The 72,089-nt window shown below is 45.3% G+C and overlaps 3 gene segments (V, D, J or C); 2 read left to right on the plus strand and 1 right to left on the minus strand.

Moving 5' to 3' along the window:
* The first annotated feature begins 7,080 nt into the window (after window positions 1-7,080).
* Window positions 7,081-12,613, plus strand: LOC137348569 (Ig heavy chain C region-like). The segment is given in 3 exon segments: window positions 7,081-7,151; window positions 8,184-8,299; window positions 12,147-12,613. Coding segments are annotated over 3 exon segments (654 nt in total).
* Window positions 12,614-28,451: 15,838 nt separating this feature from the next.
* Window positions 28,452-29,842, minus strand: LOC137348481 (T cell receptor alpha variable 4-like). The segment is given in 3 exon segments: window positions 28,452-28,834; window positions 29,340-29,625; window positions 29,712-29,842. Coding segments are annotated over 3 exon segments (447 nt in total).
* A 31,010-nt stretch (window positions 29,843-60,852) lies between these two features.
* LOC137348482 (T cell receptor alpha variable 36/delta variable 7-like) lies at window positions 60,853-61,547 on the plus strand. The segment is given in 2 exon segments: window positions 60,853-60,996; window positions 61,149-61,547. Coding segments are annotated over 2 exon segments (420 nt in total).
* Window positions 61,548-72,089: the final 10,542 nt, after the last annotated feature.

Genomic DNA, 72,089 nt, shown 5'->3' on the forward strand with positions numbered 1-72,089 from the left:
CTATTACACCAGGTCTTATCTCTGTTATTACTGAAGTGATCCACATCTCTGATTCTATTACACCAGGTCCTGTCTCTGTTATTACTGAAGTGATCCACATCTCTGATTCTATTACACCAGGTCCCGTCTCTGTTATTACTGAAGTAGTCCACATCTCTGATTCTATTACACCAGGTCCTGTCTCTGTTATTACTGAAGTAGTCCACATCTCTGATTCTATTACACCAGGTCCTGTCTCTGTTATTACTGAAGTGATCCACATCTCTGATTCTATTACACCAGGTCTTATCTCTGTTATTACTGAAGTGATCCACATCTCTGATTCTATTACACCAGGTCCTGTCTCTGTTATTACTGAAGTGATCCACATCTCTGATTCTATTACACCAGGTCCTGTCTCTGTTATTACTGAAGTAGTCCACATCTCTGATTCTATTACACCAGATCCTATCTCTGTTATTACTGAAGTAGTCCACATCTCTGATTCTATTACACCAGGTCCTGTCTCTGTTATTACTGAAGTAGTCCAAATCTCTGATTCTATTACACCAGGTCCTATCTCTGTTATTACTGAAGTGATCCACATCTCTGATTCTATTACACCAGGTCCTGTCTCTGTTATTACTGAAGTAGTCCACATCTCTGATTCTATTACACCAGGTCCTGTCTCTGTTATTCCTGAAGTAGTCCACATATCTGATTCTATTACACCAGATCCTATCTCTGTTATTACTGAAGTAGTCCACATATCGGATTCTATTACACCAGATCCTGTCTCTGTTATTACTGAAGTAGTCCACATCTCTGATTCTATTACACCAGATCCTGTCTCTGTTATTACTGAAGTGATCCACATCTCTGATTCTATTACACCAGGTCCTGTCTCTGTTATTACTGAAGTAGTCCACATCTCGGATTCTATTACACCAGGTCCTGTCTCTGTTATTACTGAAGTGATCCACATCTCTGATTCTATTACACCAGGTCCTGTCTCTGTTATTACTGAAGTAGTCCACATCTCTGATTCTATTACACCAGGTCCTGTCTCTGTTATTCCTGAAGTAGTCCACATCTCTGATTCTATTACACCAGATCCTATCTCTGTTATTACTGAAGTAGTCCACATCTCTGATTCTATTACACCAGATCCTATCTCTGTTATTCCTGAAGTAGTCCAAATCTCTGATTCTATTACACCAGATCCTATCTCTCTTATTCCTGAAGTAGTCCAAATCTCTGATTCTATTACACCAGATCCTATCTCTGTTATTCCTGAAGTAGTCCAAATCTCTGATTCTATTACACCAGATCCTATCTCTGTTATTCCTGAAGTAGTCCACATCTCTGATTCTATTACACCAGATCCTGTCTCTGTTATTACTGAAGTGATCCAAATCTCTGATTCTATTACACCAGATCCTATCTCTCTTATTCCTGAAGTAGTCCAAATCTCTGATTCTATTACACCAGATCCTATCTCTGTTATTCCTGAAGTAGTCCAAATCTCTGATTCTATTACACCAGATCCTATCTCTGTTATTCCTGAAGTAGTCCAAATCTCTGATTCTATTACACCAGATCCTATCTCTGTTATTCCTGAAGTAGTCCACATCTCTGATTCTATTACACCAGATCCTGTCCCTGTTATTACTGAAGTAGTCCACATCTCTGATTCTATTACACCAGATCCTATCTCTCTTATTCCTGAAGTAGTCCAAATCTCTGATTCTATTACACCAGATCCTATCTCTGTTATTCCTGAAGTAGTCCACATCTCTGATTCTATTACACCAGATCCTGTCTCTGTTATTACTGAAGTGATCCAAATCTCTGATTCTATTACACCAGATCCTATCTCTCTTATTCCTGAAGTAGTCCAAATCTCTGATTCTATTACACCAGATCCTATCTCTGTTATTCCTGAAGTAGTCCAAATCTCTGATTCTATTACACCAGATCCTATCTCTGTTATTCCTGAAGTAGTCCAAATCTCTGATTCTATTACACCAGATCCTATCTCTGTTATTCCTGAAGTAGTCCACATCTCTGATTCTATTACACCAGATCCTATCTCTGTTATTCCTGAAGTAGTCCACATCTCTGATTCTATTACACCAGATCCTGTCTCTGTTATTACTGAAGTGATCCAAATCTCTGATTCTATTACACCAGATCCTATCTCTCTTATTCCTGAAGTAGTCCAAATCTCTGATTCTATTACACCAGATCCTATCTCTGTTATTCCTGAAGTAGTCCAAATCTCTGATTCTATTACACCAGATCCTATCTCTGTTATTCCTGAAGTAGTCCACATCTCTGATTCTATTACACCAGATCCTATCTCTGTTATTCCTGAAGTAGTCCAAATCTCTGATTCTATTACACCAGGTCCTGTCTCTATTATTACTGAAGTAGTCCACATCTCTGATTCTATTACACCAGGTCCTGTCTCTCTTATTACTGAAGTAGTCCACATCTCTGATTCTATTACACCAGGTCCTATCTCTGTTATTACTGAAGTAGTCCACATCTCTGATTCTATTACACCAGGTCCTGTCTCTCTTATTACTGAAGTAGTCCACATCTCTGATTCTATTACACCACGTCCTGTCTCTGTTATTACTGAAGTAGTCCACATCTCTGATTCTATTACACCAGGTGCTGTCTCTCTTATTACTGAAGTAGTCCACATCTCTGATTCTATTGCACCAGGTCCTGTCTCTGTTATTACTGAAGTAGTCCGCATCTCTGATTCTATTACACCAGGTCCCGTCTCTGTTATTACTGAAGTAGTCCACATCTCTGATTCTATTACACCAGGTCCCGTCTCTGTTATTACTGAAGTAGTCCACATCTCTGATTCTATTACACCAGGTCCTGTCTCTCTTATTACTGAAGTAGTCCACATCTCTGATTCTATTACACCAGGTCCTGTCTCTCTTATTACTGAAGTAGTCCACATCTCTGATTCTATTACACCAGGTCCTGTCTCTCTTATTACTGAAGTAGTCCACATCTCTGATTCTATTACACCAGGTCCTGTCTCTCTTATTACTGAAGTAGTCCACATCTCTGATTCTATTACACCAGGTCCTGTCTCTCTTATTACTGAAGTAGTCCACATCTCTGATTCTATTACACCAGGTCCCGTCTCTGTTATTACTGAAGTAGTCCACATCTCTGATTCTATTACACCAGGTCCTGTCTCTCTTATTACTGAAGTAGTCCACATCTCTGATTCTATTACACCAGGTCCTGTCTCTCTTATTACTGAAGTAGTCCACATCTCTGATTCTATTGCACCAGGTCCTGTCTCTGTTATTACTATCAGTTGAGATCCTGTCTCTGCTTATTACTGTACCTGCCCATTTATCTGTTCCTATAACACCAGGTCCTGTCGCTGCATTAGTCCCTAACTTTGTATTACAACAGGTCCTTTTTCTGTAATCACTACACTTGACCATATCTCTCTCCACAGCAGTTTCCAAGCCCCCAGCCTCTACCAGCTAGAAGGACAAGAGCAGCAGCTGTATGGGAAACCACAACCTGCAAGTTCTGGTCCAAGACAGACTCCATCCTGACTTGGAACTATATCGCCATTCCTTTACTGTCGCTGGGTCAAAATCCTGGAACTCCCTTCCTAACAGCACAGTGGGAGTACCTACCCCACATACACTGCAGCGGTTCAAGAAGGCTGCTCACCACCACCGCCTCCTCAATGTCAGTCAGGGATGTATTAGAAATGCTGTCTTAGCCAGAGATGCTCACATTCCCATGCATGAATAAAAGAAGGTGGACATTAGGACTCGGTGGCTGCCCATTTTCTGCTGATGTGAGGTTATTGTTCCAGGCTCTAACTCAGTTCCTAGGTCAGGTGAAAGCTAAATTGGAAAATCCTGCAGGGAAATAAATCCTTAACATTAAAAACTGAGCAATTGTCACAGTCCAACAAAAGTGTGAATTAGTACACTTTACACAACACAGTTTGTCACTAAGTAATGTAAAGTGCAGTGCACTACTGCTCGACTTTAGTCCTGTTCCTCAATCCCAGTTTATCGCTGGGAGATTGTTACAAGATTCACACCATCCATGCAACACAAATATTACCCACATAATCTTAGAGCAATTAGAAATTGGACACATCTGCAGATAGGTATTAACAAGACTAAACATATTCTTCCATACAGGAAATGATTATACCTTCCCCCACACATGAATATATGAGTTGGAAATTGGTCTCAGGCAGTGGTACAGGATGGTACAGTATTGGACTGATCGCCTGGTATAGGCAGCACCTGATGATTAATTCCGTTGACTGAAATGAAACTGAATATCAGGGGTTGGGTCGAACGGGCGGCCGATCAGCCTGTTTTGAGCCGATGCCCGAGACCAATTTCCAGCCTAACATTTATTTATGATAATATCTCATCATCTCATAGGGACATGGCCTAATTCAGTGATAACCCGACAGATTCTAGGCAATAGGTCTAATAGGATGTGGAGACTGGGTCTCGGGTAATATAAATAGAGGCAGGGTCTAGTGCAATATAAACAGACATAGTCTAGTTTAATATGAATAGAAACAGGGTCTAGTTTAATAGGTCTAATTGGGTCTAGAGACTGGACCTAGAGTAATATAAACAGAGACAGGATCTAGCATATTATAAATAGAGGCATGGTCTCGTTTAATAACAGAAATAGGGTCTCATGTATTAGAAACAGACACAGGGTCTAGTGTAAGATAAACAGAGACAGGGTCCAGTGTAATATAAACAGACACAGGGTCTAGTGTAATATAAACAGAGACAGGGTCCAGTGTAATATAAACAGAGACAGGGTCTAGTGTGATATAAACAGAGACAGGGTCTAGTGTAATATAAACAGAGACAGGGTCCAGTGTAATATAAACAGAGACAGGGTCCAGTGTGATATAAACAGAGACAGGGTCTAGCGTGATATAAACAGAGACAGGGTCTAGTGTGATATAAACAGAGACAGGGTCTAGTGTGATATAAACAGAGACAGTGTCTAGTGTAATATAAACAGAGACAGGGTCTAGTGTGATATAAACAGAGACAGGGTCTAGTGTAATATAAACAGAGACAGGGTCCAGTGTAATATAAACAGAGACAGGGTCTAGTGTAATATAAACAGAGACAGGGTCTAGTGTGATATAAACAGAGACAGGGTCTAGTGTAATATAAACAGAGACAGGGTCCAGTGTAATATAAACAGAGACAGGGTCCAGTGTAATATAAACAGAGACAGGGTCTAGTGTAATATAAACAGAGACAGGGTCTAGTGTGATATAAACAGAGACAGGGTCTAGTGTAATATAAACAGAGACAGGGTCCAGTGTAATATAAACAGAGACAGGGTCCAGTGTAATATAAACAGAGACTGGGTCTAGTGTAATATAAACAGAGACAGGGTCCAGTGTAATATAAACAGAGACAGGGCCTAGTGTAATATAAACAGAGACAGGGTCCAGTGTAATATAAACAGAGACAGGGTCCAGTGTGATATAAACAGAGACAGGGTCTAGTGTGATATAAACAGAGACAGGGTCTAGTGTAATATAAACAGAGACAGGGTCTAGTGTAATATAAACAGAGACAGGGTCCAGTGTAATATAAACAGAGACACAACGATGTACAGTGACAACTGAAACAAGGTCTAGTATAATATGAACAGAGGCAGTCTCTCGCGCAAAATAAACTGAGACATTATCTGGTGCAGTAATAGCAGAGGCAGGGCAGAGTCATAGACTAGTCCATCATTAATTGATACTGAGTTTATTGTAGTATAAACAGACACAGGGTGTGGTGCAGTAATAACTGAGACAGGGCATTGTGTGATACAAGCAGAAACATTGTCCAGTATATTAACACCTGAGTTTGGGCCAATGTGGAAATAAGTGAGGCATGGGCTGCTTTAATATGATCAGGGACAATGTTTGTTCCAATACAAATCAGAAAATTTCTTAGTGCAATATAAACAGACAGCATCTAATGCAATATAGACTAAAGTAGGTTCTAATGTAATATAAACAGAGACGGGGCCTAGTGCAGTAGTAACTGAGACAGAGCCTTGTGTAATATAAACAGAGACAGGGCCTAGTGCAGTAGTAACCAAGACAGGGCCTTGTGTAATATAAACAGAGACAGGGCCTAGTGCAGTAGTAACCAAAACAGGGCCTTGTGTAATATAAACAGAGACAGGGCCTAGTGCAGTAGTAACTGAGACAGGGCCTTGTGTAATATAAACAGAGACAGGGCCTAGTGCAGTAGTAACTGAGACAGAGCCTTGTGTAATATAAACAGAGACAGGGCCTAGTGCAGTAGTAACTGAGACAGAGCCTTGTGTAATATAAACAGAGACATGGCCTAGTGCAGTAGTAACCGAGACAGAGCCTAGTGTAATATAAACAGAGACACTTGAGATTAGACCATGTCGGAATAATTGAGGCATGGACTATTTTAATATGATCAGACACAACATTTGTTATAATACAAATAGGAAAATGACCTAGTGCAACATAAACAGAGTGAGCATCTAGTGTAATATAACCAGAGACATGGCCTAGAGCAGTAATCACTGAGACAAGGCCTAGTGTAATATAAACAGAGACAAGGTCTCTTCTTTGGCCTCCGTGTCTCGAGAGACAATGGGTAAGCGCCTGGAGGTGGTCAGTGGTTTGTGAAGCAGTGCCTGGAGTGGCAATAAAGGCCAATTCTAGAGTGACAGACTCTTCCACAGCCTCTCCCCTTGCACTTCTGTCTTTTTTCCTGCCAACAGCTAAGTCTCTTTGACTCGCAACTCTTTAGCCCCGCCTTTATGGCTGCCCGCCAGCTCTGGCGATCACTGGCAACTGACTCCCACGACTTGTGATCAATGTCACAGGACTTCATGTCGCGTTTGCAGACGTCTTTAAAGCGTAGACATGGACAGCCGGTGGGTCTGATACCAGTAACGAGCTCGCTGTACAATGTGACTTTGGGGATCCTGCCATCTTCCATGCAGCTCACATGGCCAAGCCATCTCAAGCGCCGCTGACTCAGTAGGGTGTATAGGCTGGGGATGTCAGCTGCCCCGAGGATTTCTGTGTTGGAGATACGGTCCTGCCACCTGATGCCAAGGATTCTCCGGAGGTAGCGAAGATGGAATGAATTGAGACGTCGCTCTTGGCTGACATACGTTGTCAAGGCCTCGCTGCTGTAGAGCAAGGTACTGAGGACACAGGCTTGAAACACTCGGACTTTTGTGTTCCGTGTCAGTGCGCCATTTTCCAACACCCTCTTGGCCAGTCTGGACATAGCAGTGGAAGCCTTTCCCATGCGCTTGTTGATTTCTGCATCGAGAGACAGGTTACTGGTGATAGTTGAGCCTAGGTAGGTGAACTCTCGAACCACTTCCAGAGCGTGGTCGCCAATATTGATGGACAAGAGCATTAATAATTCAGGCAGCGCCTGTTTCGTGCAATGTGAACAATCGGGCTTTTACTGACACCTGGTGGCTGTGTTTGACCATTACTCCTATTGTGAAAATGTCGATGTTAATTCCTGACATGAATACATCAAGAAACAGCTTGCATTGATGTAACACCTAATCACCTTCTCTGGGAGGTCCCAAAATTTGAGGTGCAACTAATTCCAGATGAACGTGGCCGATTTCTGTGCAGAAACATCAGTAATAGAGTAAAGTGTGTTTTTGTTGATCTTGGTTCAAGGAGGAATGTTGACCAGGACACGGTGTGGGGACCATGGGAGCTTTAATGTCTACATCAACAGACAAGGGGGAGAGGAGAGATTATTGGTTCATGATGTGATCTGAAAGACAGTGGGGACCGTTTCCCAGATACTTTAAGTGCCACTAAGCCTCCAATGGAGCCAAGGTGGGATATTAAGCTGAAGCATTGATTTCGCCTGCGTTTAACGGAAGATACCATCTTGGTAAAAGAGTTGACACTTGGGCTAGGATCATCTACCCGGAGGATCAGTCAGCAGCTGATTGTCACTGAAATCGTCTGCTAACACTCATTCAATAGGCTGCACACCATTTTGATAATTAGCTCTTGACCGACCCTCTCTCTGAACAGCTTCTTGGGAGTAAACAAGTTGCTGCAGAGGTTTTCTGCGATACTTAAAGGTACATCGCCTTTTCCTGTCCACTTTCTGCTGAAGGTTTGAAGAGGACTTTCGAAACCCATCGGGAGAATTTCTGGGACACATTTTCCACTTCGCCAACACCTTGTCGACATTTATTCCTGGAAATTCTCTGAGTGCCTCACTCAAAAAGGGTAAGAGCTGTGCGACTTAGCCTTATAGGAGTCAACAGGAGAAAGGGAGTGCTTGGTCATCAGCATCTTGCTGGTTGGCTGAATGGGGGGAGGACATGAGGCCAGGCAGAGCAGCACCCGCTGCTGTAGGATAGTGAGACAGGAGGGTGAGGTGGTGTCCTGCCCCAGTGCGGGTACAGGACATCCTTCCTCCTCTGGATCTCCTCCACCACCACCTATAATGCTGCATCTGAGAATCTGTGCACACACTCAGTTGGTTCCTGAGCCATCCTGAAAGATATCACTGTGTGTCAGCCAGGCCACCCCACACTTATAGTGGAAGTGGGTGCATGAAACCCACATATACTACTGCAAGAAAATTGTGGTTAATCAGCCACTTGAATTCAGAACCTGCAGGGTCTCTGGTTTAGCACCTCCAGGCAAGTTCAATTATGGTAATCAACAATTAGATCAAAATTGGGTGCTAAATCCAGGCATTCATAGAAACATAGAAAATAGGAGGAGGAGTAGGCCATTCGGCCTTTCGAGCCTGCTCCACCATTCATTATGATCATGGCTGATCATCCAACTCAGTCGCCTGTTCCCGCTTTTGCCCCATATCCTTTGATCCCTTTAGACCCAAGAGCTATATCTAACTCCTTCTTGAAAACATACAATGTTTTGGCCTCAACTGCTTTCTGTGGTGGCGAATTCCACAGGCTCACCACTCTCTGGGTGAAGAAATTTCTCATCATCTCAGTCCTGAAAGGTTTACCCCATATCCTTAGACTATGACCCCTGGTTCTGGACTCCCCCACCATCGGGAACATCCTTCCTGCATCTACCCTGTCAAGTCCTGTTAGAATTTTATAGGTTTCTATGAGATTCCCCCTCACTCTTCTGAATTCCAGTGAATATAATCCTAACCGACTCAATCTCTCCTCATACGTCAGTCCCACCATCCCAGGAATCAGTCTGGTGAACCTTTGCTGCACTCCCTCTATAGCAAGAACATCCTCCCTCAGATAAGGAGACCAAAACTGCACACAATATTCCAGGTGTGGCCTCACCAAGGCCCTGTATAATTGCAGCAAGATATCCCTGCTCCTGTACTCGAATCCTCTCGCTATGAAGGCCAACATACCATTTGCCTTTTTTTTAACCGCCTGTTGCACCTGCATGCTTACCTTCAGCGACTGATGTACGAGAACACCCAGGTCTCGTTGCATATTCCCCTCTCTCAGTTTATAGCCGTTCAGATAATAATCTGCCTTCCTGTTTTTGCTACCAAAGTGGGGTGTTTCATTAGAACAGTGGCCATTAGCCTCTGGTTTCACCCTTTAACCAAAATAACCCCCAAATTGTTCATTATATATGCGTTGTGTAAACACCATTTTGTTTGCCATTCCACAAATATAAATAATTATCTTCACCAATTTTTTTTTAGCATTTTTAAAAATTCAACATGTTCGAGGGTAATGAGCAGCTACCCGCCAGTCTCTGTGTTTTATTGTTAAGTAATCACCTCCCCTTAACATAGTAGCTGCTGGTATGTACCTCGCATGTGTGAAGCTTTGTGCAAGTGATGGTAAAACTGAAACTACCTGTACCTGATGTGAAGTTAATAAATCTGTAAATGACTGGTTTGTTATTTTACTTGTTTGCACAGGAATGAAACACTTGATGCTTTCCAGTGAATTTCGCACCATTTCTCTTTCGACACACTTTGTTTTTAGCCTGTTACCTTCACTATTTCCTCCCGACGTCTTCAAATATTTTTATGGTTTAGTTCATTAATAACTGAGACAGAAACTAACATATTATAAGTGACATTATTTAATGGTATGAATAGAGATATGGCCTAGTGCAGCAATAACTGAGACACGGCCTAGCATAATATAAAAAGCAACATGGTCTAGTGTAATATATATGGGACATGAGTTTGGGTAATATAAGTGGGACATGATCTAGTGCAGTAATAACTGAGCAAGGGCGAATGGATTATAAACAGAGAAATGGTCTCCTGCACTAATAACAGCACATGATCTAATTTAGTAGAGACAGAGCCTAGTGTAATAGAAACAAATATATCGTCCACAGCAATAATAAGTGAGACAGATCCTCGTGTAATCTGAGCAGAAACATGGTCTACTTCAGTAATAACCTAGAATGTGTTGTATAAAATATAAACAAAGCGATGGTCTAATGCAGTGTCAACTGAGACAATGTCTAGTGTAATATGAACAGAGACATGGTCTATTGAGTAATAAAGGAGGCAGGTCTAGTGTAACATAAACAGAGACAGGGTCTAGTGAAACTAATGAAATGTCAGCAAAGGCTTGATTTATTCGAGTAATAACTGGGGCAGGATCTAGTGCAATGGAAATAGAAACATGGTTTAGTAACTGAGGGAAGAGAAGGTGCAATATAAACAGAGAGAAAGAGAGAGAGATGGTCGAGTGCACTAATAACTGTGACAGAATCTTGTATAATATACAAAGAGGCACACTCCTCTGCATGTAAAACTGAGACATGACCATCGCAACATCAGCAGAAATAGGGTCGACTGTAATGTAAACAGGGTCGAGTGTATAATACAGGACCATTTATATGTTTATATTACATAAGAAATAAGAGCAGGAGTAGGCCATTCAGCTCTTGGAGTCCGCTCCGCAATTCAATGAGATTATGGCTGATCTTTTACTTCAGCACCAATTTCCCGCACTATCCCTGTATCCCTTGTCATTTTCAAACTGCAGAAATCTATTGATCTCCATCATGAACGTACTCAACAGCTGAGCCTCTTCAGCCCTCTGGGGCAGAGAATTCCTAAGATTTACCAAGTGAATTAATTCCTCCTCATCTCAGTTCTAAATGGCCTGCCCCTTATTCTGAGACTCTGCCCCCTGGTTCTAGACTCCCTCATCCAGGGGAAACATCCTTCCTGCATCTACCCTGTCAAGTCCTGTAAGAATTTTGTTCGTTTGATTGAGAGCACCTCTCATTCTTCTAAAGTCCAGAGAATAAAACCCAGTCTATTTCATGCAGCCTTGTCTGAGTTCTCATTGAACTAGGCCATAGACTACTCGAGTAGAAAAATAATGATTGTGTTAATCTTTTACAAAAAAACGGTAGGCCTCAGAGATGAACTGGGACTGAAGGACAGGAGTAAGTGTGAGCAACAGTGCATTTCATTTTTCACGACAAACTTCGTAACAATCTTGTGTTAAAGTTTACTGATTCACACATATCGTACTGTGATAATTGCTCATAGTTTCTTTTTATTGCTAAGTGATTCCCTTCAGTTCCTCCCTCTCATTAAGCTCTGTGTTCCCCAACAATTCTAGTATGATATTTGTGTCCTCAGAACCAAAATATGCATTTAGTTGGTCAGCCATTTCTTTGTTCCCCATAATAAATTCCCCAGTTTCTGACTGTAAGGGACCTACATTTGTCTTCACTAATCTTTTTCTCTTTAGAAACTTTTACAGTCAGTTTTTATGTTTCTCGCAAGCTTACTCTGGTACTCTTATTTTCCCCTTCTTAATCAATCCCTTGGTCCTCCTTTGCTGAATTCTAAACTGCTCCCAATCCTCAGGTCTGTTGTTTTTTCTGGCGAATTTATTCCTTCTATCTAATGCTATCTCTAATTTTCCTTGTAAGACATGGTTTGGCTACCTTTCCTGCTTTACTTTTGTGCCAGATTGCATCCGCCTCTGCTCCGGGCTGGAAAACAGGACAGGCCGCAGAGGGGAAAAGGAAAACCTTTAAAATTCAGCAAAAATTACATTCCTCTCACATCTAACCACCGGTTTCATTGTATCTGGAATTCTCCTTTTTATTGATATTTATTTTAATTTTTCTGCAGTTAAAGATTTGCGGGAACCGTTCGTGTCTGTCCTCCTGCCCCCGGCAGACGATGTCTCCGCTCAGAGGTTCCTCTCCCTCACCTGCTTAGTGAGCGGTTTCTCCCCCCGAGAGATCTTCGTCAAGTGGACCATCAATGACAAGTCGGTGAATCCCGGCAACTACAAGAACACCGAGGTGATGACGGAGAACGACAATAGGTCCTTCTTCATCTACAGCCTGTTATCCATTGCAGCGGAGGAGTGGGTCAGCGGCGCTTCTTACTCCTGTGTGGTGGGACATGAAGCGATCCCCTTGAAGATCATCAACAGAACAGTTAATAAATCCAGCGGTAACCCGAGTTTTGTGAACATTTCCCTTGCTCTGTTGGACACTCAATTCATGTCAATGAGAATCTCTCGATTGCATTTCAATCTTAAATACAAACGAATAAAGATCTGTTCTTCCAATCGCGATTTAAATACATAACCACTCAATTATTTTTGCTTGCCACATTTGCTAAGTGTAGGTCAATTCATCTAAAGTAGGATATTTGCAGGTCTCGGGTCAAGTCTTGTAGAATCAGTGCTCCCAGCTCAGATACAGCACAGGTTAGCGACAGAAGAAAGCTGATCCATTAGAGGATTCTGTAGAGTAACTGCAGCAACTTTCCTCCCGTTGGGGCGGTGGTGGGTGTGGGGAGCAGTGGGGGTGTGGGTGGGGGGTGGGTGGGCAGTGAGGGTGGGCAGTGGGGGAGGGGGGGTGGTGGGTGGGCAGTGGGGGGTGGGTGGGCGGGGGCGCAGAAGCTGAAATTTTCCAAGTGCATTTAGATCTCGGTGTTCCTGCTTCTCGTGTTGTCCATCCCTTCAGAATTAGGGTCAGTTTTAAATTGCAGCATAGGAGCCACTAGGAGCTGAAATGAGGTCCACACAGGAATACGAACTATACACAAAATCCCCCATCAGAAAGAGGGGAAAGGATAATTTATTAACCCACTGTACCGCCGCTTCCTAAGCAGAGGGAGGGAAAGGGCAATTGTTAACCCACTGTAACTCCACTTCTCCAATAGAGAGAGGGCAAAGGCAATTGTGAACCATCTGTAGCCCCTCCCCCCCAATTCCTCCAACAGATAAAGCAGCAAGGACATTTAATAACCCACTGTACTTCCACTACTCGGTCAGAGAGATTGGCAGGCAACTGCTCTCTATTGTAGTCTCAGCAGCCATCAGTACAAAGTCGGCTTCTAGCTCACTGTGCAAAGGATTTAAACTTTCTACATGGGAATCATATTGCAAAGTATGCAACATCATGTCTTTAAACCTTTTCCTGTTAATCTTATGCGACCAGATTGAATTCTAATAGTCCAAATCTAATTGGTGATAGAATATTTCTCTGTTTTTTTTTCCACTGATGTTTCTGAGGCCCAACATTTGTATTGCTGCGTGCATTCAGCTGATGTTATATTGTATCTCACACAGAACACGTTTATACATAGAACAGTGAAAAACATTCTCTACAATGCACACGGTCAAGGACAGACCCAGTTATTGGTTCTCTGTGGAACATTGAAAAATAACAAAAATGCACAGGCACACACATAAACACACTCACATGCAGAAACACACACATACACCGACACACACAAACATAATCATAAACACTCACCTTAGTACAGTCTCACGTACACAGAAATATAGACATAAAAGCACACACTAGGATACACATTAACACACATGCATGGACGCACATACTCACACATTAACAGAGTTACACACGTACACACAAACACATAAATAAATAGAGACATTAGCCCATTCACTCACGCACAAATAAACATCAACAGTAATATACTGGCACACATGGATACACAAACCCGCACATAAACACATATGTACACATAATCACACATTAACACACGTATTAATACATAAATGTAGAAATCAACATATCAACACACATTATCACATTTTTAGGGGCACAAGAAGACATAAAGAAGCAGATTAACACACCCCTTAAAAACATTGACACATGAACACACATAAACTTACAGGGAAACAAACACATCCACCAACACAGAAAGACAGATTAACAAACTCATGGGGAACACAAACACACATATAAATAAATGTGAAGGCGCTCACACACAGAGATGGATAGATAGACAGCACACACACACACACACACACACACACCTGGTCGGTCACTTGAATACATACTTCAATGCACATTGGCATATTAACTCATATTAACACACACACACACACACACACACACACCTGGTCGGTCACTTGAATACACACTTCAATGCACATTGGCATATTAACTCATATTAACACACACACACACACACACACACACACACACACACACCTGGTCGGTCACTTGAATACATACTTCAATGCACATTGGCATATTAACTCATATTAACACACACACACACACACGCACACACACCTGGTCGGTCACTTGAATACATACTTCAATGCACATTGGCATATTAACTCATATTAACACACACACACACACACACACACACACCTGGTCGGTCACTTGAATACACACTTCAATGCACATTGGCATATTAACTCATATTAACGCACACACACACACACACACAGCCATCAACGTATAAACAAGCACATTAATACACTCGCTTTTGGGTACACAAACAAACAAATAAACACACTCATTAACACTTGCATAATCGCACACATGGATACACAAACACAGAGTAATGCAAAACAAGAGATACTCATACACACATACACAAATACTGAAGGACACAAACAAAAAGGTCAGTCTATAGAGAAAAGCAGAATTCAAATGCACTATTTGAACAGACACCGTCTCCAACAATTTCCCGATTATATGTTGGACCTGCAATCATAATGAAACAATGTTCTCATTTAGAAACTGAGATCAGTTAATGATTTACCAACCACTTTCATCACAAATAAACAAACAAGATTGGAACTCGCATCCGATCCCTTACCCAGCACCACAGACAATCTCCAAATAAATAGCTATCTGAACCTATCTTCAAAATAATTGTTATCGATCAGTAAACCTCCCTCGATAGCTCGCCATAACAATCTCTAATGATAGAACGAAATTGATCTGAAACAAAATAGCGCCAGAGACGGAAAAAAACCTGACATATTTTCCCAAGGCCTGCACGAGGATCATAAAGGAAGAACAGCGGTGGAGTTTGCAAAAGAAATAGATTACTGAGAGTGATTAGCTTAAAAGACATACATTGAAAATTAAATTAGAGAAAAAAATAATAGTTTAAGGAAAAGAACTGCAAATGCAAAATAATTATTTTATATCCTGGATTAATAAACGATTTAAATATATTTTCTCCCCTACATCCGCGTAGATTCCTCAGATCACATCTGGATTGAAGACAATGAGGAAGAGAGCGGCAACATCTGGACAACCGCTTCCACATTCATCATCCTGTTCTTCCTGAGTATTTTCTACAGTGCTGCCGTCACTCTGGTGAAGGTGAGAAGATTCGATCCACTCACACTTCAATTTGACTGAAGCTGTTTAACAAATCTCGAAAAGTTTCATAGATTAAACAAAACCTCTGAGACAAATTTCCTGGACCACGAAACCTCTGCTTCACTCTTTTATCCCTCTTTTACAGGTCAAGTGATCGATTGAATTTCGGCCGCCCTGGATTTTCCTCAATTTTGAACATCTCTGTGTTACCAAAAAACTGTAAAAGTAAAATTCCTTCAGTTTATGGTTCCGAATCTGTCGTTGAGAAAACCATAAACATTATTTTCGTTTTTCTGTTTGAAATGTTTGAGATAATCGTGGTTATAATGTAAATGTATCTTCGAGTTTCACCGTTGTTTGAACTTCGTGTGTAAATAAGTAACTATTCCATATTCACAATTGTTTCTTCTCTTTATATTGAGCCCCTCTTTTCTCTCACTGGTCTGTTACATTTTTACAGACAGCTCAGACCACATGTGTTCTGTTCTCAATGTGATGTGCAGTTGTTGTATTCATTTTGGATCCATTTTTTAAAGTCTTCTATGTAAAATATTCCTTTTGCAATTGTTAATAAATCTTGACTAACAAATACACTAACATGGGCTTGGCTAAATTCCTTGCCCCAAGGCCCCTCCACACCGCTCCATTTTCCCTATTACACGTTTCCCCCCCTTTCCTGACAGCTATCTTTCACCAGTCCTGCATGGGTTGTGTTTGAACCCAAGGCCTTCCGGTGAAGGAGCCGCTGCGCCATCCAGAGTCCAATTAGAGTAAAGACACCTTTCCCTCTGCCTCTTGATGCCACTCCCCATAGGCAGAATGACCGCACAGCGACCTGGAGCATCTCGCTGACTTCTCTCATCCTACTGACTGTCGCAGTCACATGCCAGGTTACAGTAAAGAGCATCGCTCTGCTCCAACACAACCTGATACAGTACTGTGTATGCAAGAATACTGTTCCGTTACACTTTTGTAGGACAGGCACGACACAGGCTAGATAGAGTAAAGCTCCCTCTTCACCGTCCCATCAAACACTCCCAGGACAGGTACAGCACGGGATTGGCTGGGCAATTTGTGGCACTTCCTGCCTACAATCAGGGGGAGCAGCTGCACCTGTGCTGTTGCAACTGTAGAGTGGAGAGAGGAGACTGGAGTCATTGGAGAAACTGGAGAGAAGTGAATGCAGAGTGGAGAGACGAGACTGCAGAGTGGATTGAAACCATCAAGGAAGGCTGCAATTGTTTTGGAGAGGTGGGTGTCAGAGCACCTGAAGGACTCTAAGTTTGAACTGTTTGGGGGAGGGAGAACAGGCCGGAAGACTCGGGTAGGACTGCCAAATCCGGTAGCGGGCCCCTGTATTTGTATTGGTGCTTGCACACAGGGAGCTCCCTCCCCACCCCAAGTGCCTGCTCAGGACTGCTCAAGCTGCCCGGGTGAAGACTTTTTTTTTTGAAAATCAGAAGAGGAGAATACCAGGCGGCTCCAGCCGTCCCGGGCGAAGAAGTCTCCCCCAAGTGGAAGGCAACAAATAGTTTAAAACTAATTGTTATAAAGGTGCTCCAACTGGCAGTTGGAAGAAACATCCTTTTCAGCCTTTCTCTCCCTTCCTCCACTCAATCACCTATCCTTCCCTTTCCCTTTACCTTCCTCCTCAAATCCCACACCACTTTGTTTAAACTGTGTAAATTTGCTTTGTTTCTTGGGGGTGGACGTGGCTCTTAGACCCCATGGCGAGCCATCCTTCGCCGGTGGTGGGTCCCTCCCATACATATGCTGCTGCAGATGCTGCAGCTGCACCTGTTGCCCCGTCACCGTTTGCACTAATAACATCGAAGCAAGGGGTCAAGAGCTACATCCACCCAAACATGACGATAGAGGCGTGCGCGTAAGCAATGGCCGAGGTTGTCGGCCCTTCGGCCATTGTTGCAGCCTCTAAAATGCACGGGAAGACAGTGTTATTCCTGAAGACCGAACAGGAGGTGTCCCTGGCTCTGAACAAGGGGCTCACCATGGGCGGGACCTTTCTGCCAGTGGACCCCCTGGAGGCCACTGCGCAAAGGGTCATTTTATCTAATGTCCCACCCTTCATTCCTGGTGAGCTCCTCCTTCCCCACCTGCACCATCTGGGGTAAGTAAAGACAGGGCTCACTCCAGTCCTGCTTGGTCTTCGGGACAACAACCTCCGGCATGTGTACTCCTTTCGTCGCCAGCTATTCATGCGCATTTCAATGTAGAGTTCCAGAGGATGGCCTACCACATCTTCTGGACCTTGGACGGGGCATGGTGTCATGTCTGCAAGGGGGTGGGGCATGTTCGTAAGAACTGCCCCAACCTCCCGGCTGCCAACTCCATCTCAGCAGCCCAGGGTAGCGCCACTGCACCTCCTCCCACTCCCCCCCCCCCCCACCCCCACACCTCCACCAGATACCATTCAGTTGGTGCCAGAGGCTGTGGTTTTCATGGCCTCCAGCGGGGAGTGGGGTGCCCGTCCAAGTGGAAGGAAGGCGCAGAGGAAAAATAAACATGGAGAGGCTCGTCCCCTGGACACCATGACACAACCCGAGTCTGAGCTCAGCCCAAGGCCCGATCTCGGGGAGCCGACTTGCCCCAGGGCTGGGCTCAGGCCCAGGGTGAATGAAAAAAAAGACAGTGTGGAGGTGGAGACCTCTGATGGCATGGAGGTCTCTGAGCCTCTGCGCCCAACTGGTAAAAAGAGGAGAAGGCACCCCTCCACAGATGTAACACAGGGCCCTGAGGTGCAGGGTCCATCTATTGGAGGGGAGCTGTCTCCTGTTTCGGGTCCCGAGGTTTCCCCTACCACCACCATCATCAAGGCTACAAAGTCTGGGCAGGAGCTCCCTACCCCTCAGGATGGAGGGGAGGGGGATGCCCCTGTACATGAGGCCCCTCCTGAAGGAATAGGTGGGGCCCTGCTTGTGGTGGGGAGCCTGCAGACGCCACCCATTCTGCCACTGTCACTGGGTCGGGTGCCCTGAGTGGAGGGGAGGGCGAGGCCCAGAAGGGTCGGGCCTCCCAGCCAGAATCCACTCCCAACCAGGAGACACCCGACCAAGTTATAACTGAACATGCTGCCCCAGCTGCTGGACCTGTGGGCGTGGGTGGAGCGGAAGATGGCCTCCTCTCTCCACCTCCGGTCTCAGCTCCAGCTGGATTTCCAGAGTCGGGAGCTTCCATCTCCCCTGGACCGCTCATTGGCCTGGGGACAGAGGTGGAGGAGGTCCTGAACCACTGGCGCCCAAAGGCTCCAGTTTCACAGTAGAACCCAGAGAGGATACCTCCGCCATCGATCCTGGGGGTGGGATCATGATGGAGGCGGGACCAGCTGGAGCGGCTGGGACGTCTGCCCCACAGTGTGTGGTGGGTGTGTGGGCCGCTGGCGGTGATGACCCGGAGGAGGATGGGGATTTGGTGTGGGTCATGGAGGATGACCTTGATTCCATCGCCAGTGAGGTGCTGGAGTGCCTCGTGCCTCCCATCGAGTCTCCTCTCATCCCCATAGCAGAACTCCGGGATTTCCTCGTGGCTTGCAGGGGTTGCCACAATAAAGTTCAGCTGGCCCTCGACCGTTGGTCGAGTCTGGTGCTGATCATCTAGTCCGTCCGTGCTGCCCTCGGGAAAGCGGGCAAGGGTGCGGGCGTGAAACTGGTTGAGAGGTGCCGTTTTAATGCGTTCTTCAATGGGTTGTTGGGGAGTGTAAGGCCAAGTGCAGTTCTGCCCTCCTCACAGTGAGGTGTTGGTGTTGGCGTTGGTTGCCAGCCTCAACATCAACGGCAGCAGGGGGTCTCACCATAGATTTCACAATATCTCAGTCCTCAGGGAAGGGAGATATGTGGTGAGCTTTCTGCAGGAAACCCACACCGTTCCGGGAGACGAAGCCACCTGGCTCCTAGAGTGGCAGGGTGGGATCTACATGAGGTACCTCACCCCTATTTCTAGTGGGGTGGCTATCTTGTTAGCCCCGACTTCTCAGCCGGAGATCTTGGGGGTCAAGGAGCTAGTGCCGGGCCGCTCACTCCACCTCGCCGTTCGCCTGGGTAGTGTGCCGCTCCACTTTGTGAACGTGTATGCGCCCACCCCGGTATGTTGCAAGCGTGCTTCTTTAAAGAAGTGTCCGCTCTCTTGAGCTCCATTGATAGCGGTGAGTGCATCATCATCATCCTTGGGGGGGGGGGTGGGGGGAGCGGATTTTAACCGTACCCTCGAGGTGGGGGATCGCTGCAGTCCCCAGTGCGGCCAAGCATCGGTGGAGAGGTTGAGGTGACTGATCAGCTCTCTCAACTTGGTGGACGTCTGGCAGAATCTCCATCCCGACTCCAGCGTCTTCACGTGGAGGTCTGGAGGAGGAGGGTCCCGAATCAACCACCTCTACCTTTTGCAGGCGTAAGTCTCCCGCGTCTCGGCGGCCTCCATGCGGCTGGTGCCATGCTTGGACCAGTACCTGGTGTGGGCGGAGTAAACTCCGCTCCACTCCGTACTGGCACTTTAACAAATAGCTGCTGGAGGACGAGCGATTCCAGGACTCGTTCCATCGATTCTGGGCCAACTGAGAAGGAAGCGGGGGCTTCTCCTCCTTGAGGGTATATTGGGATGTTGGCAAGACTAACATCCGCGTCTTCTGTCAGGAGTACGCCAAGGGGTCGACCAAAAGGCGGGAAGCCGAGATCGGGTGCCTAGAGAGGGAGGTGCTCAACTTGGAGTCCCACTTCGGTCATGCTGTTGCAGACTCGGCCTTGTGGCAGGCGTACAAAGGGAAGAGGCGGGTGGGGTTAAGGGATCTGCAGCTCATAGAGTCCTGAGGCGCATACGTGAGGTTGTGGATCCAGATCCTGGAAGATTTGGACTGTGCCTCACCCTTCTTCTACTCGCTGGAAAAATGGCGGGGGGTCCATAAGCAGCTCGTTGAGCTGCTGGCCGACGATGGATCCTCTATCACGGATCTGGAGGGAATGGGCCTCCTGGTCTGTACTTATTACAGTGTGTTGTTCTTTCCGGATCCATCCAGTGCAGAGTTTTGTGGGAGGACCTGTTGCAGGTCAGCCCGGAGGGTGCTGAAGGATTAGAGGGTCCACTCACATTGGCGGATCTGACTAGCGCCCTCCACCAGCTCTTGAGGAGCAAATCCCCGGGGAAGGATGGGCTGACCGTGGAGTTCCTCAGGGCGTTCTAGGGTGCCCTGGGGGACGATTACGTGCGGGTCCTGGGGGAAAGCCTGGCAACAGGGGAGATGCCCCTCCATTGGTGGAGAGCAGTCATTGTCCTGCTGCCGAAGAGGGGCGATCTCCACCTGCTTAAAAACTGGCGACCGGTCTCCATCCTCAGCATGAATTATAAGATCTTTCCCTGGGCTATGTCTACCCGCCTGGGTTCCCTGCTGGTCCACATGACCCAGCCCGAACAGTCCTACACGGTCCCGGGCTGGTCCATTCAGGACAACATCCACCTGGTCCGGGACCTAATCCTTTCTCTCCCTCAATCAGGAGAAGGCGTTCGACAGGGTGGACTCTGTGCACTTTCGAACTCAGGCCACATTTTGTGACCTGGGTCCAACTTTTATATGCTGCTGCAAAGTGTCTGGTCAGAGTTAACGGTTCCTTGACGGCGCCCCTTCGCTTTGGGAGAGGAGTGCATCAGGGATGCCCCATGTCCAGCCAATTGTACACCATCTGCGTAGAGCCGTTCTTGTGCCTGCTTCGCAGAAGGTTGACGGGATTGGCTCTGCGCGAGCCGGCCATGTGGGTCATCCTCTCGGCTTACGCCAATGATGTGCTCATCGCGGTATCAGATCCTGTTGACTTGCAGAGGATGTGCGACTGCCAGCAGACCTTTTCTGCCACGTCTTCCGCAAAGATCAATTGGGAGAAATGTTTCGGGCTCCTGGTGGATCAGTGGCGGGTGGGCTCCCTGCCGAAGGAATTGACACCTTTTGCGTGGAGCACCATGCACCTGCTCTATCTGGGAGTCCACCTGAGCCCCACTGAGGAAGCCTGGCCGGCAAACTGGCAGCAGTTGGAGGCAGAAGTCACCACTCGGCTGGGGCGCTGCACAGGACTGCTCCGAGTGCTTTCCTACAGAGGCCGAGCGCTGGTCATAAACCAACTGATGTCCTCGATGCTGTAGTACTGTTTGGTCACTTTGGCCCCGCCCCCTGCATTCACCACCAAGATCCAGAAGAAACTCGTCGATTTCTTCTGGGGCAAAAGAAAACACTGGTTCTGTGCCACGGTCCTGCGTCTCCTGATCGAGGAGGGCGGCCAGTCACTGGTGTGCGTCCGCACACAGGCTGCGACTCTCCACCTTCGGAACCCTGCAGAGATACCTGTACGTCGAGCTGGCGACGTATTTTTTCGGCCAGTGTCACTGCCTTCAAGACGACATGCAGCTCCTGACGGAAACCATTAGCTGCGCTTCTCTGAGGGAGTTGCCTGTCTTTTACTCTGATCTATTCCGAGTCTGGAACATGGTCGCCTCCAGTCAGGGCACTCCACCGCAGGTGGAGGAGAGTGCCTCGGCTATTCGGGCAGCCGACTCCGGGGACGGACCGGTGGGTGGAGGGGTAGCCGAAGCCCCCGGGATGCCCCTCACTGCGGGTGGCAAGGGGGCTCGGGAGAGAGGAGCGCTCCCGGCCGAGCTGACACCTGCTCGGCCAGAACTGCTGATTGGACCCAGGCCCCGAAACCCTCCTCGGGAGCCAGTCCTGCACAACCCGAGCAGCCTCTTGGAAATGCCCTCTGTACCATTCCAATTGGCGCGGAGGGGTTTTCTGTACGGACTGCTCCTGCACACTCTCCACTTCCTCGCCCTTGTCAGCCGGCCGGACACACCCTGGTGGTCCACGTTGCCATCTGGCGGCGAGGGGAAGCCCCGATGGAGGTCTCTCTAGATGGGAGTCCTCCCCCTTTCCATCGGGGACCTGGGGTGGAGGGTGTTGCACAGGGCAGTCCCGTGCAATAGACTTTTAAGCAGGTTCATGGACTCCCAGGCTGCCTGTTCCTTCTGCGGCCTGGACGAGTCCGTGTTCCATGTATATATGGAGTGTGTGAGGTTGCAGCCCCTGTTTGAGTATTTGAAGGGGCTGCTCCTCAAGTTTTGGCTGCACTTCAGTCCCACGCACCTGATCTTTGGGCACCCGGTGAGAAGGGGCATGGGCTGGGAGGAGGATCTCCTCATCGGTCTGCCAATGGGGCAATTCACAGGTCCAGGTTGCGGGCCGTCGGGAAGTCCGTCCTCCCTGATTGCCTGCCCCTCTTCTGCGGTTACGTTCGCGCCTGGGTGTCCCTGGAGAAGGAGCATGCGGTCACCTCCGGTACGCTTGAGGCCTTCCGCGACCGGCGGGCACCGCAGGGACTGGAGTGCATGTCGACGTCAAGAATGGCATTTTAATTTGAGTTTTTGGTTTATTTATCTGTTTTTAATAAAGTCATTTTTAAAAAGTATATAAAGGGGGCCTGAGGAATAAAAAGAACGTGTCAGATATAGCGCAGACCCATGAGGGAGCCCAAGCCCTGGGGATGATTCCTATCGACTGGTGCAGACCTGACACAACGTACAAATGCTGGGAAATATTCCAAGAGCCTGGGATCCAACTGACACAACAGGGAGCACAAGCCCCAGGAATGATCCCCACAGCCTCAGGCCTATCCAATACACCAGACAGGACAACCGCTGGGAATGGTTTCCAAAACCTGAAGCCAATGTAACAAACACGGAGGCAAAATTCCCGGATTGATTCTCAGAGCCTGGGTCCTATCTGACACAAAAGAGAACAATAAATTGTGGGAATAATTCCCGGTCTCTGAGGACTATCTGATCCAGTGACTCTATTTTTGCATTTCCTGTTACACATACAACCCACACTCTCCACCTGTTCTGTTAGGCGCGCACAAGCACACACACACACACATTCTCCACTTTTCGGTTCGGTGCATGCCGACTCTCTGCTTCCACCTTTTCTACAATACCTGTTACCCCTGCTCCTCTGTCACATGTTCCCCTGATGACCTTTCCTTCTGCTTTGCTCTATTCCCTCTGATACCATCTCCCTGAACTCACTGATCATCACCCAGGAACCCTCTCTCCCTGCTCCATTCCCTCTGATACCATCTCCCTAAACTCACTGTTCATCACCCAGGAACCTTCTCTCCCTGCTCCATTCACTCTGATACCATCTCCCCGAACACACTGAACATCACTCCAGGGATTTGCCAGTGACATTCACACCTTCACTACTTTAAGTTGTTCTCCACCTCCTTCACGTTTCAGCAGATTCATTTGGCGCCTCCCGGCCACGGGAACATCTCGAGAGGTTTCTGATCAGAGCCGAGTGTCTTCCACAAATTTCCCTCTAATGCGGAGCCGCTTTTCCTCTAAACACCTGATGCTCAGGCGCGAGGTCTCCTCTGGTTGAATACCACATCAGGTTAAGAGAAGGAAGAATTAACGGCCGCTCTGAAAGGCTTGGAATGATATTTGGGAATGGTGTGTGTTGATGCTTGAACTCTTTCTCTGCCCCCATCTCTCTCGCCCCTGATCGCCCACCACAAACATTCGGGGCCGCCCTGTTCCCTAAGCTTCAATTATCTTTAATTGCCCTCGATGTGTCTCTCAGCCCCACTGTCCTTTCCCCAGACTCGGGCAATCTCACTGGTGCACGGCCCCTTTAAGATGCGAGGACAGACCTACAGGTCGCAGCCATGAGTCAGGGATCACAGGGGCTGGAGACGGCTCGTGGTCCACTGACCCTAAATCAATGGTGGAAAATAACCAATCACAGTGCGGTGATGTGGGGAAACCATTGTTCCGTCATCCACAGCTGGGCCTACTGGCGTCCGCCGTGTTGTGGTGACGTATGCTCCGCCATCTTTGCATGAGGTTCAATCGCACAGGGTTGTGTCACGTACGGTCCGACATGTTTGTGTGGCGAACGGTCGGCCATGTTTCAGTGAAGTCACACAGTGCTCATATTTGTAGTTTATTGAAAAGAACAACTCGATTGAAAGGGAACCCGACTTCAGTTTCCATCAAAATTGCTGTTCCATCTTCCTCTATGAAAGTGAAAGTTTCGTCGGCGACAGAATATAAAAGGCTGTGGTTAAAGCAGTTGTCGATGAGCGCATGTGCGCTCCGGTCTCCCAGAGTGCAGCGCGACCCTTGCCACAGATAGGGGACTTTCACAGCCACTGTGAATTGTGGAATCGGCTGCCCTCCATGGCCCAGTCATTAACTGAGTGAATCCAAACCCAACCACCTTCCAGCCGGGTACAACCCGGGTTGTTGTCCCGGACAGACTTAAAATGAGGTGCCAACCTGGTGAAGCTACAACAAAGGATTACATTCACGCTAAACAGTGAAAGCAGCATGCGAGAGACAGAGTTAAATGATCCCACAACCAATGGATCAGATCAAAGCTCTGCAGACCTGCCACATGCAGTCGCCAATGGTGGTGAACATTAAACAAGTAACCCGAGGAGGAGGCTTCAAAAACATCCTCATCCTCAATGATGGGGAAGGCCAGCACCTCATTGCAAAAGACAAGACTGAAATATTTATAGCCATCTTCAGCCAGAAGTGCTGAGTGGATGATTGATTTCAGTCTCCTCCTGAGATCCCCAGCATCACGGATGCCAGTCGTCAGCTAATTCAATTAATTCCACGTGATATAAAAAAAACGGCTGAAGGCACTAGCTGCAGTCTGCAAAACTTGTGCTTCAGAACTGGCTTTACCTCGAGCCAAGTTGTTCCAGTACAGCTACAACACCTGCATCCACCCGGCAATGTGGAAAATTGTCCAGGTATGTCCTCTCCACAAAAAGCGAAACAAATCCAATCCGGCCAATTACCGCCCCATCAGCCCATTTTCAAACATCAGCAAAGTAATGGAAGGGTTCATTAGCATGCTCAGTTTGGGTTCAGCCAGGGCCACTCGGCTCCAGACCTCATTACGGCCTGGGTATAAACATGGACAAAACAGCATGATTTCCAGAGGTGAGGTGGGAGCCCTTGACATCAAGGCAGCATTTGACTGAGTGTAGTATCAAAGAACCCTAGCCAAATTGAAGTCAATGGGAATCAGGGGCAAAATACTGCACCGGTTATAGTCATACCCAGCACAATGGTTGTGGGTTGTTAGAGGTCAATCATATCAGCCTCAGAAAATCATTGCAGGAGCTCCTCAGTGTAGTGTCCTAGGCCCGACCATCTTCAGTTGCTTCAGCAATTAATTTCTGCCCATCATAAGGTCTGAAGTGCGTATGTTCACTGATGATTACAGTGTTCAGCACCATTCATGTCTCCTCAGATATTGAAGCAGTCTGTGCCCGCATGCAGCAAGATCTAGACAACATTCAAGCTTGAGTTGATAAGTGGCAAGTAACAGTGGCGTCACACAAGTGCCAGGCAATGACCGTACCCAACAAGAGAGAATCTAACCATCTCCCCTTGACATTCAATAACATCACCATTTCTGAATCTTCCACCATCAACATCCTGGGAGTTAACATTAACAGGAAACGTAACTGGATCAGACATATAAACATCATGGATAAAAGAGCAGGTCAGAGGCTGGGAATTCTACAGTGAGTAACTCACTTTCTGACTTCCCAAAGCCTTTCTACAAGGTACATGTCAGGAGTTTGATGTAATACTCATTACTTTCCTGAATGAGTGCAGCTCCAAAAATCTCAAGCAGCTCGACACCATCCAGGACAAAGCAGCCTGCTCGATCAGCACCCCGTCCAGCACCTTAATCATTCACTCCTTCCACCACTGGTGCAAACTGGCAGCAGTGTGTATCATCAACAAGATGCAGTGCAGCAACTCACCTCGTCCTCTTCGCCAGGACCTTCCAAACCCGCCACCTCTGCCACCTAAAAGTACAGGGGCAGCAGACGCATGGGAAGACCACCAGCTCCATGTTCCCCTTCATACCATACACTATCCTGACTTCGAACTATATCGCCGTTCCTTCAGTGTCTCTGGGTCAAAATCCTGGAACTCCTCTCTTAACAGCACTGTGGAGGCACCGACACCCAATGGACTGCAGCGGTTCAAGGAGGCAGCTCACCACCACCTTCTCAAGGGCGATTAGGGATGGGCAATAAATGCTGGTCTTGCCAGAGATTCTCACACCCCATGAAAGAATAAAAAGAAAGACCGCGGGTGTCCTGTTCAGCGAGAGAATCTATGAGCAGATTGGAGACGGAATGCAGAACATCACAGGAGGTGGAGACTGGTCACCAACCATAGACGGAGTGAACCAAAGAGATGGAAAGAAGAAACTCTACTGGTCCCCGTGGAAACAGATGAACAATAAATGTAACCCCTAGAGTGATAAACCACGATGACGAAAATGCATTTTTAAAATAGAAAGGGGGAGACCTTTATTTGGACAGCGCCTTTCACGGCCTCGGGACATCCAAAAGCGTCTTATAGTTAAGGAAATACGTTTTAGGTGTAGTCGCTGTTCCAAGGCTGGAAATATTATTTACACAGAGAGAGGTGAGAATATTTAATTCTCTGAGCGAACGTTTTGTCAATCTGACTCTTGTGGATGTGAAGGGATTTGGAAATCCAGATACTTTCCAGATAATTCCAATTGATCATCAATAATAAAACAATATCAGGTCGCAAACAATTGATACAATTGTCTGCCTGTCTGTCTGTTTATAACACATTGAAATACCGTTCCGAACGGAAGAGTTGTTATTCTTCTTCTTCAGACTATACAGTGACATTGGATTCATGAAAAACATTGATTGCAACAGTTCACTGTCTCAGTCAACCGTGCCGTAACACCTGTAATTTACTCTATCTGTAAATACACCGCCGTCTGCGGTATTACCACACAAAAGTATTGCCTGTAATCTCCAGCTGTCACCTGTGAAACCACTAAACTGACGGCTTGGTAACGTTTGGCCAAAGGTGAGGGGCTGGAGCGCCATCTAGTGGCGTCAGGCGGTAAACGGAATCCGACCTCTGAAACATTTGTATTCTCAATTTTTCAGGGAAACTGATGCAGATCAACATGAACTATTATGTTACAGTACTATAGTTGTCATTGTTTTACTTTTATTATTATTGTAACTTCTGTCATTTTATTGGTTTGCAGTTACGACCGTTGCCATTTTATATTAATTCTGAGATTTCTTGTCTCAGATTTCTGGTCTGTTCACGTCACTAACACATTACACGCGCATTTGCAGACATTGGAAGGACTTCGCGTTAATAATTCCTCAGTTCATATGATTGGATTTATAATTTGCTAGGCATAGAAGTCTTTCAACCTCTCGAATCATCAAGTACGAAGATCAAGCAACATTCAGTAACTCCATGACGTGAAGGTGATTCATATTTTGCCTTTGAGGTTTAATCTGTATGTTGAATCAGACTATATAATATATATATATATATATATATATTATATAGTCTGATATATATATATAATGTATATATATAATGTAAATCAATTTGATTGCATATCAAACAATACCAGTCGGGAACATCAGCACTTGAGAAGAGAGCAAAGCTCCCTGTGCACTGTCCAATGTCACACTCCCAGGACAGGTACAGCACGGGTTAAATACAGAGTAAAGCTCCCTCTACACTGCCCCATCAAACACTCCCCCAGGGCAGGTACAGCACAACATAATATACAGAGAGCTTCTGCCTGGAGCGGGCCCGATGAGGCATAACATGGTAAAGAAATAGATGTAATTGCAAGTAAACGGTAAATATTATTTCATTATGTTAAAATAATGACTCCGATAATATTGTTGCTCGTTTTAATTACATTATTTTGGCTTTTACTTGTATCACACACGCGCTGGAAACCATAAACTGGTCCTCTCCTCAGTGCTCATGCCCAGTGAGTTATTGTACAGAGTCCTCGTTACTTTATTTCACCGTGTCTCACTGCACTGTAATACACCGCAGCGTCTGACAGCCGAGTCGTGTTTACCGTAAGAGTAGTGAAGCCCTTCTCCCTATCCACAGATATTTTAAACCTTCCCTCAACTCTCTCATCGCCGAATGTGGAGAGGAGATACTGGGGAGCTTGATTGGAGAACTGCCGGTACCAGAATATAGAATCAGCTGTAGTGAAAGTAGCGTTGTGATGAAGTGAAATGGTTTGTCCTTCGGTTCCTTGATGCACCGACATCTGGAATGTCTCCGAGTGACAAGGAACAGCTGTTAAAGCAAGATCAATAATTAACAAAATGATAAATACAAAGAGAACTAAATACTGTGTGGTTGATACTGAGACAATGGACTAATCTACGCATTGTCTATCTATCTATCTGTCGGTCTTTCCATCACTATATCTATTTATCTATCTAGTCACCTATCTATATCTATCTCTCTATCTATATATATTAATCTACCCCCACCTTGCGCTATTTATCTATCCATCTCAGTGTGTGTGATGCAATTCCATGACTTTCTATCTATTTACTCTGTATTTTGCCCAACCAAACACACACTATCTCAGTTAACATATTTCGATGCACTGTATCTGAAGTAACAGCGCTAGGATATTGTAACTTTATCCAGATGGAAGTTCAAACACGGGTCAATAACATTTCTGAATATCACCAACACTTCTAAATGACTTGGTTTGGGGAAAGGTGAACCGTGCATCGGAGACACGGCAGCAAACAAGATATTGTGCATCTGGATGTGCTCTTTGACTCACTGTGTCCCCACGGCACAGTGATATAGTCCGGCGTCCTGGGCCTCGGTGCCATCTATAGAAATGGTGTTGGACTTCTTTACTCGGTCCAAGGACAGTGTGTAGCGTCCAGTAGTCTCAGTCCCCTGGTATATGGAGCTGATAAATGTCGGTGCCCCTGTCAGTGTTTGTCTGTACCAGCCTACTCTATCGCCAGCAGCAATGGAGAGCCGGCAGTCCAGTTCAACCCGTTCCCCTTCCCGAGAAACCACCTGCTCAGGGTGTGAACTCTGATCCTCACACTGAACGGCTGTGAACAAAAACAAAATCACTCAACAACCACAAGGTATTAAGAGATTGGTGAAACAGGGTGTCTGATCAGATAAATAAACTCACACAACATCAACAGCACCAGAACTCCAACTGGAACCAGGTTTTTGCGGAAGTTTCTGTTCATGACGGTGAAGATGGACAAAAGGCGGATCAATCAGGGTCTGATTATCCAGACTGGGTCTTGCTGCCGAGTCCCAGACTCTCAATGGTGAGGAGGGGGAGGAGCGGGGAAAGCTTTACATTCTCCTCGTACAGGGTGAGACTGATGGGCGGCATTCACCAATCGGACAGCAGGGGATGTCGTCACCCGATGTTATTCACTGTGGCTCTCGGGGATTGGCTGTTTGTCAAACCTTAGACCTCTTGAACCATCGCTGGGAAAGAATATCACTTGTCGCTGTATAGCAACAGGTTAAATTGTTCAGGAAGATTTGATCTGAGTCGTCTTTCTAACTCAAAATGTCATTCTTGGTCTTGGAATCGTAAACATTGACACCAAAAAGAGAGAGGCCACTCGGCCCACCACCCTTTTGCTGCCTCTGTGAAAGAGCTGTCCACACAGAAGCAATTATCCGCCTGTTCAATACATCATATGTTTAAAAAAAATATTTTCACTTTTCAAACTTTTATCCACTTGGCTCTTAAACCTTCCCATAGATTATGTTTCCATCACTGTTTCTCGTTGGGTCATCTCATCCCCTAACAAACCTTCGCTGAAAAATACAGCAATTTACTGAACTCTCTCTGCGTTCAGTTAGTGCTGATCCGAAATGTCGTTTTTCAGTTATCCACTGAACGGCCAGTCGTGCTAACTGTGTCTAGTTTTCACCTTTTCCTCAACCTTCCTAATTGTCTGTCACACCACTTCTGCTCTGGTGAGAAGATCCTCAATTCCTTCAGTCTCCACTCAAAAATATCATCTCTCACTCCTGTTTCATCTTTTGGAATCTGTCCCGCACCCTCTCCATGAATTTCACATCTTTCTAAAGAAGGGATGGAAACCTGGATCAAATATTCGAACTGTGGCCTCGCCAATGATGTGTACAAATTTATCATCATTTCTGCATATTTTAAAATCCCTGCTCCTCTTTATAAACTTTGGATTCTTGAAACCCTTCGCAGCATCAGGAGCTTGTTCCCCACTTTCTGTGTCTGAACCTCGAATTCTCTGCCCTCCTTTCCTCATTTAAATTAATATTTCGTTATTCCATATTTGTCTACATTACATTTATCATAGCGTCCGTATGGTCTTTTTGGTTTGAGACTATATTGCATGAGACAAACAGAAACATAAGTTTTGTTTATACTTTAAACCCATTACCCCTGTTGTACTTTTGACAAAGTCTGATTGTCCTGTGCCTGCGTGAATCTTCCTAATGGGGCAGGCGCGCCGCCTAGTGCCCATTTCGGGTAAATTTTGTCCGTTGAATTTGTTGAACCCAGCCCCTGAAGTATTTGCATTTCTTCTATTTTTTACTCATGAGAGGTTGTTTACTACTGATGGAAATTCACCTCACACGAAGTGAATATTGCAGTCAACTCCACTTTGATTTACTTGATTTGACATGACACTAAATACAAGAATGAAATGAAATGAACACGACATAAAATGTTGCATTTTAAATTAGTTCCAGAATATGGGCACCTCTGGCAAGACCGGAAATTACTGAGCATTCTTAGTTCTCCTGGCGTCTCTCTGCAACTACGTAAGTGAGTTTTTAACAAAATGGCACCAGCATATTTGATGTATAGCAGGGAAATCACGGCTGCCGGGTAACCTCAGCCACACCGGATTCATGCAAGTATATCTTGTATATATCCTGGAACTTGCTGCCAGGGGAGGTGGTGGAAGCAGATAAGATAGCGACGTTTAAGAGACATCTTGACAAATACATGAATAGGAAGGGAATAGAGGGATATGGGCCCCGGAAGTGCAGACGGTGTTAGTTTAGGCAGGCATCAAGATCGGCGCAGGCTTGGAGGGCCGAATGGCCTGTTCCTGTGCTGTACTGTTCTTTGTTACAGTCGCGACACCATTAACCTTTCCTTAACCCCTTAGGTTTTTGATGAAATGACACAAAATGCCACGACCATTCAGATTGTTTTCTAAAGGGAGAGTAAAGATGCTGATGATGAAAATCCTGAACTCGATTATTGAAGACGGCAAGTTATCCTAAAGGAGCTCTCACCATTTGTACAAATGTTAATCTTCCCACAATAATGTACTCTGGAGCCTCGATTTCCTGCACATTGAAAATATTATAACCTCTCTTTCTACCAACAAATACTCCGAACCGTCCGCTCCGCAGGTTGCGTTAACCGAATATAATATAAATTCCGGTGCCTGTCCAGTAATTGCTGCTACCACATAATCCTGTTACTGCCAACTGGTGGCTGCATCGCGTCAGATTTGAACCACTTGTCCTTTCGCAGTCGACACCTGCTCAGTTTGGGATATCCCCTCCTCACCACGGACTTAATACAAGACCAACATGCAACAATCTCAACAGCTTTATTTCCAACCCAGTATTCTTAAGTCAGAAAAGCCCCATGAGAATAAAAACGCGAATATCCCAGCTGAATTCATCATATTTCAGGAAATTGGTTGTAAAATCACGTTGATATCAATGGTCTGAAAATCCAACTGCCTGGTTTATCAATTCAGTAAGCAGTGTTTAAATTTACCAGCGATCGCTTTCGCCAGCCGCCACTTCGTTCTTCAGCATCTAATAATCAAAGGGCTGACGTGTTTCTCACCGACACGCCCAATATTCGGAGTGGTTGGACTTTGTAAAGGTCAAAAGCGATTGGTGTCTATTCACTCTGATGGGGGAATCGGGTCTTTGTAATGGGTCTGAAGCAATCACTTGACTCTGTGGGACTCAGTGTTAAAGTCCTTTCAGGCAAAGGGGATAAAGGCCTCCCTTTCTACTGGGGCTGACCGAGGTGAGCAGTGTCTCAAACAGATTGCCCAATTAGATACCCGGGGACACTAGGGAAAAATGAACATTAATGGTGACGCTGGATGGGCGTTACTAGATGAGATGAGAGAATATTGTGGTGGATGAAACTTAAACCAGAGAGGTATAAGTACAAGGGATGTTCACATTGGCAGGATCAGATGGATTTGATATCTGTTGGCATTGGTTGTTTAATATCAGCATTCATCTGTACAGCGCCCGGACAATACATCTTTTTTTTTTAGAGATACAGCACTGAAACAGGCCCTTCGGCCCACCGAGTCTGTGCCGACCATCAACCACCCATTTATACTAATCCTACACTAATTCCATATTCCTACCACATCCCCACCTGTCCCTATATTTCTCCACCACCTACCTATACTAGGGGCAATTTATAATAGCCAATTTACCTACCAACCTGCAAGTCTTTTGGCATGTGAGAGGAAACCGGAGCACCCGGAGGAAACCCACGCAGACACAGAGAAAACTTGCAAACTCCACACAGGCAGTACTCAGAATTGAACCCGGGTCCCTGGAGCTGTGAGGCTGCGGTGCTAAGCACTGCGCCACTGTGCCGCCCATCTGCGAGGAAACGATTCAATAATAACCTACCCATTGAAAATGATATAACTTCGCTTCTCCAAAAGATCCGCATTACTTCCAGATTCGCGAAAGCATTTCATAGAGTCATAGAACCATTTACAGCTTAGAAGGAGTCCATTCTGCCCATCAAGTCCATGCTAACTCTCCGTCGAGCAATCCAGTCAGGCCCACTCCCCCTCTCGATCCCGTGTCCCTGCAAGTTTATTTCCTTCAAGTGTGGAACGAATTCCCTTTTGAAATAATTGATGGTCTCCGCTTCCACCACCCTTATGGGCAGCGAGTTCCATGTAATTACCACTCGTTAGGTAAAAATGTTTTCCCTCATATTCCCAGAGTCTCTTGCCACAGATCTTCAATCTTTCTCCCCTAGTCCTTTTACCATCAGTTACTGAGAACAGTTTTTCCTTGTCTGACTTTTCTAAACCTTTTATAAATTTTGCACAACCCGATCAACCTCCCCCTACCCCCAAACTTCGTTGCTCCCGGGAGAACAACGCCAGATTTTTCTAACCTTGTGACTAAAATTTCCCCATTCCTGGAACCATTCTGGTAAATCTCTTTTGCACCCTCTCAAGGACCCTCAAATCCTCCAGAAATTGTAGTGACCAGAACTGGACACAATACTCTAGTTCGGGCCAGACAGAGCTTTGTAAAGGTCCAGCATAACTTCCCTGCTTTTGTACTCTATGCCTCCGTTTATGAAGCCCAAGATCCCATTTGCTTTACTAACCACACTCCTAGTGTATCCTCCTACCTTCAAAACAGATGCACATGCACCCCCAAGCCCCGCTGTCCCTGTACACTCTTTAGAAATGCGACATTATGACTATATTGCCTCAGCCTATCCGCTCTGCCTAAATGCATCACCTCATACGTATCAGTATTAAATTCCATCTGCCACTCGTTTGCCCATTCTGCTGTTGCAGGCGTTCCGTACAATCCTCACTCCACCAATTTTGGTATCGTCGGCAAATTTTGAAATTCTACACTGTATTCCAAGACATTGGAATCCAAGTCATTTATATCTAAGCAAAAAAGGCAGTGGTCCCAGCGCTGACCCCGAAACCATTTACCACAACTCGCTGTTTTCTGTTCCGGTGAAGGGTCACTGACCCGAAACGTTAACTCTGCTTCTCTTTCCACAGATGCTGCCAGACCTGCTGAGTGGTTCCAGCATTTCTTGTTTTTATATTCGCTGTTTTCTGTCCTTAACCTATTTTATTTTACCCAACTGGGCCTTTTATTCCATGAGCCTCAATTTTGTTAACCAGCCTTTTATCAAACAGAGTTACTTCATTAGCCTCCAATCTCTTCACTACTGAGCTGGCATTATACTATTGGGGTAGAGGTCGGTTTCCATAAAATCCCAACCAATTCCAAATTTTAATTATAAATAAGAAATGTATTTATTTCGAAACTGCAAACTTGATATGACAATCTCATTTACAATTAGGTAATGTTTGAACTTGTTCAAGAATAAGCGGACAATGTTATATCAATGAGAATCAAACTGAGGTGAAAATGAAGCTTTTGTTAATTTATGCTAAAAGTAATGTCAGTTTGTATTGGTTGATGCAACGGGAGCGGCGTTGGGGAAAGCGATGTACCAGCGCCAGCCGGGAAATCACTGAATTCAAAATTACCTCTGACAGTTATTGAATAATTATGTCACAGACTGATTATTATAACTATTAATATTATACACTTTACTTCATATGGCTATATGCATGGAATTAATGCCAACTTCATTTATATCTTGGAAGTTCCTTTTATTCATTTTTAAAATTCATTCATGGGATGTGGACGTCACTGGCTAGGCCAGCATTTATTGCCCATCCCTAATTGCCCTTGCGAAGGTGGTGGTGAGCTGACTTCTTGAACCGCTGCAGTCCATTTGGGGTAGATACACCCACAGTGCTGTTAGGAAGGGAGTTCCAGGATTTTTCCCCGGGGACAATGAAGGGACGGCGATATAGTTCCAAGTCAGGATGGTGTGTGACTTGGAGGGGAACTTGCAGGTGTTGGTGTTCCCATGCACTTGCTGCCCTTGTCCTTCTAGTTGGTAGAGGTCGCAGGTTTGGAAAGTGCTGTCAAAGGAGCCTTGGTGAGTTGTTGCAGTGCATCTTGTAGATGGTACACACTGCTGCCACTGTGCATCGGTGGTGGAGGGAGTGAATGTTTGTAGATGGGATGCCAATCAAGCGGGCTGCTTTGTCCTGGTTGGTGTCAAGCTTCCTGAGTGTTGTTGGAGCTGCACCCATCCAGGCAAGTGGAGAGCATTCCATCATACTCCTGACTTGTGCCTTGTAGATGGTGGATAGGCTTTGGGGAGTCAGGAGGTGAGTTACCCGCTGCAGGATTCCTGCCTCTGACCTGCTCTTGTAGCCACGGTATTTATGTGGCTACTTCAGTTCAGTTTCTGGTCAATGGTAGCCCCTAGGATGTTGATAGTGGGGGATTCAGCGATGGTAATGCCATTGAATATCAATGGGAGATGGTTAGATTCTCTCTTGTTGGAGATGGTCATTGCCTGGCAGTTGTGTGGCGCGAATGTTACTTGCCACTTATCAGCTCAAGCCTGCATATTGTCCAAGTCTTGTTGCATTTCAACATGGACTGCTTCAGTATCTGAGGAGTCACGAATGGTGCTGAACATGGTGCAATCATCAGCGAACATTCCCATTTCTGACATTACGATTGAAGGAAGGTCATTGATGAAGCAGCTGAAGATGGATGGGCCTCGGACACTACCTTGAGGAACTCCTGCAGTGATGTCCTGGAGCTCAGATGATTGACCTCCAACAACCACAACTATCGTCCATTGCACTTGGTATGACTCCATCCAGCGGAGGGTTTTCCCTCTGATTCCCACTGACTTCAGTTTTGCTAGGGCTCCTTGATGCCATACTCGGTCAAATGCTGCCTTGATATCAAGGGCAGTCACTCTCACCGCACCTCTTGAGTTCAGCTCTTTTGTCCATGTTTGAACCAAGGCTGTAATGAGGTCAGGAGCTGAATGGCTCTGGCGGAACCCAAACTGAGCGTCATTGAACAGGTTATTGCTAAACAAGTGCCGCTTGATGGCACTGTTGATGACACCTTCCATCACTTTACTGATTATTGAGAGTAGGCTGTTGTGGCGGTAATTGGCCGGGTTGGACTTGTCCTGCTTTTTGTGTACAGGACATACCTGTACACATTTCCGGGTAGATGCCAGTGTTGTAACTGTACTGGGACAGATTGGCTCGGGGCGTGGCTAGTTCTGAAGCACAAGTCTTCAGTACTATTGCCGGCATGTTGTCACGACCTTTGCAATATCCAGTGCCTTCAGCCGTTTCTTGATATCATGTGGAGTGAATCGGATTGGTGTGCTATAACAATTGTGTGGTCTAAACAAGGTTCTCTAAGTATTGATCTTGCTGCTCGGTGAGTCTATGTTTAAATGGTCAGCGTGTCATCCAGGGGTTAAATTTATTCACTGACTTTTGAAACATTCTACATTTGTGTTCCAGGAACGAGTAGCGGACATTCAGTATCCCAGAATCCATTTGAATTACCAGTTCAGGAAGGATAGTGCACAATATTGGACTGTAGTTACTCGACAACCGACACTACCCCAACTCTGTTCTGGTACATTCGACATCACCGGGAAGCTCCGAGATATTTACTGAAGAAATATAGCTCGGAAATTGAAGATAAGACTCCAGATTTCCCAGACAGGGTTTCTGCTGTTTTGCACAAAGGAAACAGCACGGTACCCTGAAATATCGCCGGAGCTCTTCTCTCCGACACCGCTGTGTATTTCTGAATCCCACACTGCTGCAGAGATAGAACGGATCCTGGACAAAAACTCACACTGAGATTTCCAGTTAGTGGTCAGCAGGGGGCGCCCTCACAGCGATAAAGAGAAACAATAACTCCCCCTCCTCAGTGAGAGTCACAGGCACCTTCTTAAAAGATCAAAGCAAAATTGTGCTGCATCTGTCTGTCCGTTTGGAATCTTCAGTTTGTTTTCTCGGCCCTCCTGGAAAGAATTGGGTGACAGTTTGATCCGACATTAATTCGGTTTCCTCTTGCTGTGGGTCTGAGCGCCTGACGCCTCAAATTGCTGAAAAATGTTGTTGTACAATTATGTCGCATTCTCTTTGTTCTTATTATTACAATTATTATATACTTCAATGCAGTTGAACATATGCTCGGAGTTAATATCAAATTCAGTTTAATCCTGGTGGTTCCCTTTCTATATTTTTAATATTCCAGACATAATGGTTAAATTATACTCAATTTAGACAATATGAAAGGACAGTGCTCACGATAAGATGCAGTTTCTTAAATGACCATGCATAGAATGGATGCAAATATGACTCTTGATTCACGCCTATGCTATATCTAGTAGCATTTTAATGTAACTGCTTCTATTTTTAATTCATCTTTGTGTTTTTGTTATTATATCCTCTATCATAGCTGTTCCTATTAATGAAACACTTTGGGGAACTCTTTGAAACAATGGAAATTGGATTTTCTACACTCTTCACTGCTCATGAAACATGGTAGAAAGAGACTGGGCAGAGAAACGGAGAGAGAGGCTCAGAGACACAGAGAGGGGAGATAGAGATTCAGTGAGTCCGAATGATAGCGAGACAGACAGATCCGAGACGGAGAGAAAGCTGAAGATACGGAGAAAGGCATAAGGAGAAAGAGAAGCAGTCGGAGGAAGTAACTGGTCTGTAACTGCCGCTCATTGGAGCCCAAATGTTATCAGTTCTGAGAGAGCAGCCAATCCTGTCCCTGGGAAACGCCCCTGAGATTCTCAATAAGCGAAATCTCTCTCTGATCTCAATTTACTCTTTAACATCAGACTAGAAAGGTGAACATATTTAAAACATTCTGTTATTTCCTGTGGAACTCTAAACCAGACACCATGTGCTCTCCATGTTACTTACTAATAATATTGGTCCTACTGCCCGGTGAGTCTATTTTTAAATGGTTAGTGTCTGTTCCTGGGTTATATTCACTCTCAGGTTTTTTTTTTAATGCATTCTGTGTTTTGTTACAGGAACCAATGGAGAAGACTCAGTGTCCCAGGATCCTCCTGAATTAACGGTCCTGGAAGGACGGACCGTAATACTGAACTGCAGTTACTCGACAGCTGGTTCAACTCTGTTTTGGTACATCCAGTATCCCGGCGAAGCTCCGAGATATTTATTGAAGAAATACAGCACGGCGATGGGAGCTACAGATTTCCCACAGAGGTTCTCTGCTGTTTTACACAAAGAAAACAAAACGGTTCCTTTAAGTATCGGCGGGGTTCTTCTCTCCGACACCGCCGTGTATTTCTGTGCCATGAACCCCACACTGCTGCAGAGATATAGCGGATCCCGTACAAAAACCCACATTGAGAGTTCCAGTTAGTGTTCACCAGAGGGCGCTCTCACATCAATAAACAGAAACAGTAATCCAGCCTCCACAGTGAGAGTCACAGAGATCTTCCGAAAATGTCATAAAACACACAACCCTCAACATGAACAGGTGAGGACCACTTGCGAAGTTATAATAGTTGATTTCACCTATACCAACAATGAACTTCATAAATTCTTTTGTGGCGTGTTCACTCACATTTGATCTTTTGATGTTCTTTCCTACCTGGTCGGAATTATTGCGCAGCCCTTTCCCCATCTCCGTTTTCAGTTTCTCGGTCCCTTTGATCACAGCCGGTCCACTGAGACCATTTCACCAGAGTACATTGTTAGTTCACAGTTTTTACAAAATGAACAAATTTCACAAGGTCGTGATTGCACTCTTTAGAACAAGGAACGAGCACAGAGTTCCCCCAATTTTCATTTTCCTTTTGAGTCTTTTTTTTTAATGATTTAATATTTTCTGTCACCATTCCGCTTTACAATAACCAGGCCATTGTTTCAATCCCACCCGCTCTCTAAATTTGTAACCATTCCCCCTGTCTGTAGCCCAGTCGGGGTGGTTCCATTCACTAGCAGCCAGCTCGCCACATGGCAGTGTCCCAGCACGACTGCAGACACAAGGAAGTGAGGTGAGAGCATTCCTTGTTTGTTACAGGAATGAGAGGCGCCTACTCAATGTCCCAGGATCCGTCTCATTTCACGGTTCCAGAAGATGAGACCTTAATATTCAGCTATAGTTACTGCACATCCGAAAGATTACTCCACCTTTATTTGTGTACCACTATTCTGGTTAAGCTCCAAGATATTTACTGAGTGAATATAACTCCTGTCGGGGAAATAAGTCTCAAAACCTCCCGCAGCAGTTCTCTGTTGAGTCAGACAAGGACAAAGGCGCAATACAACTGTTTATATAGAAACCTGTCAGTCTTTGTTATCCGTGAATTTGGGACCAATCTAATACCTCAGATAACGGCACCAAATAACACTTAATGGAACTTTAAATAGTCGTTGAGGTTTTTTGTCCGGATCTTGGCTTTTATCTCACTGCACTGTAATAGGCCGCCCCGTCCTCTACACCCAGGCCGCTTATATTGAGGTAAACGTACTTTTTAGACTTCTCAGCAGCCGCGAAACATTGTCCAGAGACTTTGGCTTCCTTCAATACGACTACTTTGTTCATAATCCAGCTTGGAGGCTGTGCCGATTTCTCCCAATACATTGCATTCTCTCAATAACCTGGGCCTATATTCACAATCTAACGACACCTAACCACTTTCTGACACAGTTATTGTCACCGGAGACTGAATTACTAGGTCTGCACATAGTCCGACTGTGAAAGTAGAGGGATAAATATCAGGAGGTGAAACAGGATCGGTCCAAACTTTTGTCTACCTTTGTTAGTGTGTGTGACCTCCCATCTACCCCCAAAAATACATTAAATCCGAGTACAAACTCTTTGCATAAAGCTGCTAACCTGCCTTGATTAACGTAATCCAATACTCACTACCCAACACAGCCGCCACATTGTTAGAAACATGTCTGACTGAATCCCTCGCAGTGATTGAAGTGGAATGAGCCAGAGATTGAGAAGGGGGGAGAGGTAAACTCTCGCCTGTTCAACTCATTGTTCCACCCACACTGCAAGGGACGGCCCAATTGTGACCTCACTCAGGCTACGATCCCTATTGGCTTTGGCGTTGTTATCACGTGACTTCGTAATCACCAAGTTTGAATTTGGCGCCCTCTGCTGGCTAATTCTATTTAACTCGGTCTAGAGTGGGGCCATTGAATGAATTTATTGTTTATTAACTTACATATCAAAACGCGAATGCCAGACAATGCCTACCAGGGATCTAAATCGGAGATTATTATACCCAGTCTTTATTGTTTCTGATGTTTATGGTAGAAATTGATGTTAAACCTTTCGAAATCACTGTTCAATTATAGTTCTGAGTCCAATTCCGGACACCACCATTGAGAAACTATTTCAAGACATTGCAGAAAGTGAGGAGGAGATACACCAGAATAGTATCAAGGATCAAGGAATTTTATGTGTTCACATTAGAGAAACTGAGTTGTTCTCCTCGTTTCACAAATGTTAAAGGACAGACCTAATTGAGTTGCTCAAAATCAATGGTTTTGATAGAGTAGATCATATGTAACTGCTTCCACTAGCAAACAATTCGATAACCAAAGCACCCGGATTTAAGAGAATTGATGAAAGAAGTCAAGGATAGATGAGATTTAGTTATCAAACTCTTGATTTGTTAAAATCTAGAATGCACTGCCGAAAAGGGCGATGGAAGAAGATTCAAGAGGAACTTTCAAAAGGGATCTATACACAACTTGAAAAACAAAAAATGCAGGGCTTTGTGGAAAACGTGAGGAGTGAAAGATGAATTGGAGAACGCTTTCAAAGAGACACATAAGGTTCTATTATTCTAGGCCCTTCATGTTCCTCCCACTCGATTTGTTGACAGTCAATTGAACAGTGAGCAGGTGCAGAATAGCCACAGACTATTCAACCGTCGCTATTTCCGCTCCGAGTGCAGCTAAGTGTCGCCGCACACTTCGCTCAATTGTTTACTCTGTGGTAGTCCCGCCCACGGCTTCCTTTTGCCGCTTTACCTCTGACCAGCAATCCCCCTGCTGTGTTAATAGAGAGATTGCTGCCGCTGTCCCATGTTTTGCATTGGTTGGCTCAGTGGCACAGTGGAACGGGGATCTTTATTTCAGCTCCCACCGAAGATCCGCGGACAACAGAGTTAGAGACTCAAGAAGTATCATGTGGAACCATCTCTCACAGCTCCTCATCATTCTGTCACTTCTCAGTAAGTATTTCCTATCCTGCAAAAACCCATTCTCATCCACTAATTTCTGTAATCCAGGTGTTAGTAATTGAAGAATTATAGTGATGGTAGTGATGATGGTTAAGTTGTTCGACGTAATGATGGTGATTCTGACATATTATTTCATATTAGACTGGAGCCACCAAGATACAGTGGAACAGCCGGTTCCAGAAATGACGGTTGAAGAAGAAAGTAATGCCACGTTAACCTGCACGTTGAAAACAAGCGACTCTAATCCTAATGTATTCTGGTACAGTCAGCTCCCCAGACAAGCTCCACAGTACGTGTTTTATCTCTATGGAAATATAGTAAAGCGGAACCCGGACTACACAAACCGATTCTCTTCTAAATTTGCTAAAAATAGCAAGGTTACCGAGCTGACGATCAGTAACGCCCTGATCTCCGACACCGCCGTGTATTTCTGTGCCATGAGCCCCACACTGCTGCAGAGAGAAGCGGATCCCGTACAAAAACCCCACACTGAGAGTTCCAGGTCGTGTTCGGCAGAGGGCGCTCTCACAGAGTAATAATTCAGTTACAGTAAGAGAGACCTTGTTACAACCACAACAAGCACAAACCTCATCAGGAACAGTTGAATCCCACTTGCGCAGTTATATCAGTTTGTGGTCGCATTTAATTAAAAATAACTTCACAAATAGATCTGTCATTCTTTGATTCCACTTTTGTTGTTATACGTGCGTTCCCTGCCCACCTTTTCCTATTACACCCTGTCTCCACTTTTTACACATAATTATATACATTCCCCTCTTCCAGTCTTCAGTTTAAAGATGCTACTTTGCTGTAACTTAATTCAGAACCACTCCAACCCAGCTACCCATAGATTCAGCAATAAAAAGGTCAAACAGCATCTGTGGAGAGAGAAGCAGAGTTAACGTTTCAGGTCTGTGACCTTTCATCATTACCTTGAAAACAAACATGCTGTGTTGTCGTACAGTCAGCACTCGGTCGCACTCCACAGTATGTGGAGGGGTAATAAACCAGAACTGACTCATTCATTTCTCTGTTTAATAAAATTAACAAAATTACCGAGCTAACGATCAGCACTGGCCTAATCGGCCACGCACTGCTGCAGAGATATTGAATCATAGAAAGTCTAAGGCACAGAAAGAAGCCACTTGGCCCATCGTGTCTGTGCTGGCTGAAAAATGATCCACCTATTCTAATCCCACCTTCTTGCATTTGGTCCGTCGTCCTGCAGATTACGACACTTTAGGTGCATACCCAGACTCCATTTGAATGAGTTGAGGGTTTGTGCCTCAACTACCCTTTCAGACAATGGGTTCCAGACCATCACCACCCTCTGGGTGAAAAGGTCTTCCCTCAACTCTCCTCTAATTTTTCTACCAATCACTGTAAATCTATACCTTCTCGTCACTGACCTCTCTGCTAAGGTGAATAGACCCTTCACCTCCACTTTATCCAGGCCGCTCAAAATTTTATACATTTTAATCAGATCTACCTCAGCCTTCTCTGCTCCAAGGAGAACAACCCCAGCCTATCCAATCTTTCCTCATAGCTCCATTTTTCCAGTCCCAGCAACATCCTCGTCAATCTCCTCTGTACCCTCTCTAGTGCGATTACATCCGTTCTGTAATGAGGTGACCAGAACTGCACACAGTACTCATGTTGTGGCCTAACCAATGAGTTATACAGTTCCAGCATAACCTCCCTGCTCTAATATTCTATACCTCGGCTAATTAAAGAAAAGATACCATTTGCCTTCTTAACCACCTTATCGACCTGTCTTGCTACCTTCAGGGATCTGTGGGCATTCACTCCAAGGTCCCTCACTTCCTCTACACTTCTCAGTATTTTCCCATTAATTGTGTATTCCTTTGCCTTGTTTGACCTCCGCAATTGCATCACCTCACACTTCTTCAGGCTGAATTCCATTGGTCACTTTTCTGCCCATCTGCAGCCTACAGCTATCCTCCTCGCTATCTACCACATGGCCAATCTTTGTGTTATCTGATCGTGTCCCCTACATTTACGCCCAAATTCTCAATATATACCACAAAAAGCAGGGGACCCAGTATTAAGCCCTGGGGAACGCCACTGGAAACAGCCCTCCAGTCGCTAAAACAGCCATCAGCAATTACCCTTTGTTTCCTGCCACTGAACTAATTTTGTATCCACCTTGCTACATTTCCCTGGATCTATGGGATTTTAATGTTTTGAACCAGTCTGCCAAAAGTTTTGTCTTGTCTTGTCAAAAGCCTTGCTAAAATCCATGTGGACCACATCAACTGCACTATCCTCACCTATCTTCCTAGTTATTTCTTCAAAGATTCGATCAAGTTGGTCAAACAAGATCTTCCCTTGCCGCTACCACAGAAAGCAGTTGAGGTCAAAACATTGTATGTTTTCTAGCTCTTGGGTCGAAAGGGATCAAAGGGTATGGGGCGAAAGTGGAAACAGGCTACTGAGTTGGATGATCAGCCATGATCATAATGAATGGCGAAACAGGCTCGAAGGGCCGAATGGCATACTCCTGCTCCTATTTTCTACGTCAATCCACGCTGACTATCCTTGATTAATCTGTGCCTTTCTAAGTGACAGTGTATCCAGTCTCTCTGAATAGATTCCGATAATTTTCCCACGACTGAGGTTAGACTGACTGGCATGTAATTATTCGGTATATCCATCTTTTTCCCTTTTTAAACAGGTTCCACATTAGCAGTTCTCGGGGGCAGTGATTTGCACCGCAGCCTCACAGCTCCAGTAACCGGGGTTCAGTTCTGGGTACTGCCTATACGGAGTTCTCCCTGTGACCGCGTGGGTTTCCGCCGGGTGCTCTGGTTTCCTCCCACAGCCAAAGACTTGCAAGTTGGCAAGTAAATTGGCCATTGTAATTTGCCCTTAGTGCAGGTAGGAGAATTGAGGGAAGGTACGGAATAATGTAGGATTAGTATAAATGGGTGGTTGATGGTCAGCACAGACTTGGTGGGCCAAGGGGCCTGTTTCAGTGTTGTATCTCTCTCTCAATCCTCCGGCATCACACCTGTATCCAGTGAGTACTGGAAAACGATGGTCAGACCTTCTGCTGTTTCCTGTCTTGCTTCTGTTAACAGCCTCGGGTACATTTAATCTGGCGAACCCGTCGGATCCCGGACAAAAACCCACACAGAGAATTCCAGTTAGTGCTCACCAGAGGGCACTCTCACACCGATAAACAGAAGCAATAATTCAGCCTCCACTGTAAGAGTCACAGTTTATTGTACGACAAAATACAACACTCAACAAGTTACCGCTTCCCCCTATGTATTAACTCCTGACGACAGCGGTTGGGCGACGGAATCGTAATGACACAGACGTGAAAATCATGACAAAACTAGCAATGATCAGACCAGCCGTGTTTAAAATTCAGATTCAAGATCAGTTGGAAATGAGAGGAAACATAAATGTGGTTTATCCGGCATCATCACTCAACACCATCACTAACCATCACGAATCATTTTAACCAATAATACCAACAGGGTTATATTAGTCAGGGAGAGAATGGATTTTTCGTGGGAGAGCAACACTGAGAAGTGATATAATGATGAGGAGCGATGCGAGACGGCCCCACATGATACGAATGAATCTGGAAAATACCCTGTCATAGCAGAAATACAGATTCCCGCCTCACTTCACCCGATCCAACCAATGCCAAACAGAGAACAGCAGCAGCAATTTCTCCAATAACACGGGCAAGTAACATAGATCAGAGCGAAAGCTGAAGAGAGGGCGAAGGAGAAAAAGAAGTCAGTATTCCTCTGCTACTCACTTTCTCTCGCAATGATCCCTTCCTCTGAAGCTGAATAGTGATGGACATGGACACAGGAGCTGTTTAAATCACGTGTCTGACTACACTGACACCAGAGGGAAAATCAGATTGTTAATGCATCAAAACACAACCCGAAACTTATTACAATTGAACTGCGGAAGTAGAAGTTAGGGAGACGGCTTTAAAGTATAGAAGCTCACTTTCCGACTGGTATCGGAAACTCGTCACCTAGGAAAACGGTGGCGCAGTTGTAATGTTACTGCTCTAGTAAGCCAGAGACCTAGACTAATGCACTGGCGACACAGTTCAAATCCCAGCAAATTGGCTGGTGGAATTAAGCTCAATTAATTAATAGAAATCTGGAGTTGAAAACTAATCTCAGTAGGCTAGGAGCGTCAAACTATTTAACACAGTCTGTTATTTTCTGTGGAACTCTAAACAAGACAACATGTGATCCCCATGTTCCTTACTCTTAATAATGGTCTTGCTGCTCGGTGAGTCTACGTTTAAACAGTCAGAGTGTGTGCCACTGGTTGTATATGCTAACAGACTTTTGATGCATCCTGTTCTTTATTTCAGGAACGAGTAGCAAAGGCTCAGTGTCCCAGGATCCGCCTAAATTAACGGTTCAGGAAGGACAGATGATAACACTGAAATGCAGTTACTTCACATTCGAGAGCTTTCCCTATCACTACTGGTACATCCAGTATCCTGGGAAAGGTCCGGGATATTTACTGAGGAAATACGTCACGGGGTAGGGGGATAAATCTCCAGATTTCCCAGACAGGTCCTCTGCTGATTTGGATAACGACAAGAAAACGGTTCCTTTAAAAGTGGCCGGGACTCTGCCGTGTATCACTATGCATTGAGCTCCACACTGTTACAGAGGCCCAGTGAATCCATACAAAAACCAGGAAAGGACTCTCAGCTCCTCTCACTGAATCAGAGCTGGGATCTCAAACTAATTCTATGCTATACCCTTCTTTACATCGCCTATGGGCAGTTCTAATGAGCAGTGAAGAGATTTTTAATTGAAGTCTCCGGCACTGACACTGGGACAACATTAAATATTTCCCTTCACTGCTCCGAGCTCACAAACTGACCATGTTAAAAGGCCAACATTGGGTTTAATCCCGGTCCATTTCTCTGTTCCCTTCCTCCCACTTTGACGTCATGAACCTCAGAACGGAGCTGCTGTGAACTGATTGGAGGACACCTGCTGACTCTGTCAAAAACGAACCAATCGGATGGCAGACCTGGTATTTCACACCATCTTCCCATCCATTGACTGAAAACAATTTTAGGGGCAACGAGTCCTCTTCATATCCGCCATCATCTCTCTGCAAACATGTTGGCTGTTTACTTAATCATCACAGCTGCAGCTGTCTTAACTGGTAAGCTCACAAGTTACTCAATTCTTTGTTTCACATCTTTTTCATTTGTTCATGGGATGTGGGCGTCGTTGGCTTATACAACATTTATTGCCCATTCCTAACTGTCCTCTGTATCATACCTAAGTTAGAATCAGTCAGTTCACTATCAGTAAATTGATACGAAGCAAAGAAAACTATCCGGATGCACCCATTTTCAACACTGAAAAGTGATTGGGAAACACGACAACTTCCCCAGTAAATGGAAGTGGAAGAGTTGAGGTGAGATTTCAGGTGATTGGCAGCAGACCCACGCCATCAGGCTCGATCCAATGATTTACTTTGACGGACACACGAATTATTACGCACAGACCGGGTGGGAGTTTCACATACACATCACAAGAGGTGAAGGTGAGGAACTGATCCCGCTTGAAGATATTGAAGGTTCATTAAAGTAAGTTTTATTCATTGGATCCAAGTACCACCCTGTTGCAGCCGTGAGGAAAGTAATAAAAACTGGAAGTGCTGGAAATACTCAGCAAGTCTGGCAACATCTGTCGAGAGAGAAGCAGAGTTAACGATTCACGTCGCCGATCTTTTAGCAGAACTAGGATCTGTAGGGAATGTATTTGTGTTTAACTGCCCTGATTTAATTTCAGCTCGGTGTTGGCGGTGATAGACACAGTGAAGTGAATTCGTTTAATTTAATATCGCTCTGGGCTCTTACAGGATTTTGCAGAGGAGACTCCGTTTCACAGACACCGTCTGCAAATACTGTAAAGGAAGGAGATGATGTTCAGTTGCACTGTAATTATACAAGTACAAGCAACAGCCTTGACCTATTCTGGTACCGTCAGTATCCCAGTGGATCCATGGAGTATCTGCTGCAGAGAAACAGATACAGCGAGGACCGGGAGAGATTTCCAGGGGACCGTTTTTCAGCGAAGTTCAATGCATCGAGCCGAACCGTCCCGCTGGAAGTATCTAAAACGGAACTGACAGACTCGGCGGTGTATTACTGCGCACTGAGACCCACAGAGATACAGAGCTCGGCTGAACCTGTACAAAAACTGTCAGAGGGTGGCTCTGCCAGTTAGGGGAAGCTTGTGATTGGGGCGAGTCTCAGTTGGTGCCCGTGTTTGCGATGCTATATGGCGCTTTCTATTCAATTAAATTTATACTTCCAATCATAAATATGCAATAAAACATGCAATAAAACAAACACGAGTGAAAGACCTTAGTGAAAGACAGAAATAATGAAACAGTATTTATAAAGGGAAATGCAGGATGGAGACATACTGACAGCCTGGAGTCTGTGCACAAGAACCACCGGCACCCGGTACCAGTTGAACTGAAAGGAAATGAAAGTGAGTCATTGTGAATGCGGGTTTCAGCTTGTTGTTATTCATTGTTCAGATCAACAAAGGCCTAATCTGCGAGCGGAAGCTGTGAATTTCCAAGCTTCAATTCATCTGATTAATGTTTCTATTCCTGTATGTGTTGTTTTACAAGGCTCGACATTCACCAACAGCATCACTGCAACGCATCTCCCTATAAATTGGCGCAGGAAATGATCCCCTAGATAATCTGACTGCCTGCTTTCATCAGGTATCCGAACGATGTACAAATTCTCATCATGTTCACTAGAGGGCGCCATGATCACATGCTTCTCGCTGTTCCTTCCAGTCTCAGTCCCGTGTTCTTCCTGGTTTGTGGAAACCATCAATATTTGAAATTTGTTAGTACGTGTTTCGTGTTTATGAGTTTCAGTAAAATGCTTCCACAGCCGTTTCCCCCCTTGCTCGGTCTGCTATTCATCGTCAGAATCTCTCCCTACCACACGTATACATTTTTTTTACAGATACGAAAAATCTTAAAGCAACTGCGTGTGCAAAGCTACCGTTTCACAATATATTGTATATTAAAGTGTACAATGAAGGACACATTCAGAGAAACAGAACTGCAACCAGACTGAGGAGTTTCTCCCGTGTCACAAACCATTATTTCCCTCTCCCTGTGATTGATGTCAGCACAGTGGAATATAGACTCCTGTTAGTTTCACAGGTATTACTCTCACCTGTTTGTGCAGATATTTGTGGAACGGTCTCATATTCATCTCTGTTAAATTACAAAAGCAGTCTGATGACGGCGGTAAGATATTGTCTCAAAGTGACAAAATATTGGTTTGAATGTGGATAAAAATGTTCAGTTCATTTCACTCACTGTCACTGATCGGACTCACGTGTTGGTGGGGTGGGGAGAAGTGTGAGGGCTCGGGTTTGATTAACCTTCTGCTGGGGATACACAAGGGAAAAATTTCCTTTGGTCTCTGTCTGGATATCTACTTTGAAAGTTGCTTTAGCGCAATCACAAATGCATTCATTTAGCATGTGTCGGTTATTACCCCACAGTGAGGACACTTCTGCGTAAACATGAATGTCACAGGGGATTCAAGTTAATGTTCTCGATGAGACATCACACAGCAGCATAAAATAAACAAACACACAGTAACGTGAGCAATTCAGCACCTTTGAATATAATCCCACAACTGAGCAATGTTGAAGCTATTCTCACAGCAAAGACTACACTCACTGTGTGACTGGCTCCTCAGTCCGATACTTTATGCTGTGACCGTCAGTATCTCTGATCAAACTCGCTATCCAATGGGAATTATAGAGACAGACTTTGCAATAACACTGCCCGCGGCAGCGCCGCTCACAGCCTCCGTTTGCTGCTCTCACTCTGACCCGCCTTGCCTGCCTTGTGTTATTGGAGAGATTGCTGCCGCGGTTCCGGAATTGTACAGGAGGAAGGTTTTTGTGCAGTGACTGCCGCAGGGTGTGGCTCTGTCACGCAGTAATGCACCGCGGTATCCGCGCTCTCCATGTATCCAATGACCAATTGGCTGCGTTTGTCCGCTGTAGAAAGATCCAGTTCAATGTGCCAGTCGACAATCGCGTTACTACTCCCTTCCGTCTCTGACCGGATTTCGGTTTGTACTGAAGGGGTTAAGTCGAAACAAGTTGAGTTTAAGAAAAGCACCTCAGCAGAATTTAACAGACAGGTTGAGAAAAGAAAGAAACATGCTGCTAAGGTAAAGGGCAGGATTAGGGAGAAAAGGTTGGAGCCGGGGTCTCGAAGCCACTGTTTCCGTGGAATGTTGGTGTAAAGAGATAATAGGTATGGGTTGGAGCCATCTCGTGTGTTTATTGACAAGACTGAGCGTGTGTGTTCATTGGAATGTGCAATCAATCACCATTGTTTTATGATCAATTATATAAATTATCCGTTGTTTGAACACATTGTATGATAAGAACAGTGTATAAGTTTGTGCTCCTGAATGTAAAGACAGAGTATTACCTCGGAATACCCGAGGTGGTGTCTCTCCCTGCGTGCACTTGAATAAATCGATTGAACCTGTACCTGAGTCTCCTCGTGTGGAGATTGAGTTGTCTCACAACAGAAGCAATGCATGGTGTAAATGCTGGGCATGTCATAGCTGCAGGTTATCTTCACTACATCCCCAGTCTATCGCCACTGAATCCCCACACTGGACTGTTTTAGCAGCGGGTGACTGGAACACTCAGTCCGATAGACATCGACCTGTAAAAGCATTTAGATCATGAAACACAGTAGCAATGTGAATAAAACATAATCACAGCGGGTTATTGAGTTCAGCTCCGGTACCTACATGTTAGCAGCGCCAGAATTACGGGAATTGTTTCACTGGTACCGAGTAATACATCCTTGTAATTAAACTGTCAATAAGAAAATGGCATTCAGTTCACAGCAGAAGAAAACGAACTGAGTGAACACATTGATCAGTCTGAATATAGAAGTCGCGACGTCCAGTTAAAGTCGCAGTCATGTGGGGCTGTTGCTCTTGGATTGGCTGGAGCTGGATATCTTTCACCTGACGTAAGGAGGTAATTTGTTGATCCGCTGCTCCCTTTGCCAGCGGTTCACATCCGGACCTGTCAGTTGTCCAATGATCAGTTTATTCCTCTCCTCCTTGTGGAGGGAATTGAGGGGAATCCCATCGTTTTGTGATAATGACTCTGTAAAGGGACAGAGCAGGCGCTGAGTGTTCGAATCCAGTAAATTCCTTTCCTTACCGAATGAATAGAGCCTGTGGAACTGTACCGCACAAAGGAATCAACACATTCAGGAGATCTGAATAACCCGTTCCTTATAGGATAGATGGAGCCTGTGGAACTGTATCTCGCAATGTAAACAACACATTCAGGACAGTCTGAATATCACTTTCCTGACATGATGGATGGGGCCTGTAGAACTTTGCCCAATATAAGAATCAACAGATTCAGGACAGAAAAGTAGATGTGTAGAGATTGTCTGATAGGAACCTGCAGCAGATATTGCATTGGAGCGCTCAGTCTTTGTCTCACAGTGCCTCACTGCACAGTAATATACTCCAGTGTCTGATACCGCAGTGCTGCGAATACCGAGAATGTTATAACTTCTTGCTGTGTTAATAAATATTCTGAACGGCCCATCAGTGGTGTTACCGCTGATAGCAGATACGATTAATTTGGGGCCACGGTTCGGTACTTATCTGTCCCAGTGGATACTGTCCTGCCGTTGGTGGTTGCACGGCACTGGATTTCAATTGATTGCCTCACTTGTACGAACATCTGCTATGGTTGGTGGATCTCAGCTACTCCGCCAATATCTGTCGATACATAACAAGACAGGGGAATGAGAAACGGGAAAACATGTTCTAACGGTGAAAGCTTTTCTGCACATTACACTCACCTAAAATCAAAAATGTTTTCTGCACAATACACTTACCTGATACCAAAAAGTAACAGTTGTAATTTCATTCATTGCGTTTTCCTGGTTTCTATGCTCGGTGGATCAGCATTAGAACTGGAAAATCGATTTAATTTGGGATGATTATGATATGCAGTTGATGGTATTATTTTCTGCTAGGTATGAATGTAAGTATCTCATATTATTCACTGAGGGTCAGGGAACAATCCAATGCTGACGTGTATGTCTCACTGACGAGCCCTCTGGTGGCCATATATCTCATTTCTTGAATTGAAACAGTAATACTGTCTGAGAACTGGTACAGAAACACCCTCCCTAACAGCACTGTGGGTGCACCCACACCACGTGGACTGCAGCAGTTCAAGTAGGCCGCTCACCACCACCTGTTCAAGGGTAATTAGGGATGGGTAATAAATGCGGGTCTTACCAGCGACACTAGAAGATTGGAAGAATGGCCTTCCTCATTCCCCAGTGCTTTGTGATCGAGTCATTGATTCGTCGCAGTGGGCCTGCAAACAGGATGAAGGCGCTCCCTCTGGTGGCGATGTGAGGTAAATGGCCCTCTGCCTGGGAGAGCCACCAGTTCTCAAATTACTGAAGGATGTCGTTGCATGATTATGTCACGTTCTACGTGTTATTATTATAAAAATGTCATAACGGTGTAATATTGCTCGTTTTAAAGATGTAGTCACAGAGAACATTAATCACCATGGCACATGAAAAAGGGTGTAAGCGTGACCCATGATTCGCGCTGTTACTGTGGGATTTTAATGCAAATGCTGCAACTTTAAACTAGCCTCTGAGTTGTGGTTATTATCTTTTTTCTATTATAACTGATACTATTTATGGTGTAATTCATGTGGGAAACTCCTTGAACCGAGAGTCTGGAAAATATTTTATTTTCTACACTCTGCACTTTCATAGAACACGGCGGAAATGGACAGACTGAGAAAGTGATAGAGAGAGAGAGATCTGCAGAGACAGAGAGAGTTACGATAAAGACATTGAAATCACGTTCCACATGGGCAGGGATTTCAGGGGAGTAATCGACAACACCAATCAGGTGCTTAACATCGAACCAACAAAGACACAAGTAAAAGGGAGTCCTGATCGAAACGTACAAAGTTCTGGTCGGACACGCGATGGGCGCTGTGATTAGTTCTGGCCGCAAAGTAGCAATGGAGACATTCAAGCATGGGGGCACTGCAGAACTAATCCAGGAGGCTGACTCTTCAGCTTGAATGGTCTGAGTTGATTGGAAAAAACTAAAACATTCTTTGAGAAGTTATATCAACTGATTGTTGGTCAGACAGAGAGTGATGGGCAGTTGGAATGGCCTCCACGCAAAGTGACAGAGTCCAAAACCATGAAATTACCTTTGTAACTAAAGGAAATTGTAGGGGCGTGTGGTTTGCTGGAAGGAAATAAGATGGGACGAACGGCCTTCCTCATCTGCCAGTGCCTTGTGACCCATAAGATTGATTTACAGAAATGAAAACGCAAACACAATGAGTGCGCTCCCTCTAGTGGCAATTTGAGGTAAATTGCGTTCTCAGACTTTCTGCAGTTTATCTAAAAGAATTCAACACCATCTTATGTGTGTTTATCTACAGTGTTTACCTGTCTGTATGTGTGTGTGTCTGCCTGTCTGTGCGTTTAATCGTGCCTGTCTCCGTCTGTGTGGATTTCCAATGCTCTATGTGGGGCTTGTACCTGAGGGCGCTCTTTGATCACGTGATAAAGGTCACGATCCCCAGCTACAGGAAGTGGCTGCTCAGGAGATACAAATAGGCTTGCAGAAGAAATCTCAGCCAACCTGATGAAATCCCTGGGCTATTTGAGGTTTTCTCATTCCAGGTTCTTTAAAGGTATGGATCACCGTCTCTGTATCAGGAGTTCAGACGAGAACCATGGAGGTGAAACTCTGCCTGGTTTTGGTTACTGTCCTGATCACAGGTCAGTGATATTGGGACCTTCCAACACTACTTCCTGATCCTTATACAATTTCCCATCTCCATCACCGGATGCCTATTCTCTTTCTATTACTTCATCTAACCCTCTGTGTGTCCACTGTTTATTTCAAGAGATGAGTAAGGGAGACGGTGTCTCAGTCAGAACAAGGAGTCGGATCAGAAAGGAGTGCAAATGTAGCAATAAACTGCAGTTACGCTATATCAGGTTCAGCTGCAAGCTATTAACTGTTCCGTATTACCAATAGCAAACCCCTCAACATATGCGCAGAGCCATTGGTTATGGGGAAAATGATAGGGCTCCCGACTTTGAACATTTCAGTGGGAAACTCAATCGAAGACAAGATACTTTTCACTTGTCCATGGAAGAATTGAAGATCACAGACAGCGCTCTGTATTACTGTATTCCGAGACACACAGTCCCAGGGGTCGAATACAAAAACATGGCACATCTCGGTAACTGGAGGGGTGGGGGCGTGAGCTGGGGATGGGAGTGGGGCTTGCTGCAGCTCAAGAAAATACCAGTGTTTGACTCTCAAAGAGATTTCCCAGAAAATGAATGGGCAAGTGCAACCTGATCAATCGGGTTTCTCCAGCTGTAGTCACTGCTGTCAGTCCTGGGATCAGTGAAATTCCTCAAACATTTTAAGTTAGGATCAACTTCAGACATTTCCTTCCCCAGTGTGAGCACAGACCTTCAAATTTCTGGGATAATTAATCGAATCAATTTCTGCAGGTAAATGTCCTGGGTGTGGTGTATATCCGTCAGGTCAAATCTCACCAGAACAGGTTGATGTCCACTAAATCATGTCCCACATGGTCTTTAGGCTGTCACAAGTAATGGCTGTGGCAGCGATAACGAAGATTGAGACTGATTTCTATTATTATCTGCTTCACATGTCACTGAGGGAGAGAGGGGGAATATAGAGAGTTAGGGAGGGAAAAAGGCAGCGAGTTAAAAAGACAGGGCGAGGTCGAGTTGCAAAGAGAGACACGAAAGTGAGACAGAGAGAGAGAGAGAGAGTTGGAGACAGAAATACGCCGAGTTTAACAAAGTGATTGAGACCTAGATAGACAGAGAGAGAGAGAGAGAGTCACTCGCAGCGCGGCAAGGAAAGGGTTTGATGGGAGATAAGTATAATTAGTCCATAGCTCTCACTGATTGGCGCACATCTGTTGTCAGTTCTGAGAGAGCAGCCAATCCTAAAATGAGGAACGCCCCGCATAGAGTCACAGAGTGATAGAGTTAGACAGCACAGAAACAGGCCCTTCGGCCCATCGTGTCAAGTGCCAGCCATCAAGCACCTATCTATTTTCATCCCATTTTCCAGCACTTGGCCCGTAGCCTTGTATTCGATGGCGTTTCAAGTGCTCATCTAAATACTTCTTAAACGTTGTGAGGGTTCCTGCCTCTACCACCCCTTCCAGCAGTGCGTTCCAGATTCCAAACACCCTCTGGGTGAAGTTTTTCCCCCTCAAATCCACTGTAAACCTCCTGCATCTGCCCTTAAATGTATGCCCCCTAGTTATTGAACCCTCTGCAAAGGGAAATTTCTTCCTATCAATGCCCCTCATAATTTTGTATACCTCAATCATTTCTCCCCTCAGCCTTCTCTGCGCTAAGGAAAGCAACACCAGCCATTTCAGTCCCTCTTCATAGCTAAACACTCCAGCCCAGGAATATCCTCTGCACCCTCTCCAGTGCAATCACATCCTTCCTATAGTGTGGTGCCCAGAACTGTACACAGTACTCCAGCTGTGGCCTAACTAGCGTTTTATACAGCTCCATCATAACCTCCCTGCTCTTATATTCTGTGCCTCGGCTAACAAAGGCAAGTATCCCATATGCTTTCCAAACCACCTTATCTATCTGTGCTGCTGCCTTCAGTGATCTATGGACAAGTACACCAAGGTCCCTCTGACCCTCTGTACTTCCTAGGTTCCTACTATCCATTGTATATCCCCTTGCCTTGTTAGTCCTCCCAATATGCATCACCTCACACTTCTCAGGATTAAATTCCATTTGCCACAGCTCCGCCCATCTTACCAGCCCATCGATATCGTCCTGTAATCTAAGGCTTTCTTCCTCACTATTTATGACACCACCAATTTTCGTGTCATCTGCGAACTTACTGATCAGAGTGGTCCTAAAGGAATACTGGTAAATTGGGGGAAGGCCAACTATACCAAAATTCGGCAGGAGCTGGGGAATGTAGATTGGGAGCAGCTGTTTGAAGATGAATCCACATGTGATATGTGGGAGGCTTTTAAAGAGAGGTTGATTAGCGTGCAGGACAGACATGTTCCTGTGAAAATGATGGATAGAAATGGCAAGATTAGGGAACCATGGATGACAGGTGAAATTGTGAGACTAGCTAAGAGGAAAAAGAAAGCATACATAAGGTCTAGGCGGCTGAAGAAAGCCGAAGCTTTGAACGAATATCGGGATTGTAGGCGCAATCTGAAACGAGGAATTAAGAGCGCTAAAAGGGGTCATGAAATATCTTTAGCAAACAGGGTTAAGGAAAATCCCAAAGCCTTTTATTCATATATAAGGAGCAAGAGGGTAACTAGAGAAAGGATTGGCCCACTCAAGGACAAAGGAGGAAAGTTATGCATGGAGTCAGAGAAAATGGGTTAGATTCTAAACGAGTACTTTGCATCGGTATTCACCGAGGAGAGGGAACTGACGGATGTTGAGGTTAGGGACAGATGTTTGATTGCTCTAGGTCAAGTCGGCATAAGGAGGGAGGATGTGTTGGGTATTCTAAAAGGCATTAAGGTGGACAAGTCCCCAGGTCCGGATGGGATCTATCCCAGGTTACTGTGGGAAGCGAGAGAAGAAATAGCTGGGGCCTTAACAGATATCTTTGCAACATCCTTAAACACGGGTGAGGTCCCAGAGGACTGGAGAATTGCTAATGTTGTCCCCTTGTTTAAGAAGGGTAGCAGGGATAATCCAGGTAATTATAGACCGGTGAGCCTGACGTCAGTGGTAGGGAAGCTGCTGGGGAAGATACTGAGGGATAGGATCTATTCCCATTTGGAAGAAAATGGGCTCATCAGTGATAGGCAACATGGTTTTGTGCAGGGAAGGTCATGTCTTACCAACTTAATAGAATTCTTTGAGGAAGTGACAAAGTTGATTGATGAGGGAAGGGCTGTAGATGTCATATACATGGACTTCAGTAAGGCGTTTGATAAGGTTCCCCATGGTAGGCTGATGGAGAAAGTTTTAGTTTTTAGTTTTAGAGATACAGCACTGAAACAGGCCCTTCGGCCCACCGAGTCTGTGCCGACCATCAATCACCCATTTATACTAATCCTACACTAATTCCATATTCCTACCACATCCCCACCTGTCCCTATATTTCCCTACCACCTACCTATACCAGGGGCAATTGCTAATGGCCAATTTACCTATCAACGTGCAAGTCTTTGGCATGTGGGAGGCAACCAGAGCACCCGGAGGAAACCCACGCAGACACAGGGAGAACTTGCAAACTCCACACAGGCAATACCCAGAATTGAACCCGGGTCGCTGGAGCTGTGAGGCTGCATGAGGTCCAAAGTGTACTAGCTAGATGGATAAAGAACTGGCTGGGCAACAGGAGACAGAGAGTAGCAGTGGAAGGGAGTTTCTCAAAATGGAGACGTGTAACCAGTGGTGTTCCACAGGGATCCGTGCTGGGACCACTGTTGTTTGTGATATACATAAATGATTTGGAGGAAAGTATAGGTGGTCTGATTAGCAAGTTTGCAGACGACACTAAGATTGGTGGAGTTGCAGATAGTGAAGGGGACTGTCAGAGAATACAGCAGAATATAGATAGATTGGAGAGTTGGGCAGAGAAATGGCAGATGGAGTTCAATCAGGGCAAATGCGAGGTGATGCATTTTGGAAGATCCAATTCAAGAGTGAACTATACAGTAAATGGAAAAGTCCTGGAGAAAATTGATGTACAGAGAGATTTGGGTGTTCAGGTCCATTGTTCCCGGAAAGTGGCAACGCAGGTCAATAGAGTGGTCAAGAAGGCATACGGCATGATTTCCTTCATCGGACGGGGCATTGAGTACAAGAGTTGGCAGGTCATGTTACAGTTGTATAGGACTTTGGTTCGGCCACATTTGGAATACTGCGTGCAGTTCTGGTCGCCACATTACCAAAAGGATGTAGATGCTTTGGAGAGGGTGCAGAGGAGGTTCACCAGGATGTTGCCTGGTATGGAGGGCGCTAGCTATGAAGAGAGGTTGAGTAGATTAGGAATATTTTCATTAGAAAGATGGAGGTTGAGGGGGGACCTGATTGAGGTGTACAAAATCATGAGAGGTATAGACAGGTTGGATAGCAAGAAGCTTTTTCCCAGAGTGGGGGATTCAATTACTAGGGGACACGAGTTCAAAGTGAAAGGGGAAAAGTTTAGGGGGGATATGCGTGGAAAGTTCTTTATGCAGAGGGTGGTGGGTGCCTGGAACGCGTTGCCAGTGGAGGTGGTAGACGCGGGCACGATAGCATCTTTTAAGATGTATCTAGACAGATACATGAATGGGCAGGAAGTAAAGAGATACAGACCCTTAGGAAATAGGCGACAGGTTTAGATAGAGGATCTAGATCAGCGTAGGCTTGGAGGGCCGAAGGGCCTGTTCCTGTTCTGCAATTTTCTTTGTTCTTTGTTCTTTGATCATACCTCCTATATTCACGTCTAAATTCATTAATGTACACTACAAACAGCAAGGGTCCCAACACTGATCCCTGTGGTACACCACTGGGCAAAGGCTTCCCCTCGCAAAAACAACCCTCGACCATTACCCTCTGCCTCCTGCCACTAAGCCAATTTTGTATCCAATTTGCCAAATTGCCCTGGATCGCATGGGCTGTTACCTTCTTAACCAATCTCCCATGCAGACCTTATCAAAAGCCTTACTGAAGTCCATATAGACTACATCAACTGCTTTACTCTCATCTACACACCTAGTCATCTCCTCAAAAAATTCAATCAAGTTAGTCATATATGATCTCCCTCTGACAAAGCCATGCTGACTATCCCTGATTAATCCCTGCCTCTCCAAGTGGAGATTAATCCTGTCCCTCAGAATCTTTTTCCAATAATTTCCCAACCACTGATGTTAGACTCACCGGCCTGTAATTACCTTGTTTATCATTGCTACCCTTCTTAAATAATGGTACCACATTCGCTGTCCTCCAATCCTCTGGTAACTGTCCTGTGGCCAGAGAGGATTTGAAAATTGGTATCAGAGCCCCTGTAATCTCCTCGCCTGCCTCACATAACAGCCTGGGATACATCTCATCTGGACATGGGGATTTATCCACTTTTAAGCCCGCTAAAACAGCTAATATTTCCTCCCTTTCAATGCTAATGTGTTCAAGTATATCACAATTCCCCCCCTGATCTCTACACCTATATTGTCCTTTTCTATAGTGAACACGGATGAAAAGTAATCATTTAAAACCTCACCTATGTCCTTCGGCTCCACACACAGATTGCCACTTTGGTCCCTTTTGGGCCCTACTCTTTCCCTGTTTATCCTCTTGCCCTTAATATACTTATAAAATACTTGGCATTTTCCTTTATCTTGCCTGCCAGTGTTTTTTTCATGTCCCCTCTTCGCTGTCCTAATTACTTTTGTAAGTAACCCCCTACACTTTCTATGCTCCTCTAGTGCCTCCACTGTTTTCAGCGCTCTGAATCTGCCATGAGCCTCCTTTTTTTTCTGATCCAATCCTCTATATCCCTTGACATCCAGGGTTCCCTAGTCTTGTTGGTCCTACCCTTCACCTTAATGGGTACATGTTGGCTCTGAATATTCTCACAATAAGTGAAATCACCCCCGATCTGAGTTTACTGTTTAATACCAGACTAGAAGGGTTAACAAATGTAAAACGTTCTGTTCCTTCCTGTCGAAATCTAAACCAGAAACCATGTGCTCGCTATGTTCCTTACTGATAATAATGGTCATTCTGCTCTGTGATTCTGTGATTAAATGGTCAGTGTGCGTTCCATGGGTTATATTTACTTCCACAATCTTGACACCTTTTGTTTATGCTGCAGGAATGAGGGGCAAAGACTCAGTGTCCCAGGATCCGCCTGAATGAACATTTCGAAAGTATTGTGTGCAGTTTTGGTCCCCTCACCGTGGGAAGAATATTATTGCCATAGAGGAAGAGCAACGAAGGTTCACCAGACTTGTTGCCGGGATGGCGGGACTGTCCTGTGAAGAGAGATTGGGGAAACTGGGCCTGTATTCTCTAGCCTTTTGAAGAATGAGAGGTGATCTAATGGAAACCTACAAAATACTTAAAGGGATAGACAGGGTAGATGCAAGTAAAATGTTTCCTCTGGTTGAGGAGTCTAGAACCAGGGGCACAATTTCAAAATAAGTGGGAAGCCACTTAGGACTGAGATGAGGAGAAATTTCATTACTCGGAGGGTTGTGAATCTTTGGAATTCTCTACCCCAGAAGGCTATGGAAATTCAGTAATTGAGGATGTTTAAAACAGAGATTGACAGATTTCTAAGTACAAATGACATAAGGGGATATGAGGATAGTGTGGGAAAAAGGCATTGAAGTGGACGATCAGCCATGATCGTATTGAATAGGGGAGCAGGTTTGATGGGCTGAATGGCCTACTCCTGGTCCTATGTCCCTGAAAAGGACAGACCATAATACTTAACTACAGTTGCTCCACAACCATCAACATTCCCTACCTCTACGGGTACATCCAGTATCAAGGGGAAGCTCCGAGATGTTTACTGAGGAAATAAAGGGGAAGGGGGAAAGGGGATAAGTCTCCAGATTTTCCAGATCGATTCTCTGCTGATTTGGACAAAGAAAAGAGAACGGTTCCTTCAACAGTCACCGGAGTTCTTCTCTCTGATTCTGTCGTGTATCACTACGCGCTAAGCCCTGCACTGTTACAGAGACCCAGCCAGTCCGTAAAAAAAAAACTGGCAAAGGACCTTCACCTGCTTTCACTGAATCAGAACTGGGACCTGGCTTGTTAACAGATAATGGAACGGAAAACCGAACTAAAGAGCAGTTTGGCTGAATGTCGCATTTCTGTGTTGCAGACGCTATGTAATTCCATATAATATCCCTCTTAATATGGGCTGTGAGTGGTTCCAATGGTCAGCGAGCAGCTCAAGAATAGGAGCCTCCGGCATTGATTGCAGAACCACATTAACTATTTCCCGTCACTGTTCCACCTCACACACCGTCCCTGTTAACAGCCAACATTGGATTTAATCTTGGCCCAGTTCCCTGTTGTCGGGAGAACAATTTCACTCATTTCCTGCTCCCCCCCCTCTGACGTAATGAATTGGAGAACAAAGGACCTGTGAGCTGATTGGATGAATTGAAGAATAAAAGGCTGTGAGCTGATTGGGCGGCACCAGTAGACTCTTTCAGGAATGAACCAATCGGTAGAGAGACCGGAAGGTAATGAACATCTTCCCAACTCTTGACTGAAACAATTACAGATTCAACCCGTTCTGTTCAAATCCGCCATCAACTCTCCGCAAACATGTTTGTTATTACTTTGTATGGATTCCTCACAGCTGCAGCTCTTTTAACTGGTAAAGTTTACAAGTTATACAATCTTCCTCTTACATCATTGACATTCTTTTAGTTGCACTTTTGTTTCCCTACTTACAATGTGTTCCGGCCGCTGATGATATTAGTTAGAAAAAAGTGACAATAAAAGTTCTGTATTTCTAAATTTCTGCAGGCGTTACTGGTGCAGACTCGGTCTCACAGGGGCCGGTTACAGCGATGCAGTTTGAAGGAGACTCGGTGACCATTAATTACAGCTATTCGGCCACGGATACTTCCTATTCCTTACAACTGTACCGTCAGGACCGGGATAAAGCCCCCACATTCCTCATCTACATCCATAACTACGGAAAGGTTTTCAGAGCAGAGGGCGTGGGCAATCGATTTTCTGCATCTCTCGACACTTCGAAAAGGGAGGGGAATTTCACCATCCGCGACCTGCGGCTGTCTGACAGCGCGATGTATTACTGCGGGCTGAGAGACACAGTGACAGGAACCAGAGGCAGCCTCGTACAAAAACACTGCCTCGATGTGGTCAGGTGAACGAAGCAGCAAACAGTGTGGGTGAAAGGCGGAATGTCAGTATTTATCACAGGAGAATGTTAGTGTAAAAGCAGACAAACCAACAGCTATGCAACTAACAAAACAGCACAGGATTAATGTTTATTATTAATATCATTAATCTTGAAGTTAATCTCATCATAAGATGTCTGATTGGATTGGTCTTCCTCTCTGTTCATTTCCTTGGCACCTTAAATTTCAACCTTAGTCAAACAAATATAAAATGTTTCCTCATTCTGTGCCAGAGTCGCAGCCAGACCTGGCGCATCAGTTGGCTGGAAATGAACTGAAAGGAGGGACCACTTAACAGATAATAGAGGAAAAACCTTCAAAACAGTGAAGTCTCCTCTGAACTATGAGGCTGTGAGACTCAGGTGCTAAACTGTGGCGGACTCTCGGAGTGCTGACTGTACCAGTTGAGAATATTTACTGAGAAGTGATATAATGATGAGGAGCGGTGCGAGACGATCCCGCGTGATGCCCCCTGAGTCTGGAACTCCGCAGTGCGGCAGCTCTGTCCGAGCAGAAATACAGACCCCCACACCACTGCACTACTGATCCAACCAATACCAAACAGGGAACCAGCAGCAGCAATCTCTCCAGTAACACAGGGCAGGCAAGGCGGGTCAGAGTGAGAACCACAAACGCAAGCTGTGGGCGGGGCTACCGCAGAAACAAATGGAGTGAATTGAAAACTCTGTGTAAGGACAGAAGGTGCGCGGCGCCGCTCAGCTGCTCTGGGAGCTGATGGAGCGGAAATAGCTATGGTTCAAATCTCCAGATGCCTCTGGATAAACTGCTACTGCTCACTGATCAAGTGACTGCAACAAATAGAGTAGGAGAGAAAAGAGGAGATTGTGCGGGAAGGAGAAACAGTGACACTGAATTTTAGTTTCACAATAACAGATACAGTCACTGATCTTTTCTGGTGCCGGCAGGTTCCCCATCGGGCTCGGGAAAACGTGTTGTTTCTCACCAAATAAGGCACGTTCTAAGCTGACTTCACCGAGCACCGTTTTACAGCAGAGCTGAGCACGGTTCAGCTGAGAGTTTGTGGGGCGGAGCTGTCAGACAGCACCGTGTATTACTGTGCTCGGAAACCCACAGTTGCACAGTTCTGTGACCAACAGCAAACTCTGTAAATAGAACAATGTGTGTCCGGTGTCCGGACTAGCCGCCCTGTGAATGTCTGAATTGGACAAATACTGCTCGGATACAATATTCCCGCAGGACAGGTCCCAACAGCTCTGAGTACAGATTTTCGATTTCATTCATTCTCTAATGAAGGATGAACAGGAGAAACCCGCGCAGGTTTAAGAGGCCAACTGACCGTGTATAGTGTGTGTTCCAGTTCAGGTTTCTCCTCTTCACTGCCGATGTATTATTTTTCTATTTTACTTACATCAGCACAGAAATGTCCAGCTTTGCTGAGAGTTGGGATTATATTCAAAGAGCTGGAAACCGTCCCTTTTCTGAGTGTTTGTTTGATTTCTGTTTGATGACGACTCACCGACAGCATTAATTTCATTCTTCTGTAACATTGGAGTTTACACTGAACAATCCACTCGGCCGGGTAGATTTCTTCTGGTCGCGATAGTTAGAGACAAAGTGAACACGTACTAAAATAATGAGAAACTATGCCACTAATCTGGCCAGCAGATGAAATTTCCCATTCAGGTTGGGATGTCGCTAATATAGAGAGACCAGAGGAAATCTTCCCTTGTGCGTCCCCAACGGAAGGTAAATGAAAGCCGATCGCTGCACACCGACCACCAGCTCCCCTCCCCGCACACGTCCTCCCCCACCCCCGACCCCCGTCAACCAACTTAGTGTGATTAGTGACAGTGAGTGAAATAAACGGAACATCTCCATCTACATTCAACACCTGTCATTCTTTCTTTGAGACAACTTCCCTCAGGCTAAGTAAAACAACAAACTGTTGCACAGATTAGTGAGAGATCAAAGCCTCTCATATCAATTCGAGATCAAGCTGCTTTTCAGGTCAATTAGAGATCAAGCTGCTTCTCAGGTCAATTAGAGATCAAGCTGCTTTTCAGGTCAATTCGAGATCAAGCTGCTTTTCAGGTCAATTCGAGATCAAGCTGCTTCTCAGGTCAATAAGGGATCAAGCTGTCTCTCAGGTCAATTAGAGATCAATCTGCTTCTCAGGTCTATAAGAGATCAAGCTGTCTCTCAGGTCAATTAGAGATCAAGCTGCTTCTCAGGTCAATAAGAGATCAAGCTGTCTCTCAGGTCAATTGGAGATCAAGCTGCTTCTCAGGTCAATAAGAGAGCCAGATGACTATTTTTATTAGTCTTTCTGATAAATAGAATTCTATGTTAATGTCGCAGTTGTCTAAAAGTAAAACACATACTTGTGGTTACGGAAGTGACATCAGACCAGTCAAAGCCAATCCTCACATCTTTTTCTATTTGATGTCCTGCAGGAAGTGACATCATACCAGTATCAGATCTTTCCTGTTCGATGCTTTTACAGGTTTCTGAGATACAAAACGTCCCTCGAATACCAGATCAGCAGAAATGCGACTCCCTGTTCTCGCTGTGCTGTGGCTTTCATTCATTGTCGGTAAGAAATTGAACATATTTGAAAGGAATAAATTTGAAGAAGAGCGCGTTCATTTTAAACTTGTAATGAACCTAGTTAGACCACAATTGGGTTATTGTGAGCAGTTTTAGCCTCCAGATTGCAACATGGATATAGGAACAGAAGAGAATGGAGAAGAACGATTTGCAAGAATGATACCAAAGTTGAGAGATAATTTCGCCGAAACCATTGTACAGGCTGAGGCTCTTTTTTTCTAATAAAGGGAAAATTGAAGGGTAATCTGATAGACATCTTTAAAATCTTGAAGGAGTTCGATAGGGTACACCTAGAGAAAATGTTTCCACTTGTATAGAATTGCACGTCCATGAAACATAAATATAAAAGTCACATAAAGATCACACAGGGAATACAGGAGAATGCAGAACTCGCTACCACAAGGAGGGTTTGAGGTGAATAGTATGGATGCATTTAAGGGGAATGTAGATAACCAGGTGAGGGAGAAAGGCATGGAAGGATATGTTGATAGAGTGAGATAAAGAGGGGTGGAGGATGCTCCGGGGGAGTGTTAACCCTGGCATGGACGAGTTGGGCCGAATAACCTGTTCCGTGCTGTAAATTCGACTGAAATATATGAAACACTTACTGCGAATTTTCACCGTCAGTTCGGTTCAGATGAGGTTTTAATCGATGATTTCTGCTTTCTTTAACCGTGTGTTCCTGATCTGAGCGATGGAAATTCTGGTACTCAGCGGGAATCCTCGCTCACACTGACAGAGGGAGAAGTTGTCACATTAACCTGCACCTATCCCGGCGATGGTTATTACTTATTCTGGTATCGCCAATACCCAGGCAGACAGCCCGAGTTTGCAGTCCGGAGGTACACGAGCGGCCGTGATGAATTGAAGGCGGATTTCGCTCAGGACCGGTTTTCTGATACAGTCCAGCAGTCAGACAAGTTGTACCGATTGACCATCTCGGAGCTGCGGCTGTCTGACACCGCGGTCTGTTACAGTGCACTGAGTCTCACAATGATGGGAACGAGCTAAAGCCTCGTACAATAACTGCCACAGGTTTCTGGGTCACAGCTGCTGTCTGCTGAGGGCTGTTTATAACAGCGGATCATACACTGACACGTGAATACATTCCTGTGCGGGCAGAACCCGAGCACAATCCACATAAACACCATAGAACATAGAACATTACAGCGCAGTACAGGCCCTTCGGCCCTCGATGTTGCGCCGACCTGTGAAACCATCTGACCTACACTATTCCATTTTCATCCATATGTCTATCCAATGACCACTTAAATGCGCTTAAAGTTGGTGAGTCTACTACTGTTGCAGGCAGGGCGTTCCACGCCCCTACTACTCTCTGAGTAAAGAAACTACCTCTGACATCTGTCCTATATCTATCACCCCCTCAACTTAAAGATATGTCCCCTCGTGTTTGCCATCACCATCCGAGGAAAAAGACTCTCACTATCCACCATATCTAACCCTCTGATTATCTTATATGTCTCTATTAAGTCACCTCTCCTCCTCCTTCTCTCTAACAAAACAACCTCAAGTCCCTCAGCCTTTCCTCGTAAGACCTTCCCTCCATACCAGGCAACACCCTAGTAAATCTCCTCTGCACCCTTTCCAAAGCTTCCACATTCTTCCTATAATGCGGTGACCAGAACTGCACGCAATACTCCAGGTGCGGCCGCATCAGAGTTTTGTACAGCTGCAGCATGACCATCTAAAATCATTCACATCGAACACTGATTCAGTCTGATTATCACATTAACTGTGTGAGGGCAGAATTGTCTGCTGTTTATTTGTGTATCTCTGGGAATTCGCCATTCACATTGAGAATACAAACTCCAGCAGGTGACCTGGAACTAGTTATATCCGTGTACCGCTACTTCCGATATAACACACTGAAAATGAACAAACAATGATTGGTTTAAAATATCAGTCTGCAGTGTAAATAGAGGCCTGCCAGGTGGGAACGATCCAAATAATTAAAGTAACTTGATTAAACAGTTCTCAATGTCGAAGACAGTTACAGGTATTAACACTAAGAATCTACAATATAATCAGGTTTTAAGAGGTCGTTTTCAGGACAGGATTAGAAGCTGATGAACAATGATTAATAGACTAATAATCTGTAAGGACAGGTGTGATGTGTCTGGGCTCCGGGCCAGATGGTCAGAAGACAGACTGAATACAAAATGCTAGTATAAACAGTATCAGAAAGGTTGCCAATATGAAGAGCAAACCGTGAAAAGGGTATTGTACCAAGACTAGAAAATGGCGCGCACACTCACTAAAGAGACTGTATAAATTACAAGATGAGCTAATGGTTTAATATGGTTCGTATTAATTAAAAATAAGAAGAAGACAATGACGTTATCACTTCCGCAAGACGTTACTAATATTTAAAAGATACAACATGTATCTCAAAAAAGTGAAATATACGAGCTTTAGACAATGCAGGAACCTCAAGATTATTGTCAAGGATATAAATCGTGACCCTGGTTGTGGTTCTCCTTTAATAAGTCTTTACAGGTACAAAGGAAGGACTGAGCTTTTCTTTGCAACTGAAGGTATTCACAATGGTCAGTTTATCACATCAAAGCTTCTCCAAATGGGAACGAATAATGTCACTTCTATTGCACGCATTGCCATAGCTGGTAAGATTGTAAGCAATCTGACTTGTGAGTTGTGCTTTCTCTTGTACCAAATAAAACTATTTAATTACCATAACCGTTTCCTCTTGAACGTCTCATAACAGGAACCCGGAAACAATATATTTCTCCGAAGTGATGGAAACATTGCTGGGGGAAATGTTAATTTATTCCACCAGATGGCAGCAAACCTCCAGAAAGCACCCTGCAGCACCTGGCTGGAAATGCTGATGTCCGCCAACAGTTCACACACAGTGACGGCCGTTAAGTGAATTTGCAGACGCTCAGCGCCAACTCTCAGACACTTCTTCCTCCCTCTCCCTGGACCATGACCCCACCACCGAAAATCAAGCGACTGTCCACAGGACTGTCACTGACCTCATCTCCTCTGGAGATCTTCCGTCTACAGCCTCCAACCTCATAGTCCCTGAGCCCCGGACAGTCCGCTTCCACCTCCTTCCCAAAATCCACAAACAGGACAGTCCCGGCAGACCCATTGTTTCAGCCTGTTCCTGCCCCACTGAACTCATTTCTTCCTATCTTGACTCTATCTTTCCTCCTCTGGTCCAGTCTCTTCCCACCTACATCCGCGACTCTTCTGATACCCTACGTAATTTTGACAATTTCCAGTTTCCAGGTCCTAACTGCCTCCTCTTCACTATGGACGCCCAATCTCTCTACACCTCCATCCCCCACCAGGACGGTATGAGGGCTCTTCTCTTCTTCCTTGAGCAGAGGCCCAACCAGTCCCCATCCACCACGACCCTCCTCCACCGGGCTAAACTTGTTCTCACATTGAACAACTTCTCCTTCAACTCCACTCACTTCATTCAAGTAAAAGGCGTTGCAATGGGTTCCTGCATGGGTCTTAGTTATGCCTGTCTTTTTGTGGGATATGTCAAACATTCCTTGTTCCAGTCCGACTCAGGCCCTCTCCCTCAACGCTTTTTCTGGTACATTGATGACTGTATTGGTGCCGTTTCCTGCTCCCGCCCCGAACTGGAAAATTGTATCAACTTTGCTTCTAATTTCCACCCTTCTCTCACCTTTACATGGTCCATCTCCGACACTTTCCTTCCTCGACTTCTCTATCGCCATCGCTAGGGATAGGCTGTCCACTAATATTCATTATAGGCCCACTGACTCCCACAGCTACCTCGACTACACTTCTTCACACCCTGCCTCCTGTAAGGACTCCATTCCATTCTCCCATGCTCTGATGATATTACCTTCCATGACAGCGCTTCTGATATGTTTTCCTTTTTCCCCAGCCGAGGATTGTACCAGCCCACCCCCTGCCCGATTGTGGATGACAGAGCCCTCAGCCGTGTCTGGCCCATTTCCTGCACCTTAACCCTCATCCCTTCCCCTCCCTCCCAGAACTGTGACAGGGTTCCCCTTGTCCTCACTTTCCACCCCATCAGCCTCCATATCCAAGGGGTCATCCTCCACCATTTCCGCCACCTCCAGCATGATGCCACGACCAAAGGCATCTTCCCCTCCCTTCCCTTGTCAGCATTCCAAAGGGATCATTCCCTCCACGACACCCTGGTCCACTCCTCCATTACCCCCACCACCTCGTTCCCGTTCCACGGCACCTTCCCCTCCAATCGCAGGAGGTGTAATACCTGTCCATTTTCCTCATCTCTCCTCACTATCCCAGGTCCCAAACACTCCTTCCAGGTGAAGCAGCGATTTACTTGCACTTCTTTCAATGTAGTATGCTGTATTCACTGCTCACAATGTGGTCTCCTCCACATTGGGGGAGACCAAACGCAGACTGGGCGACCACGTTGCGGAACACCTCCGCTCAGTCCAAAAGCATGAGACCGAGCTTCCGGTTGCTTGCCATTTCAACATTCCCCCCTGCTCTCATGCTCACAACTCTGTCCTGGGCTTGCTGCAGTGTTCCAGTGAACATCAACGCAAGCTCGCGGAACAGCATCTCATTTACCAATTAGGCACAATACAGCCTGCCAGACTGAACATTGAGTTCAATAATTTCAGAACATGACGGGCCCCCCATTTTACTGTTATTTTTAGTTATTTCCTCTTTTTTTTATTTTTTGTGTTTATTTTATTTTGGTTTGTTCAGTTTGTTTCTACTGTGCCTACCCATTGCGTTTTTTTTCATGCTTTGGCTTGTGGCTGTTCAGTTTTCAGCCCATTAACATCCTATCTGTACTAATGCTTTGTCTTCAACACATCATTAACATATTGTTTGTCTTTGTTCCATGACCTTCTGGTCAGCTATTCTGTGACCTTGTCCTATCAACACCTTCTCTTTTGTTATCTCTTGCACCGTTCGGTGCAGTTCGGTGCGGATTCGCCAGTCTGACCCAGTCACACTCGATGGTGTTTACAGAATGCAGATTCCGCGCTTCGACGACCAATCAGGTTCTGGATGACTTGGTGAGAAATGTGAAATCCATTCGCATCTTAAGAAGTATATTTTGCTGAGTTGTATTACAACATTGTTAACTGGCCTCTCTTATTAATGCATTATACGTGATTTCTGTTTATTTTACACGAGGCCCTGTGTCAACTAGTATTGAACTAGACCATACTTCTGTTTATTTTACACTAGACCCTGTCTCAGCTATTATTGCTCTGGAATATGTGTCTTTATATTTCACTAGGTTCAGTCTCACAAATGACTGCACTCGATCATGTCTCTGTTTATACTATAATTCACCCATGTCTCTTTGTTTATCCTACACTAGGCCCTGTATCAGCTATTACTGCACTAGAATATGCCTCTGTTTAAATGACACTAGACTCTATCTCAGTTATTACTACACTAGACGATATCTCAGCCTATATTACACTAGATACTGTCTCTTTTATTACTTCAATCGCCCATGTATCTTTGTTTATATTACACAAGGCCCTGTTTCAATTACTACTGCACTCGAACATGCCTCTGTTTATGTTACATTAAGTACTGTCTTTGTTATTACTGGACTGGGTCATGCCTCTGTTTATGTGACACTGGACCTTTCAACTTTTATATCGCTGTCTCAGTTATTACTTCACTAGGCCTTACATCAATTGTTGGGAAAATGCTAGAATCTATTCGAAAGGATGTGATAAATGGTCACTTGGATAATAATGATATGATTGTGCATAGTCAGCATGGATTTATGAATGGGAAATCTTGTTTGACAAACCTGTTGGAGTTTTTTGAGGATGTTTCTAACAGAATTTTAAAAAATTCTTTCATGGGATGTAGGCGCAGCTGGCCGTGCCAGCATCCCTAATTTCCCTTGAGAAGGTGGTGGTGAGCTGCCTTCTTGGACCGCTGCAGTCCTTGCGGCGTAGGTGCACCCACAGTGCTGTTAGGAAGGGAGTTCCAGGCTTTTGACCCAGCGACAGTGAAGGAACGGCGATATAGTTCCAAGTCCGGATGATGTGCGACTTTGAGAGGAACTTGCAGGTGGTGGTGTTCCCATGCATTTGCTGTCCTTGTCCTTCTAGTTGGTAGAGGTCGCGGGTTTGGGAAGTGCTGTAGAAGGAGTCTTAGTGCGTTCCTGCAGTGCATCTTGTAGATGGTACACACTGCTGGCACTGTGCGTCGGTGATGGAGGGAGTGAATGTTGAAGGTGGTGGATAGGGTGCCAACCAAGCCGGCGGCTTTGTCCTGGATAGTGTCAAGCTTCTTGAGTGTTGTTGGAGCTGAACTCATCCAGGCAAGTGGAGACTATTCCATCACACTCCTGACTTGTGCCTTGTAGATTGTGGTCAGGCTTTGGGGAGTCAGGAGGTGAATTACTCGCTGCAGGATTCCGAGCCTCTGACCTGCTCTTGTTGCCACGGTATTTTATGGATACTCCAGTTCAGTTTCTGGTCAATGGTAGCCCCTAGGATGTTGATAGTGGGGGATTCAGCGATGGTAATGCGATTGAATGTCAAGGGCAGACGGTAAGATTCTCTTTTGTTGGAGATGGTCATTGCCTGGCACTTGTGTGACGCGAATGTAACTTGCCACTTATCAGCCCAAACCTGGACATAGTCCAGGTCTTGCTGCATTTTCTACACGGACTGCTTCAGTATCTGAGGAGTCGTGAATGGTGCTGAACATTGTGCAATCATTAGCGAACATCCCCACTTCTGACCTTATGATTGAAGGAAAATAATTGATGAAGCAGCTGAAGATGGTTGGGCCTAGGACACTACCCTGAGGAACTCCTGCAGTGATCTCCTGGAGCTCAGATGATTGACCTCCAACAACCACTCCAAACAGCGGAGAGTTTCCCCCTGATTCCCATTGACCTCAGTTTTGCTAGGGCTCCTTGATGCCATATTGGGTTAAATGCTGCCTTGATGTCAAGGGCCATCACTCTCACCTCACCTCTTGAGTTCTCCTCTTTTGTCCATGCCTGACCCAAGGCTGTAATGAGGTCAGGAGCTGAGTGGTCCTGGCGGAACCCAAACTGAGCGTCACTGAGCAGGTAATTGCTAAGCAACTGCTGCTTGATAGCACTGTCCATGACACCTTCCATAATTTTACTGATGTTTGAAGTGGACTGAAGGGGCGGTAATTGGCCGGGTTGGGTTTGTTCTGGTTTATCTGTACAGGACATATCTGGGCAATTTTCCACATTGCAGGGTAGATGCCAGTGTTGTAGCTGTACTGGACCAGCTTGGCTAGGGGTACGGCAAGTTCTGGAGCACAGGTCTTCAGTACTGTCGCTGGAAATTTACCAAGGCCCATAGCATGTGCAGTATCCAGTGTCTTAGTCGTTTCTTGATATCACGCGGAGTGAATCGAATGGGCTAAAGACTGGTGTCTGTGATGCTGGAGTCTTCAGGAGGGGGCCGAGATGGATCATCAACTCGGCACTTCTGGCTGAAGATTGTTGCAAATGCTTCAGCCTTATCTTTCGCACTGATGTTCTGGACTCCCCCTTCATCGAGGATGGGGATATTTGTGAAGCCATCTTTTCCAGTTAGTTGTTAAATTGTTCACCACCATTCATGCCTGGATGTGGCAGGACTGCACAGTGATTGATGAAGAGGAGTCGGTGGACGTGGTATACTTGAATTTTCAGAAGGCTTTTGATAAAATCCCCGACAGGAGATTGGTTAGAAAAATTAAAGAACATGGGATAGGAGGTAATATACTGGCATGGATTAAGGATTGGTGAACAGGCAGAAAGCAGAATGCAGGAATAAACGGGTCCTTCTCAGTTGGCAGGCTGCAGCTAGTGGGGTACCGCAGGGATCAGTGCTTGGGCCCCAGCTGTTCACAATATATTTCTATCAGCGATTTGGATGTGTGGACCAAATGTAGTATTTTCTGGTTCATGGATGATACA

Source organism: Heterodontus francisci, chromosome 34, assembly GCF_036365525.1.
Source record: "Heterodontus francisci isolate sHetFra1 chromosome 34, sHetFra1.hap1, whole genome shotgun sequence".
Taxonomy (NCBI): Eukaryota; Metazoa; Chordata; class Chondrichthyes; order Heterodontiformes; family Heterodontidae; genus Heterodontus; species Heterodontus francisci.